The sequence below is a fragment of the Ornithodoros turicata genome, chromosome 1 (assembly GCF_037126465.1).
Source record: "Ornithodoros turicata isolate Travis chromosome 1, ASM3712646v1, whole genome shotgun sequence".
Taxonomy (NCBI): Eukaryota; Metazoa; Arthropoda; class Arachnida; order Ixodida; family Argasidae; genus Ornithodoros; species Ornithodoros turicata.
Window position 1 is genome coordinate 229,465,130 of NC_088201.1, and position 72,089 is coordinate 229,537,218.

Consider the following 72,089-nt stretch of genomic DNA (forward strand, 5'->3'; position numbering starts at 1 on the left):
ACGGACTGACGCCCCGAGGTTGTGGAAACACCGGGTTTCCACAACATATACCAGGACACATGGCTACACGAGTTCGACAGGAAGGCGCACACTGTCAACAACCACCTCATCCACATGCGTCAGGTACACACGAACGTTATGGTTATCACACACGCAGCTTTCGAATACCACGCTGAAGCACATCTCGCTCGGGACGGCATCCACCCAAACCACGCAGGCGTACGAGCTATGGCACACAACATCAAACACCTAATGGTCCATAGATGCCGTCCTGCACTTACAAACGCTCAAACACAACACCCTCAACCAGCTTACACTTTAAGTGCCAGCACCGCAAACACGCCAGAACACACGATGGCATCAAAGGGGACCACAACGACCACTGCACCCACGCATACACACGCGGCAAACGACAACACCCCAAACACAACCCGCACACACACAAAGTTCACGCAAACTGTGACACGGAAAACCACAAGCACGCAAACACAGACAGATGACATCGAGGAACACAGCGAGTCTCCACAGCCACTGACCCCACAGCCACCGACCCCACAGACACGACGCACCTGCACATCACGCAGAAAACACCGTTGACTATCTAATCACCAGCCTACCATGCAGTCAACGAACTTTCTACGAATGCGAAAACTCATGGAGAAACGTAGCCGATACCTACATCATCTACGGATCTACACCCACCACCTGGCTCACAACACAGTACCTAAAAGCCTCACCCCTAAAACAGTTCCTGCATTAGGAAAACTGACACCTGAACTAGAGCTAGAGTGGGCATCAGCCCTTAACAACACAGCCCGTACGTTTCTAGAAATATTAAAGAAACAGTGCCACGCGCAACTCGCTACGATCCAGGCCCATATGAACAATATCAGTCTCACCGACGCGGAGGCAAACACTCTCGAACTACACATTCAACAACTCAACCGCGAGCTAACTAACAAGGAACACTCAAAACTCGGAAAACCTAATTCCAACAACGACACGTATACCGGACCCACTAACACGATACACGCAGCAGCCGAACAAATAATTTCCAGCACCACAACCACAACTCTCCGCAACATCGCTGAGCCACCCCGAGAAAACGCTGACGCAAGCACCGTAATAGATATATCACGCTCACTAACCAGCGATGAACTACAAGTCCTCTCTAGGGGGTTAACATTCTGCCCTCACTCAATTCTGTTAACGAATACGAAATCCACAAAGACATATCAGATTTTGCGAGACGGCTACGCCTTAGAGAATTCTTCGCTCATACAACACAAGAAAACAATAACGACCTCTGACTACCATCAACCTGGACACCAAATCATGGCCGAGAACCCGCATTAGACCTGTACATTAAACAAGTAAGCAACGACATCCTTCGCGGTATTTCCCAAAGCTCGCGTGGTCACAACCTCACTAAAACACAGCGTGACATCATCAAAGCGCCAGCTGACAGAGATGGTATCATTATCAAGCCCGCAGATAAGGGTGGGAGTATCGTCATCTGGCCCACAGATAAATATATTTCTGAAGCTCATAGGCAACTCAACAATACGCAACACTACCTCAAACTGGACCATGACCCAACAAAGGAGTACACGGCGCTAATAACCCATACCATACAGGACCTCCACGAACGAAAGCTCATCACACGTGATGACCTCAGATATCTCACCCCATCAAACACAGGCGCAGGTCGTTTCTATTTACTGCCAAAATCCACAAGGTACACGCCAACGAGCTCTATACGGCTGACATCCCCGGCAGGCCAATTGTATCTAATAACAACACACCAACAAAAAGACTCTCGAAATTCCTGGACCACTATTTAAACCATATTCCGACAACACTGCCATCGCATGTACAAGACACACCCCACCTCCTCAGAATAATCAGAGATATAAACAACACTCGTACATTTGGTAGGGACACAATACTAGCCACGCTGGATGTGACATCACTGTATACTAACATTCCACACAACGACGGAATCACAGCCCTCTGCAATACCCTTTCTACAACAAACACCAGAAAAGACACGGAAACCATACTCGCTCTAATGGACTTGGTCCTTAAACTGAACTACTTCGAGTTCAATGGCGAACACTACCTACAAGTACACGGTACAAGTATGGGCACACCTGTTGCACCCACATACGCAAATATCTTCATGGGGTTCTTAGAAAAAAAAAGTTCTCAGCGCCCTCTCATTAAAACCCACGGTGTACCTTCGATACATCGATGATATACTGATAATATGGGAACACGGGGAACATGAATTTCAAAAGCTCATAGATCTACTGAACACCGCGCATAGCAACATAAAGTTCACATCACAACAGTCAACTCACTTAATTAACTTCCTCGACACCACAATATCACTAGACAACGGCAACCTCATCACAACCCTGTACAAAAAGCCAACTGACAAACAACAATACCTTCACTTCAAGAGTCACCACCCGCGTCACTGTAAGGTTGGAATTCCTAATGGGCAGAGTGTAAGACTACGCAGAATTTGTTCAAACGACACAGATTACGCTGAGAAGCTTGACGAAGTCTGCAGTACACTTGCCCAAAGGGACTATCCAGACTCCCTCCTAACCGAGTTCCGTCGCAAGGCACTCACACTCGATCGAGACGAGGTTCTGGAAAACGGAAAAAATCCTGACGCGTGCCAAATAAGCTTCATCACAAGATATTCCAACGCGCTTCCAAACATCAAAGCCATTCTACAGAAGCACGAGCCCCTCCTCCAAAGCAGTGACAGACTTTACAATATATTCACAAATCCCATACAGGTGACATACCGACGCGCAAAAAACCTGGCAGACTCCTTGGTCAATGCCAAAATCAGCAAAACAAGCACCCCGTACACGGGAACACGACCCTGCAACCTCCCGCGCTGCAAAACATGCAAGCACGTTCAACACGCTAACTCCATCAAATTACACTGCGAGAAATTACACCCACCCCGTTAACCACGCATTCACATGCACAAGCTCCAATGTCATATACTGCATTGAATGCGGCGACTGCTCTATGCAATACATTGGTGAAACCGGCCAACAAATGAACAACCGCCTTACCGGACACTGAACCGACACGTCCAACAAACTCCCCAAAGCAGTCGCCGCACACTTTAACGTTCCTGGTCACAATTTTGACAACATTAAACTATATATTCTAGAAACCGGGTTTAGATCCACACGGGACAGACGTGATAGGGAGTCTTATCTCATATACAAGTTCAACGCTCTTCACCCGTCCTGTATCAACAAATCACAAGGCACCCTAGAAACACTTCACAAATAAAATATGCTTTTCCCTTCTACCTCCGTTATCATCTGTTATGTTCTGCATGGCCACTGCTTTCTACTTTCTTTATTGCATGCCACAACTTTGCATTTCAAATATTAAAAAAAAAAGAAAACTTTGCTGGTTCTGGAATTTTCCCCACGTAACCACTAACCTCCTTATCTTTCGCCATGCTTGCCAATTCTTGCCTGTTGTCCCGTTTCGTCCACGTGCTCGTGAACCTTCCATTTTTCTGTAACCGGTCTGTAGCCTAGATCACTACGTTCACATAATCCCCTCCACACTCTAACAAAGCAGCCATTCACTCCGGCCGTAGAAGCCCGTACGGAACCTTTCTTCCCTCCGGGCTGTTGACCCACAATTCGCATGAACCTTTAAACACGTCACCCCTAACCCTTTAAATACCATGCCAATGATGAGGACGGTGCCCAGAAGAAGAACAGTCTCTGTTCGAAATATCGGCGGCTTCTGTCCTGAGGCAACTCCCTTCCTTGTCTTTCCAAGTGCGGTAGAAAAGGACCGATTATAATCACGTTCAAAGAGAGAGAATGCTTCCTTTCAGCGTCTCCTGCCTTTAAGGGCACCTCCCTTTCGGTGTCGCAGTACTATGCATCTCATGTACACCTTGCAAGACGCAAACTGCTTGACTACGCACACTCTTTCAACTTTCTTCCTAAACTGCATTTCGACAGGCTGCACGTTGGCAATCCATGCCACCTATATGATGCCTGTAAAGGTTCTGCAACTGAAACTCAGATGTGGCTGGAAGCATTGTTCACGCAGTGTATCCAGTGACCCTGCTGTCTTGTACATACACACATCCGAAGTATTAATCTTAAGCGTGATGACAACTGCCCCAAGCATGAAACGTGTACCTTTGAAGTCTTAGCTGTGGCAGAGAAATTGTTAACCAGTTCTGTCAGTGAAAATGAAATGTTTTTATCGTAATGACATTGCATTATTTCGATGAGATAGACTATCTCGCAGGGGTGAGGGCCTGTTTTTTTTTTGTTTTATTTGACTTTTTTTTGCAGCAAAACGGAATCCAGGTGCGAATGTACTGACTGTGCCATGATAGGCCAGCCTGAGCTTATCCACCAGCTAGCCTGCATTTACGGCATTCCGTTACTGACTGTGCCTAATTTTACACTGGAGATTATCCGGGTATCTGTGAGGGCCACTTTCTTTCTCTGATCTGTGTCTGCTAGCGCCCACCAAGCATGAGCTCCTTCATCCCACAAATTCTATGATGCCATCAACTTTGACCTTGTAATCACCCAAATCATGGATTAATTATTCTTGGTGATTTCAACTACCCCAATTGTGACTGGTCTGTCCTTACCTCTTCATCTTCTGAGGAGCAGCATTTCAACGATGTTTGCTTGGATTTCAATCTGTCCCAAGTGTGTTGGCTTCACTTATGCCGTCATCGGTGCCACAGAAAACACTCTCAACCTCATCTTGACATTCGACCCCTCACTATTATGAAATATTCTCTCAATGGTCGAGCCGCGTCACTTACTCTCGGCAGCACTTTGCCGAATTAGCATCACCCTGAGGTGCGGCAGCCCATCCAGAGGGTGACTCTCTGTCTCACACCAGTTCAAAAAGCGTGCTGAACTTCACCACGGAGGGGACGCGAGCCCAGAATGCGGCAGCACTCATACTTCCTCCGTTTCCACAGTTTCCCGTCCGATGCCCAACAACGCAGCGTAGGTTAAGGGTTTAGGTTAATAGGGCGTAGGTTAAGAGGCACAAAACGTCAGAAGCAAGAACGCGGCACGGAAGGTGAAAATTATATGTTATTATATTATATTATATAAAATTATATTACCCCTTCCTGGCCTAGTCCCGCATTTCGCGAAACCAGTTCCGTAACTTCACGCGTATAAGCTGCACCGCAGATAAGCCGCAGGACCTGTTTTTATGAACGTTTCGAAAATTTTCGGGCAGATAAGCCGCGGGCAATACGACGCGACTGATTTGTGGTCATAAACCCTGTGGTCTATCACTCCGGGGTCGGCATGGTGTACAACAAAGGGGGTCAGTTCTTGTGCTCTAGCAATATTGGATTGTGCCCTTATCGTTTTTGTGTGTGTGTGTGTGTGTGTGTGTGTGTGTGGATCGACGGGCCAGTGGCCTTCCCGAAGACATAAATCACTCTCACCACTTTCGTTAAATCTGCTTGGAGGCATGTACCGGGAAAGTCAGTCTACTGGAAGTTGGACGCGCCCCTGTTACGCATTGTTCGTGCATTGGTAGGGCGTTGCTGTTCCAGAGACACTCGACCCTTTCATTAAAACCTACGTATGGGGACAATACCGGGGAAAAATAGTCATGAGATAAGCCAATACCGGTGCGTGGATAAGCCTTTGTGCTCTTTCAGTCTCTCACACTGGGGGTGAAGCCGCTTCTTCGAAGATGCGCAATGAACAAAGTAAAGAAAAAAATTGTGTTCATTCACGAATGTTTTGCGAACAATCTATCGAACGGATTTTTGTTCTGAAAACGGCTTTGGTATCTGGTGACCGAAGAGATCAGATGTTCTCCTTGAAGCAACCTTGCAGCTTTTATAATTAAAAAGTTGATTATTATAGAAAGTTAATTAAGATATTGCCTTAGGAGTCTGCTAATGCCCTCCTAGGGCCCTTGAGCTTGTGCTATATTGCAATTCATTGCATCTCGGAAAAAGTGATAAATATATATTTTTTAAAGATGGTCACATTTAGCTGGGACACCCTGTATGTAGGATGTCAAAAGCTCTCCACACTATAGACCCAGAGAAAGTGTTTTAAGAGAGGGTTTCGTCGCCAACTCGCTACCCAGCCCAATGGCTGTCAGATTATCAATAGTCGCCTGTTCGATCTTGAACACTTCGAACGATGATGTCCGGCGCACCAGGTATTATTTTCATGGTGGCTGTAGCTACTGGTGTGCTAAATGTACAATCGCCAACGACCGAAGTAAATAAAGGAAATGCAGTGATAACCGGCACCATGTTCGGGTAGTCTTCTCCGTAATAACGTGTATGCTGCAAGATGAACCCAGGCACATCCGATCGTGCTGCCTCAAAATCCTGTCCAGGCTGTAGAAATTTAACCCCCCGCCAAAAAAAACAGGTGTATTTTATGGTGTAGTGTACACGTCTGAGCCTTAAGAATGTTTCCAGTACCTTCAGATTTCATATTTATTCGACAAAAACAATATTTTACAAGAGGTTACAACATACATATAGGGGTCCCGTAGCTATCCACTATAGTGTGTGACCACGGATGATTACAAATATTGACACGAGACAAGTCAGTTAACAATTAGAATAACAAAAACAATAAAGATTTACAATCAACACGGATAACAATAAACTAGAAAACAGCTAATGCATTTCTTGACCAAAATTTATGTGAAAACATTACGTGTTATGAATGAAATGATTCAGCATTGCTCTAAAGGAAGGAAATGTAGCTGTATTTCTTGTGTTTTCCTTAGCACTGCCTATCGTAATACGAGTGTCGTCGGTGGAGGAGAGGGTCAGTACCCCTGCACCCGTCTCGGAGAGACAAAGGTTGCAGCACGAAATCACTTTGTTATAGATGAGCAGTTTCTCCACCAGTATGTGCTCTCCTCCCGCCGCTGCACCATGGCTGCAACATTTCCTGGAATCTCACTCGTTGTTCAGTGCCAGCAGCTCTTCCATGCTCTCACCTAGTATCTGCCTATCTCACCTAGTATCGCCGAAGTAGGCCTCAGTTCGTGAGCTGGGAAGAAGAGAAATTTAATATTTTACAGAAGCATCGTAACAGAACCTACTATTGGCGAATTCAGGTGGGCATTTCGTAGCAGCAACTTCTTTTTTTTTTTTTTTGCCAGATCTCGAGAAGTCATATTCGCTTGGTCAAAATGAAGCAATGTCGCATGTTTGCGTGGCGCTTTCCTAGCGCTCGGAATTCGCTAGCCAGCACCTTTTTTTGCCCGGTCTCACATCGATCGAGCAGCAGACTGCTCAACTGTATATCCGGTGTCGTCACGTCCGCACTGCAACGGTGGCGAGGGCCTTCATTGGCCCGCATGCTGAAATCATGTGGTTTAGCAGACGACAGAACTCGAAGATGGGCGACCGCGACGCCCCTAGCGTGGCCCAAGTGCCTAAAAGCGCTAGATTCCTAGCAATCACGTTCGGGTGGCAACGGTCACGCGATCCAGCTCGGTCGCCGACCTAGCAATTTCCGGGCACTCGGCCGTGTCGCTACGAAATGACTACCCGAATTCGCGATATGTGTATGTCGCACGAGCACTGTTCGATGGTCAGTAGAATTAAAGGCCACGGGACTTCAGCTTTGACTGAGGATTAACGCGGCCCTCTTATGAACCATCTCAGGGTGTTGTCGCAAACCAAGGTCAAGGTTTTGACACTATGTTTCGTGAGTATACCCTCCGCAAGTGCGCGAGCTCAATACGCGTGATGTCGCTGTGCCGTTTTTGGAGCGCTTCTCAGTGGTCATGTGCGCGGTCCATACAGGTAAGCAAAGGGGCATTCGGTGCATAGAGTGCCTCCACGAGAGTTAAAACTGCTCTGATTTCTGAACCGGAAGTTCCGCTTTTTCGTTTCAGATATCAGTGCTGAAATTTGATGTATTCGACTCTTGCTTAGCTTCCTGTGAGCATCCTATATACGAACATCCCTCCCATTGTGTGCAGATTACGCTCTCACGGTGTAGACAAAGCTCAGGGGCGAGCAGCGAGTGTCCTCACACAACCGGCAAATGTTGCCACATGGGAGCTGCAGCTCTCAGCTACCATGAGTGACGGATCCGTGCCTCGGCAGGCGTACGAGCTCCCAAGTTACGTTCGGAAGCAACAAGAGACTGATGCCGCGGCAGTGGCACCCAGATGGACAGTCAGGGGGGACACTTGCTGGCAAAGTGCGAGACCCCAGTGTTAATAGGCGTTAGAACTGCTATGGAGCCGCTCAAGACAACACTACAGTGCCATTAAAATGCAAAAAAAAAAACATATGGCTCTCAGATGAAAGTACAGTGAACCCTCGTTAATATGACAAGGCCGTTCCTGCGGATTTTGGTCATAAAGCGCATTGTCATATTAACAAGCGACATCTATGGTGCTCCAGGTAAGCCCCTCATAAAGGAAGCTCTGCCTCATTTATTGAAGACGCAGGTATTGCACGCACAGTGATTAAAGTCATTTTATTAGCGACACAATTTATTATTTGCAACCTTACAATTTATTTACAGTTTGTCGATTAAAGAAATCTGCTAAAAGCATCTGCCTGAAAAGCTGTCAATGTGTATCTTTTCTGGTGACTCAGTTGCACGGGCGATGGCGAATACATACAGCGCGTAGGTCATCCCTCGATCACTGCACTTGGTGGTAAGGAGGACAATTCGATGGAATCGGTGTCGTGACTTTGACATTCACCACGGGTATGTGTTCCAGGGCCCCTGGACTTTTGTGTGAGGAGGATGACTCGGTCTGTGGTGGACGGTCACAATAACGGGGCAAGAAAACACTTGTTCCCCACAGTTCGTCCACAAAATGTTGGTCATAGTCGGATTATCGAGTTGTCATAATAACGAGAGGCCTTTACAGAGGACCTCCATTGGGAACAAACGGTGCCCCAGAAAACTGGTCATGAAGTGAGGATGTCATACTAACGTTTGTCATATTAACGCGTGTCGACGTTTCAATTCGTCCAATTCAAACAAAATTAGTTCACACAGCACTGACAGTGATGCCTGTCCGTTTCGCAACGCGCATTGTTTTTCCTTGGGATGGCACGCACGTGCACGCGCAGCTTGGACTAAAAATGCCGGTGCACGAGCTGAAGTGTCCTTCACTGCTTAGCGCCCAAACAAGAAATAGTCCGGTATAATTTTGATTGTAGCTTCGTAACGGAATCAAACTTTTGAATTACAACTACAAGTACGAAGTTAACATAGCTTGTAACACAATTTGAAGCCAACTCGTTTTTCCATTTTAGTGCCCCTTTAAACTGTGACTTGCTGTGATCCTCTTCGTTTCCACCACGAAAGCACAAATTTGATGGTGCATCATGTCTCAGCTGTTTGGGTAACCACCATAACACGCAGCATAGCGCAGATGCAGCCAAACACTCCCTTAGCAGCAGAATGCAGTTTGTACCAGCCAGCAGCAGCAACGCTACCGTCGTCGCTACAGCTACTATTTAACGCCGTGTACACAATTAATATATTGAATGTACTATCGCGTGCCGGGAACGTACGCATGAGAACGGTGTGGTAATGTCAATCAAATCAAAAATGTTAAATGATTTTCTAAAGAAACGCTATTGTATTGACTCTATAGACACATTCAATACTCTATAGAGAGTCTATAGAAATTCTTATAAGATCCTGATGTGTCCTTACCGATTCCTTATGGAACAGTGGCCACCGTAATTCCGTAGAAACTCCAATGAGCTATTTATGAGAGTGTTCTATCGCTTTTCTTTAGAATTCCTTTTGAGGTGTGTCGTGGGCTCTTAGCACCATAAAAGTTTCATGCAAACATATAGGAGGCATATGAGGAGCAAGCTTTTTATTTATACTGCAATGACTCATCTTCAGTTGAGTATCTGATGCAAAAGAGTATCTTCCACGTGTCTCCCCTGAAAAGACACAGTGAAAAAGAAAATGACAGAGATTCCAACCTACATTCACAACTATTAGCTCAGTCTCGTCATGACATTCAAGACATGATAGACATCTGCCCTTAGTGTTACAGGAAACTGAAATACAAAAAAGTGAGCTGCATACTGCACGCAATACAGGGTGTTCAAAATTAAGCTTTCACGAGCGCTACGCAAACACAGCGATGACAGGAAACCGGATGATAACTTTACACTACTTGTGTAAGAAACAGGTGCTGCTAATTATGTAGCACCAGTTTCTTACTCAAGGAACAGAAAAAATAACACCAGTTTTCTTTTGTTCGCATATTTGTAAAGTGCTAGTGAAAGCTTAATTTTGAACACCCTGTATACAATAGACACACAAACATGGATAACACAAAAGATGCAAAAAAAAAACTGGATTATTTTCCTCTGGTTACAGCAGTTTACCTAAAAGTTACGATGAGCGCATTGATGCAGTGTTTGCAGGTGGATTCCACGTCCAGGCAGATCACAAGATGTGAAATTAAAAATCATCAGTATTTTTCATTCAAGCTTCTTCGGCAAATCCGTGATAGCAATTAGGGAGGCAGTCTTTTGGTTAAATTTTCTTATTTTTTTCCTGAAATTCTGCTACTATTTTACTTCACCAGTCGAACACGTACACAAGTGATGGGAGTACCACAACCGCATACATCAGATGGTCTTGTGTTGTGATGAAATTTGCCAAAATTTGAAGTGACTGGTGGGTCGAGCTGATTGCAGTTAGCCTCCCCATGGCATAGCTACGCATCTGGCCAGCAGAGCAACACCGGAGCCAGCAGAGCAACATTTACCGCAGCCAGATGTCACAACAATCTAGTGCAAATTGTAGTTGAGCATTTGGTGCTCGAACAGAAATGGCAGTGTTGTACCTGTACTTCTTCCACAGATTTGCCTTGCGTTCAGCAATGTAAAAGAAAAATCTGACCATAAATTATTCATGTCACATGGTCCTTTCAACAAGAATTGTCTCACATTCTGATGAGGTCAGTACCGCCCAAAAACCTCCAATTTAATTAAATAAGTAGTTAAGTAAATTTAATTAATGCATTTCAATGAAGTAGCCATCTGGTAGTTCTATACTACCTCAAGCAAAGTATTTGTTTACACGTAGATCAGACCTGCAAAAACAGCATTCGTGGTATCGCATAAAATTAAACACCCTGTTTGTAACCAACCTCCTCTTGCGGAGCAGTTCTGATGTATGCAGGGTTCTGAACTATACAACAGATTGACCGAAGTCACATTCTCAGTACATGACCTTAGTACATGATTATCACGTATGCGGGTAGTCATGAATTTCTGCACCCACCCAATGCGCTGTGCACCAGTTTCATCAGAATTTTCTTCAACAGAGAAATACAGTATACGCATATCGCCATAACTAGGTTACAAAACTGCAACCCCATATCTGAGAACTTCTATAATACCTATACATATAGAGATCAGCTCATGAATCAGTGTGTTAATGGGTGTAATGTACCTTTTCACACGAAAAGAAACTTCCTTCCCTGTTGCTGGACTTTCGGCAGGAGAGCTCCGCAATGTGTTCACAATCCTGCCAGCACCTGTGAGAAAAACTCAAAATCGCTACTGTATATGTTGCTACAGTTGTCTGCTCCATCCACAACACATAGCGACTGTGTTCTGCGAGGTGTCCCGCTGACACCTATGCTCCTGGTTTTCCTTTTTCTGCAGACACGCTGCATATCGAAGCGAAAAAGCAACACAAATGGTTCATAGAGAAAAACGTGTAAGGTGGCAGAGTTAAAAGGCAGATCTCATTGCGCCAGTTTGAGAGCATATACGACTAAGGACGAAGCTAGCCTGTGTGACCATTATGAGCCGACACCTACTAATTAATACACCATACCTCGTTAAACCCTAAAATTTCGCACTCACCTGGCTAGCTCCTGTTCAGTGCACCTCGTCCTGTTCTCCCGAATAGTGTCACAGGATTTCCTTGGTTGATGTCAACGTAGACGCGCACCCACACACCAACGAAAAGTCGCGGCCTGCGCTGCAACGTGTGTCCTCTTCTTTTCGACCTGGTACTGCTTGCCCGCGTGTTACGGCTCGCCGCAGTCGCCCCAACGTATTCGCCGTCTTCAGCGCTCTAACACTGGGAAGAGATTATTTGTTCTTGGAGCGCCCACACCGATGTCGGCAATACACGAAATTAATACACCCGGGGGTACCCGGGTTCGAATCCCGGTGCCGGCTGTGCTCTCTGGGGTTTTTCCTGGGTTTTCCTCAGATGTTTTCAGACATATGTCGGCACGGTTCCCTTAGAAGTCGGCCCAGGACGCACATTCCCCCAGCGCGTCAGTCGTGACGATGCCCACCCATGTGAGGCAGACAAAGGCGAGCCCTTTCACCATCACCATTACCACCACCACCAAATTAATATAAGTTCACCGAAATTTGGTCCGCAAGCGTAGGTGCTTCTTCGATCCAGTACACAACGAGGACGCGGCAGCGCTGGCTTTCGATGCCGTCTTGATTGCCTGGATTCTGTGAAAAGCCTGGCTCCTATTCTGGGTGGTCGTGGATTTTCGTTCGCGTCAAGTGAAATAAATAACAAACTGCGGAAGCGTTGGCTGTTTATGTTACACAAACTGAACCTCCCCACTCTCCAAAGTCAAAATAAAGTTGTTGTTGTTTGTTACACAAACTGGTTTATTTTTCAGGATAGGTATTTTGAAAGCTCAAATATGCAGTCTGCTGTAGCTGTACAGAACACGAACATGATATGAACATTGTTTCTGAAGTTCGAGTGATATGCCGAAGCAACATTGATTTCACTGATAGCTGATGTCTCACGTGGAAGATTTCATAGTAGAACAACAATATATTGGCTGCACGGGCACACACATTCAGAGATCCGGCATGACAGAGAACATGTCCATATCCCTTTTCTGCTTGTGTAGGCGTCTGGTTGACCCGTCACAAAGGAACTTCTGCAGCTCCTATGCCGAAAGATGATGCTCCAACCACTCGGAGTGGCTCATCCATTCTACTGTACCCATGCAGATGCCTTTCTGAAGCAGATATGAGTTGAGTGCTCATACCTGAACAAGAAAGATAGGAACCATAAACGTAAAAACCAAAAAACCACAGGTGTGGTGCGATGCTATGCTAAGCGGCAGAATAAAATAGGAGCTGACTTGCCTGTTGTCCGCGTCCGGGGGGAGGAACGAGTCTGTACGGTTCGCTTGGATAACCCATGTGAACACCTCGAAGCGCTCCTATTGCACGCCCAGTAGATGGCGCTCTACGGATTTCTCGGCGCGTTGCGTCATTGGAAGTACCAGGTGGCGTTCCGCGTTTGGTGCGCAATACGAATTCCAGTTGCTGTTTTCTGAAGTCGGCTCGTGCGCATTTTTGTTTGCTCGATATTTGAACGCCCACTGTCTTCTCGAAGGAATGGCATGCCAGCGGGAAAAAGTGTACTTGCGGGACAAACCAGCAGCCCTAATGCCTGCTCACCGATAAGCTACCCGCAAGCCCTGAAGCACAGAGCGCAGCTGAAATTGCGCCAGGACCGCTAGCTGAAGTTTTCGCCAGTTAATTCGAAGGTTTCACCTGCGTGTCCCGGCAGAGCCAAGGCACGCGCGACAGCGCTACCCAGGCAACGCATGGGGCGCTAGTATACGTCTAAAAGATGTCTAAATGTAGACTTTGGGAATGCCTATTACACGTCTAACAAACTAGCTCTATTGCGCCGTATCCGTCTCCTAGCCTTCCCCTAGCCCAGATAACGTTACGCTAAAATACAGCTAGTAACAGGATAATTGTAGTTGAGATTTAGACAACAACAACAACTTTATTTTCGGCCTTGGAGAGTGGGGAGTTTCATCGCAACAGGCGATACTCTACCCCAGTGCTTGGTGGAATGGGGGGAATAAAATAACGAGCCCCTTTACAATAACGATCGAAGTCCGATGGTGTCCAGAAATGTCAGAAGAGCTTTGAGCGCAGAGCGTTGCTGGGCTGGATTGGGCCAGGGACCAAGCAATTTCGGTAGGGAGAAAGGGCGAGAGTCCAGCTGACGAAGAGACTCGGAGAGTGTGATTCGGGAAGGTTCGTAGTGAGGGCAATGAAGAAGAATGTGCTCCAGATCCTCAAGAGCACCACAGTGGCAACAGGTGGGAGAATCAATTTGTCTCAAGCGGTAACGCCACTGAGCTGTAAAGGCCACATCGAGGCGCATGCGGTGGATTAATGCAGCATCCTGACGAGATGTGTTTCGTGGCATGCGGAAAGCGAGCATGGGATCAACTCTGTTCAACATAGAGGGGGGAAGAATGTCGGTTGTCCGTTGGCGGGAAGCCAGGGGTGTCACTAGACGTCGCAGAATTGAACGGCGGTCTCCTCTGAGCAGAACAATACGGGTCCGGTTCCGAGACGAGAGTGCTGCTTCTGCGGCGCTGTCGGCCTGCTCGTTCCCCACGACACCACAATGGGCTGGAACCCACTGGAGAACGAGCCTGTGGCCTGCGGCGTAGATAGTGTGGTAAGCCATTAACACGTCGGTGACTAGGGGTGCGGATGGGCCTCGTATGCCGGAAGTTTCAATTGCTTGAAGTGCAGATTTGGAGTCTGTAAAGGCTGCCCATTCCCGGGGTGGAAAATCAGCGATGTGTTGTAGAAAGAAAAGGATGGCATAGAGTTCCGCAGCTGTGGAGGAGGTTGGATGTGAAAGGCGTCTTCCGTGCACGACGCCTTCGGATGGAATGACGAAGGCTGAGGCGGACTTGTTGTTTCGGGATGCGCCATCAGTATATGCTGCCGTAAACGTAGAAAACTTCTCGTCTACCAGAGCATGAAAATGGGCTCGGAGGACTTGAGGGGGGACCTGATCTCTTCTTTGCAGAAGGTTTGGGAGGCGTACAAACGTGGGCGGTACCGGGAGAGACCAGGGGGCTTCCGGCGGTATAGTGTCCTTAGTTATGAAGCCAGTGAGAGTCTGGCGTGTCCTCTGCGCTACTCGATAGAAGTCGCTTCCAGGGCGGTATCGAATTTTCCTGAGTAGCGGGTGGCGGGGAATGTGAGCACGCAAACGGAGGTAGTGCCGAGCCGTTTCCCGTTCACGGAGAACTTCAAGCGGGAGCTCACCAGCTTCAGCCAGTACTTGTCGTGTTTCAGCCATTCGTGGAACTCCGAGGCATCGACGAAGGCTTCGAGCAAACAGGGACCGAAGCGTATTTAATGAAGTTGTTGATATCCTGTGCAGAATAGGAAGGCTGTAAAGCACAGTTGCCCTCACCAATGCCGCGTGAACCGCGAGCAGGGAACGCTGATCACAGCCCCATCCTGGGCCAGAAAGATGTTGGATTGCGGGGAGCCATCGCTGCACTTTAGTTTCAAGGTGTTTAATGTGCCGAGCCCAGCGCAAGTCCGAGTCGATTACCACGCCAAGGAAGCGGTGAAAGCGTACTGGTTCTAGCTTCTTTGAGCCAAGCCAAAGTGGGAAATTGGCCATAGCTTTACGCGTGAAAGGGAGCTCGACACACTTTTCGGGTGAAAGGTCCATCCCGAGGTGCGTCAGGTACGTATGGATATTGTTTAAAGCGAGCTGCAGGCGGCGCTGGAGAGCCGGGCGTGATTTTCCTACTCCAAAGGGCGACGTCATCTGCATACACGGAGAACGACACTTTGCGAGGAATTACTGATTGTAGGCCGGCCATCACCACGTTAAACAGTGTCGGGCTGAGAATGCTTCCTTGGGGGACTCCTTGGGGAACAGGATGCTGAGGGCTTTGGCCTTGGGACGTACGGACAGCGACAGTTCGGTCCGTAAGGAAGTCTTGGAGCCAGATGAAGAGCCGACCGGATACTCCAAACGAGCGCAAGGCATGCAGCACACAAATGTGCGAGACGGTATCATAGGCGCGCTTGATGTCGAGGAAGACCGATCGGACGATCCGTCGATGGGCTCGAGCATGTTGAACTGTAGAGACTAGGTCGAGAACTGGATCCATGGAGCTTCGGTGGCGACGAAATCCAGCCATTTCGTGAGGGAACGCACGTCGTTTTTCGAGCCACCAGTCGAGGCGATGCAGAACCATTCTCTCCATCAGTTTCCCCATACAGCTTGTCAGGCTCACCGGGCGAAAGGAGGATAGGGCATTTGGGGGCTTGCCTGGTTTCAGGATGGGAACAACCAAGGCCTCCTTCCATGTATGTGGTAAAGATCCTTGTTGCCAAGACGTGTTATAGACATGAAGGAGAGCTTGGAGTGACCGCTCGTCAAGGTTTCGTAGGGCGGCATAGGTGATTTTATCGGGCCCAGGGGACGAGCTGGCGTTCACAAGCTTCAACGCTGCCTTTAGCTCGATTAGTGTGAAGTCGCGGTCCATAACTTCCGGGGGACGGGGCCAGTCGTGGTGAAGTTCAGCCGTCAAACTGTGGACAAAACTGCGGTGTAGGGGCGTTGTCGAGGCAGCCGCCGGAGTCGTTAGTACCACACAGAAGTCCGTCGCAAGCGTGTTCTCGTCTACACGCTGAACGAGAGCCAAGGCCGCGAGAGGATTCTTTTGAGGGGGCGCCTCCTTCAGAGAACGGATTGTCCGCCAGATCTTCGTGGCCGGATCGAACGGTGAAAGGTGGTGGCAAAACTTACGCCAACGCTTCCTGTCCTCGTTTTTAAGTTCTCGTGTTACTTTAGCTTTCATCCGGCGGTATTCCACAATGTCCGTAAGTTGCCCTGTCCGACGAGCCGTTCTTTCTGCTCGGCGACGTAATGCTCTAAGGTGATTAATAGCGGGGGAATGGCCGATATGGCCTGTTACCCTTTTAGACGTGACCACCGCGTCCTGAATACCGCGGGTAATTGCTTGAGAGAGAGCTTCTGGGGACATACCGGTGTGCACAGATGTTCTGAGGCCCTCACGAAAACGTCTCCAGTTTGTGAAAGAAATCAGTCCAGCAGTGGCTGAGAGGGGCAGTCTGTCGTGCGAAATATATAGAGGAAAATGATCGCTGCCTCTAGTGTCGACGTCCGTAGCGCACGACAAGTGGCGAATCATGTCGGTTGAGGACCACGAGAGGTCCAATACATCAAGTGACAGTGGGGATCGCATGTAAGTGGGCTCGCGGTTGTTCAGCAGGCACATGTTATTATTCTCCATTGCCTCTAACAACCTCCTTCCCTTACTGTCCGTCCTTCGGCTTCCCCAGGCCGAGTGATGTGCATTGAAGTCCCCTAGCACAAGCGCCGGGGCTTCCAGAGAACCAAGTAAGCGTTCAAGGTCACTCCACGGGACCTGTACCGCGGGACGGATATAGATACTGACGACCGTTAACAGCATGGGGCCAAGGCGGATCCTGCATGTGACGTAATCATAAGAGCGATGACAAACTGAGCCGATGGGTGCAGCAACGAGGTCATTGCGAACGTATAGCGCTGCTCTACTCTCAGGGGAATGATGAGAGCGATAGATTGTGTATCCACTAACACGATGTGTACAATCCATGCCGTGTTCGCATATAGCTATGAAAGGGAACTTGTACTGTTGGAGATGTAATTTAAAATCTGGGAGCTTGTTACGCAGGCTTCGAGGATTCCACTGCATGGCCAGGGCTTTTTTATACAATTCCGTCATGCTGATGCGAAGATAATGCCTCCAGTGCCAGAAGCGCTTGAACCTCGGGCAGTTGCGACGCACCAGGAAAAGCAGAGACAATGGCCTTAAGGGCAGCGAGTACTGCTGAGAAGAGTCCCAGAGGAGGCATATATTGGGGGGCTGATGAGGGTGCTGGTTCCGTCACACTGGCGTAAGTGTTTGTAATCTGTCTTGATGGACGAGGAGGCGGTGCGCTTGTGAGAGGCGTAGCCGCGACTGTGTTCAGCGACCCTCGTTTACCTGGTGCAGATCGAGGGGGTAGTGCAGGAAATTCTTGTGCATTTGTACGAGACGGGAGTGTGGCACTAGCATCCCTAGGAGCATCAGACGGAAGTCGCAGAGTTCGGTCTTGGTGCCTCTTGGTGGCGGCGGTCTTGACAGGACATAAAGAAAATGATGCGGGATGGCTGGATTTGCAGTTAGCACACTTTGGCTCTCTTTTATTGTTGCAGTCTGATCTCCGGTGAGGACCGGCGCAGATGCCACACGGTGTAGAACCTCGGCAATTTCGTGCAATATGGCCAAATCGTTGGCAGTTATAACACTGTATGGGGCCTTCTATATACTCTTGGACTGTGAAGGTCTGAAACCCAAGGGCAATTCGGGGAGGAAGACGGATTGTAGGTTCAAAAGTCAGGATAACGCTCCGTAACGGGGTGAACACATCACTGCCATCTTCTGCTAGGGAATGCCGAACCTGTCGCCGTGCTGATAAAACCCCTGCGTCTTTAAGATAGAGCACGAGGTCGTCGTTCGAATACTCTCTTGGAACATCATATATCTTGCCCATATTTCTGGCGTACGATTGGGGTATGGATGGTATCACCGGAATGCCAGCTAAGCACTTAGCAGACAAAAGGTTGCGGGCGGCTGCTTCGGACCGTACGGAGACGAAGAGAGAACCATCTCGGTGGAAACGGTGGTGCATAACCTGTTGTTGGGTTAGCAGGCGTATCTCACTAGCGACCGCATTAGGATTCACCTTCCAGAAGGAGTAGTCAGTAGTTGCTGGTCGAAACAGTATGGGAATACCGCCGGCTCGGTTCTTCTTGTAGGTGACAGTGGTGAACGGGTCATGAAGTGAAGTGGCAAGGTTGCTATCGTTCATCGCATCTGTCTGCTGAGGAGCTGGCGATGCCGAAGTGTCCATCGTGTTATCGGGAACATTCACGATCTGTGGAATGTTGGGATCACCAGAAGAAGGGCTCCCTACCCGTTGGCGTTTGGCAGGGCTGACGGGGACCTGTTGACCTGTGGTAAGTGTCATAGAGACGTTGGACCTCCCGTCCAGATTACGGCGGGAGGTCCGTGATGGTTCGATTTCTTTTTCAACGGCTCTGAAAAAGCCTAAGGGCGAAAGGCTGTTCCACTTCACAACGACGGTTATCCTCCAGAGGTTTAGACCTTCCTTAGATCCTCCAGAGATTTAGACCTTTTTTAGACCAAACGTCTAAAACGGGAAAGTATTTATATATCCACGGAGCCGTCATACAGACATGTATTAGGCATGATGTCTAAAATAGTACATAATATACCTAAATTTTGACACTAGTGGCCCATGTATTGGTTCCTCCAGGTATATGTCCCTCACGTGCACATGCAGGTTATGTGTCGTTCATGCGCAGTATGTCTATACAATTCAAAAAGACACCATGGATATGTTGGTACAAGATTTATTTCCATTAACATACAGGGTAAACATTCACTAGAGTTGCAAACAGAAGGACAAGTTACCAGACATCGTGAGCACTTCACCTCTTTGCAGAATGACATACCAACAAATTGCAGTAGCTGTTAGCACTGTTACCTGCAAGCAATGCCTCCCTTTTCGGGTCCATGCACTGATCTTGATTGCTCCAAAGACAACAAGTACTTTGCACACGTGTAGGGTGGTAGACGACTGTGGGTACCAGGTAGGAACGTTTTCAAGATACACTGAACATAGAAACAATATAGTATATGATAAAACTATAAACGCCTCTGTGTAAAAATGTTGGATACAGCTTGTTTACTGAAGAACTGACATGTATGCATATTTTTTTATTCAGGCATTATGCAAGTGTAAGGTATTTCCCTATCCATACATGTCGGATCATATTACGCTTATGCAGTACTCATTTGACTCCCTACTGATAATTCGAGGACGAACCCTTTTTCTATTCACTTGCAAACCACCATGGCACAATAAGAGAATGGGTGACGTCAGGTAATCCCATCACACCTTACATGGGGGAAGGGATAGTAGTTCATGCTTTTGCTGCTTTTTTTTTGCTGACTTTGACACAGCATGGATCATGGGCTGAAAGACAATAAACTGAAGTAGTTTGCAGACCTTCGCCTACCTCGATGTAACGCCAGTTACCAATGTTTGAAACAGTGCTAGGCATTCTGGGACTTTCTAAAGTCGAGGTTACTGAAGAGACCGTGACGTGAAACATCCTAGTCTGCAAATCAAAATCAACACGCTAAAAAGGAAATGGTGTTACGGAATCTGAAAAGTAATCATTCTGACAGCTTGCATTTAAATGGCATCAAGTACGTAAATACCATGCTGTTCAAACATTCCAACACTGTAAGTGACATTATCGTCATATTAGCGAACACATAGAGATCCAGCGATATCGAACAACAGCACAGTCAGATCTGAAAAGGTAAAAGGCGTTTTCCTTTACCTGAGATGTGATTGTAGCTGCAACTAAGCTGAAGTGCCAACAAATGACTCACAGGACATGTGTTGTATTCATCACCTCAGTCCATGAGTCTGCAAGAAACCTATAAAAGTAATAAAGACATGAAACAAAGAGATACCCGCTCCAACATGATGTGTGCGGTTTTACACAGCCAGCTGTCAAATGAAAGAACTGCTCAAGGTACGCACAGTTTTAAAACAAACGCAACAACCTTAATAATGTTGCCCCAGGCAAAGTGTTCACTGAAGAAGGATTTTACTGCAACACAGACAGCACTGAAGGTGCTCAAACGATTAAATTTTATTACCACACATTTATTTCAGTCCGTTGTGTCCGTCGCTCACACGCAACCACGTTCTGCAGACAAAGAAAACGATATTCAGCTACTGTGCTCCACAGCTCTACCGCATGTGAACACAAGGAGGAACAAATATGAAAGCGAAGGACAAGAAAGAAAGAAAACTCACCCCTGAAACCGGAAGTCCAGAGAACGAAGGGACGTTGCCTCCCTGGCATCCCTGCTACAACAGGCCTTGTTGTTACTGCATCGTTCATTGCATTGGACAGGATGCAGGAACTGCCTCGTTGACCGAAAGATTGCAAGACAAAATACGCGCGACGCCGGGCAAGACATAAACTTACTAAACATCGAAACACTTCTGTAGCGTGAGCTAGCTCCCAGCAACAAACCGCACGCGAGCGAACACGTTTGAACCAGGGGGCTGGGACTCGCTCAAAAAAGCGTGACCACACGGGAGCTGCCACCCGTTGGTCATGGAAGGTGTTGCCCTCCGTTGGCTGCTTCATTCCGCTAAACTTGACGTGCTCGATTTCCTAAATTCATCACATGCTATCTAAATTCGGCGTACTATGTGCGCGTCTCATACGCATTCGTTAAACAAATAAGCAGTGAATATTTTTCCACTACAACGCTTGGTTGTGTGCTGTCGTTCGTTCGCCACTTTATTATCACGAAACTTGACAGACCATAGCATGGTATGGCGGGCGGTTTCGTTTTTGCCATTTTCGGTTCCTGTTGGTTCGCAGAGCCCCATGAAAATGGCGGTTTACTGTGTGCATTCATCTTTGTAATACTGTTGCCTTCGGAAATACATGCGTACATTCGTTACGATTGTAAACGATTTATTGATTTCGTTCGCAAAGCATACAAACGGCACTTCAACATGCCATAGGCGGTAAACATCTTCATCTGTGTCGCCGGAAAGCAAAGGGTTGGCGGTTTCGCAGGTGATCACATAGATACGACTCACGTTTATTATGACGTTTACCTTGTGATTCCGATAGCACCTCTAAGTTCTGCACGTATCCCGCAGATTCATACGTACTCAACGCAGTTACACGGTTGGCCTCGCTTCCTACGGTGGACGTCGTTCCCTGAATCGGCTCGTTCCCCCGTCTGTCATCCCAAGTGACTTTACACGGTTGGCAACAAACAGAGCAGCTCCGCTGTATAGTTAGGGGGCTGAAATTCGTCCACTAACACTGTCGATGAGGAACGCATTTCTGCGCCCGGGATATCACGCTCGGGGATAGGAGAATCCCATTGACGGAGTACCAAGTACGTTCTCTAGAGTGTTCCTATGTTAACTCTATGGTATGACGACTAGCCGTTGCGCGGTTGTGCTGGCTGCTCCCTCTACTGACGCCGTTTTCAAACTGGCGCGTCGAAGGCTTCGCACCTATTTTCGTCTCACTGCAGCACTCTCGCGCAGTCGTATTTTCTTTTGTCTGCTTTTAACGGTCTTCCATTCGTTCAGACTAGGTTGTTCATGGGGTCAGTGCAAATAAAAACTGAATTTCATCACGTTGAGCCTCACTGTTGCAAGGCACACGGTTTGTAGTCACTCTGTCGTGAAGTCAGCAAAACCGAACTACTTTGATAATTTTTCGCAGAACACAAGGAAACGCCATGTTATTGTTCATGTGAAAATTTGTTGCATAAATTTGTGATGCCAGTCTAAATGTGGTCAACATATGACACGCGTTTAACAGTGCACGTCTACAGCGAAATATCACGGCCACGTCTCGTAGACAACCCCTTTAAGACGTCTAAATAATGGATAGCGTTATGGACTGCTTCTAGTCGTCGAAATTTATCGGTATCCCTAAAGACTCAAGTTATCCCATTTTTAGACTTATACTAGCGCACCAGGTGTTACCTTGGTATATCCTCAGTCGGACGGAATGGTCGAAAGGCTCGTAAGTTGCAGGATGTTGCACTTGAACTTTTCAACCATTCCGTCCGACTGAGGATGTAGCGCTGTCGTGCATGTCTTGGTTATGCCGAGATATTTGTACATTTCGCGGAACACTCGAGCCTCCAGGTTCCGGCCTTCGTCCTGCAACCAGATAACCACAACACACGAACGGGTGCCTCCCTCCTCGCACTCCTTTGTCGTCTGCTACTTTCTGCCTCACCTCTCTTTGTCCCGTGGCACTATTCTAAAGGCGCGTGCGTGGTGGTCAGATCCCTTGTACAGTAGATATAAACCCGACGCCGCTAAACAAATGGGGTTATGGGGTTTGTGAATACGGGCTTAAGAGACTATTTCGTTTCTTGGTCGTCTTCTCCACGATTTTTAATGCACTCGTGAAAAAAAAAGTGAAAAAGACAAAATACAAAGATGACTGTGAACGTGACTGTGACGGTTGCGTGCAAATGAGATGTTCTTTCTCAGCGTAGAATATGTGCACACGGTCACGTCCGGAATATTTTCTTGCGTCACAATACGCATGACGTGTGTCATCATAGTCTCGAAATCGGTCTCGTCATAGTTTGTCTTGAGGACTTCACAGAGCGTCCGAATGAAGATTGATCCATCGACCGAATCTATGAATGAAAGATAACGTGCAAGAGAGCACGGGCATATCGTTACTGTTGCGCAGAAACGCTTAAGTGTGCAATGTCGAGAACACAACCATACACTCTGAACCTCACGCCCGTTGTGTACCTGTTGCGTACCTCTCCAGGGAAACGGGTATCCGTAGGATGAGGTGTACAAGCTTTACGCCAAAGGGAAGCCTATCAAACAGTGTTGCACACAACCGTTCAGAACGAGGAAGCTGCTGATGCACGAGGTGCACAGCACGTGCAGCACGCTTGAGCGCATGAAAACGACCTGTACCTCGTACTTCCAGGCATCCCGCATCGTATAAACCCACCTCGCGTATGCTTCTTAATTACTTTTACACGTTATAATTTGGTGGATATGGCAAGTGTGAAGAAAATAAAGTTTCGTTGCCCACTCAAAAAAGAAGAAAAAAACGCTTGATGACTACTATCGAAGGCTACAATTAGTTACTTCAAGAAAACTGCCACATTTCAGCCATACGAGCTATATACAGGTTGTCTTCTTTTTTCGATGCAGATTTTTCATTAAAATATTATAAGGGCTATAGACATCCTGTTTTCTCTTCCATCATCTCTGTGCCCGCGGACGTTCTTGGCCATCGGTTGCTCAATCGTCGAAAGACTATTTGCCTAAAACTCGTTAAGTTTTAATTATAAAAACTCCGTAGTTGTCCCAATGAGAACACCTGGGGCCTCTGGTCGCCTAAACCTTAGCCGTCGTCAGAACAAAAATCCGTTCGATAGATCATCCGCAAAAAATTCGCGAAGCTAAACCATTTTTTTCTTCGTTTTGTTCATTGCGCATCTTTGAAACGCGTCCTTATGGTCCTTATGTCACCCCCAGGGTGAGAGGGTGAAAGAGCACGCTATCACCTCTTGTGTCCTGAAAAAAACATAAAAAACAACAACAAAAGGTACGGTCTTGTACCCCTTGCCCCTTTCATAAACTGTACCATCCGATGGCCCTTTGATGAAAATGGAATGCTGCGAAGTAAGGTTTGGAATCACAGCGGCTGTACGAGACAGTCCCTTTAAAGCTAATATTCGACGCATGACACGCCACTGTGCTCATTCACCTTCTCTCATTGGGAATAAAGGAAAGACGCGTCTCTGGAGATGCGTTGTGAACAAAATTAAGACAAAAATTGCGTTCCTTCACGAACTTTTTGCGGACGATCTATGGAACGGATTTTTGTTCTGAAAACGGCTAAGGCATCAGGTGACCGAATTCATTCAACCTCATTCATTGACCTCATTCGGTTAACTTCGTAGCTTTTATAATTAAAAACGTTAAGTAACAATTGTTAGGTAATTACTCATTGGACGGTTGAGCAACAAATAAGGATAATGGTACCGTGATGTTGCAGGGTTCGGCAACAGATGGCCAAGAACGACCGCCGCCCAGAGATGATAGAAGTGAAAACAGGATGTCTTACAGACTTACAGACTTTTTAATGAAAAATCTGTATTGAAAAAAAGACGCCCCGTATAGCTCCTATATTAAAACGACCTACATTTTTCATGGCTTTGAAGAGGCGGTTTACTATATTATTACTCAGTATCGTATATTATTCCAATTCAATGTGATTTCCATAACTGCTGCGGTATACTCATGTATACAAATGTATACATACAACTTAGCAGCCAGCACTAGAAGCTCCCTAAAAATTTGCAGATTGCAGAGGTAACTCGATCACATCTATCTTGTCTAAACCGTTAGAGGGCCTTGTATCGCCAAGAGCGATAACTTTTCTTGATAACAACTCATGCATAATGGATTGCCATTAGGGTTTTCGAGAAAACTGCTCTCTACATACATGGTCTTAATTACACTGAAAAAAAAGCTAATAAAAATATCGAATTAAAACTACATACGTTAGCCATTTTTGTTGATTTTTTTAAGGCTTTCGACCTTGTAAACCATTAACTGTTCCTCCTATTTAAACTACAACAATATGGTATCAGGGGCACAGTATGTCGTAACACTCTTCGAAATGTACTTAAGTCATCGGCACCAGTTCGTGCAGATAAATGATCATCGTTCCAGTATTTGCAAATTAACAACTCGTGTCCACAAAGAAAGTATTCTCTGCCCGCTATTATTCAACATATACATTAGCGACACTGTAAACATAGATCGCCACGCTACGTTTGAAACATATGCTGATGATACTCTTCTACTTGTGAAACTGGTAACTATTAATGGTAAGCAGGTAACTATTCTTATATAACTATAATAGATTCCTATCTGCACTGTACTTATGCCCTCTTAAAGGGGCCGTAAACAGGTACAAAAGGTGCACATTTATTTCTGTTATATTATTGGAACTTAGTCAGTGAAAACTGCTTGCAATTACTAACGCTTAAAAACAAAATGCGCTTGCATACGGATGAAATATTCACTGCCCTCTTTCGCATTTTAGCTCCCCCCGCGCTCTAGCTTTACGTCATTTTGACGTAGCGCTTTCCCCACCAATTACGATTGAGTGTTCCACGTATGATTTTATTTCAAATGCGAAATTGGACTAGATGAACGTAAATCCTCTTAATAGAAAACAACGAAATTGCACACCGGCTTGACGCAACAAATAACAATTTTAATGCAGACGTTTCGTCTCCCATGCGGGGGACATCATCAGTGAAAGCAAAATGAGAGGCGACCGCAACCAGCGGATTACTTAACCAGGCCGGCGAACACTTCGGGGAGGGGGCCGCGATTGGTATTACACACTGAAGGTTCTCCTCGCCGTTGCCATGCCTGCGAGGAGTACCTTCAGTGTGTAATACCAATCGCGGCCCTCCAGTCACAGGCACTCCAGGCACTCCACTAAAACAAGGCATCGATATAGGTTTAACCAAATTTAAACAAAATCTGAACTACTTCGTTAATCTGTAATACACATTGCTTATATTGTTACTTTGTGTCAGTAAGTGTGCTGTGAAATTTGTGTATGAACTACAGGGTGTTCAAAATTAAGCTTTCACTAGCACTTTATAAATAGGCGAACAAAAGGAAAACTGGTGCTATTTTTCTGTTCCTTGAGTAAGAAACAGGCGCTATATAATTAGCAGCACCTGTTTCTTACATGAGTAGCGTAAGGTTATTATCCGGTTTCCTGTCATCGCTGTGTTTGCGTAGCGCTCGTGAAAGCTGAATTTTGAACACACTGTATACAGGGTGTTTGCGCCAAAGTCACCAGAAATTGTATTTAACGCGAGCGGCAAGACAGAAGCAAATCGTACTTTTCTGCTACTTGAGTAAGAAACAGCTACTGCTTCACTAGTAGGACCTGATTCTTAGTCAGGTTGCTGAAAGGTAGCGCTCGTTTCTCGTTTATCGCTCACTTTAAATCAAATTTCTGCACACGTTAGAGCAAGCACCCTGTATAGATGTACACATACATCAGACGTAACGTATGCACTAACAACACTGCTTTTATACATATGCATTTATACATTTCTCATATGTAATGGGAACATTCCAGACCAGATCAACCAAAAGGTCGTGCTCAACCCCCCTCAGTTTTGCTTCCAAAAATTATCATGGACTCCTTATTGCAAGTAAAAATATTTTCCCGGGTTTTAGTGGACAATGTTGAACCGTTTTCGAGTTAGGCGGGGTCAAATTTCGTCAGAATCGTGAAAACCGTGCCACGAAAAAAGTTACCTACAGAGCAGGATTTTGAGTCTAGGTGGACTTTAGTGACATAGAATGAAAGAGCGTAACCCTAAGATTCTGCCAATATCAAGTCCGTCCCTCGTGTTTCATTTTCGGCCAGCAAAACACGAGAGAAGAACTTGATATTGGCAGCATCTTAGGGCTACGCTCTTTCATTCTATGTCACTAAAGTCCACCTAGACTCAAAATCCTGCTCTGTAGGTAACTTTTTTCGTAGCAAGGTTTTCGCGATTCTGACGAAATTTGACCCAGCCTAAATTGACAATGGTTCAACATTGCCCAGTAAAACCCGGGAAAATAGTTTTGCTTGCAATAAGGAGTCCATGATAATTTTTGGAAGCAAAACTGACGGGGATTGAGCACGATCTTTTGGTTGATTTGGCCTGGAATGCCCGTGCTGCCTCACTGCTCTTAACGGGGGTCTCGCTGTCTGTCATTCAGCCTCGGTGATTTTTGTCCAGCCTGCTCATCACACGATGAAAATAAATTTGAATTTAATTCAACTCCAAGTTCCGCCCGATTCAGCTGTCAATATTTCGAGCTGCTTTAATAGAGCGTCGCACACTCTTAGAAATGAACTTCACCGCATAGCACGCTCCTAGCCAACCATAATCTCGCATGATATCGTTATCTTCCCTGATTTGTTGAAAACGGTAGGCGTACTCCTTATTTGTGACAATTATGAACCGCATAAGTGTCACAAAAAAGGCGTATGCCTCCCGTTTTCAACAAATCAGGGAAGATAACGATATCATTCGAGATGATGGTTGGCTAGGAGCATGCAATGCGGTGAAGTTCATTTTTAAGAGTGCAGTAAGCTGAAGGGCAGCGACTGGAACAGTGCCATCCTTTAGATATGTGCCACTCTGCCGTCGACGACCCCAGTTACAGAACCTCGCATTACTTTCGAGGCCCCTTCCAAATTGCTTTGGAAACGAGAATATGAAAGAGATTAAGGAATACCAGGGGAGGTGCTGTCGACGACATATAAATCCGCAGGTGTAGGAAGTGGTCCACTCAAACGTATTGCGTCAGGTTGAGCACGTGGCTGCGCCTCCTCCTTCCGTTCGATGATAGTCTGGAAAGAAAAGGCAAGTACCCCAAAATGAGTCAGATAATTCAGGTACAGTGGAATGTGCAAATAATTTTCAAGTCATTTCAAGTAAGTTTCATTGCAAGTCATTTTGTAATACAAACCACACTTATCGTACGGGGAGGACAGACACTGGTCCTTATGTAATGCTCGTTTCGAATAGTCAATCCAGCTTCACCATTGAGAGGTTTGTATTGTACCACGTTTTTCATCCAGGTATGTTTGTAACAATAACGACAACGAAAGGCTCTGGTGCTTTTTGCCCTAAGCGCGGATTTAGGGTAAGATGAGACAGGAATTTGCAGTTCAATATGAAATTTATAGTTTCGCGTCTTTCAGAAAAAAAAAAATCTACCAATAGGCATATTCTCAGAGGTCTAGAGCTTCGTATCTGTAAATCATAGCGGACGCAACCGGTTGTGAAATAAGCACAAAACAAGGAATTCAAAAACGCAGATTTTCTCATTGCGGGGGGCAAGATGAGACACGGCATGGTAATGAACTACACAAATTAGATACTGCAATTGAAGCTCCTACACGGCCACCTTGCGCCCACCGCCTACATGTTGTGCCATAAAACCGCACAGAAGCCGGTGCAAGTTCCCCGCACCGTCCTTTGCAGACAAGGCATCGCCAGTCAGATGTGTTCCTGGTCGCTCGCTTTTGAGCGCGCTTCTGCTTTGCTGAAAGTGTCCTAGGACACAGGAAACTTTGCTGGCAATATGCAAAAAAATGAATCTCAGTTTTTAAATTACATTAAATCTAAATTGCATTAGGTTGTCGCGTCTTGCCCTGTGGATACCGTCGGACGCATTGATTTTTCAGTTAAACACCGGATAACCAAGAGCGCCCATATTTTGCATGTATCTAGATGCATGAATAAAGAACAAGGATGCGGACTTACATTGACAGAATAAGCCTAGGACACGCTGCTGCACAACTGGCAAGAAAAGGGGACTACAGAAAATCGCGCCTTTTTTTGCGGGTCTTTACATTCCAGGCAGAAGTAACCCTTTTTTTCCTCTCTCTTTCTCTTGCATGTAAATACGGATCCACACAATTCTCACGTGCAATAAAGCGAACATACAGAGCCACTTGAATGTGAACCTGTTTGACACGGGTGTGTCTCGTTGGGAAGCTAAATAGACGAACACATACCGCCAACCAAAAAATCCACAAAACGGGTTTCCCGACGTTTCGGAGCCGACTTGGCTCCTTCTTGATGGATGAACAAACTGGGCAGGAGAAGCTTCTTTAAAGGAGCATGGAAATCATTTGGAACATATATTTTTTCACCACTTGATATGAACATACTACCTTCATAAACTGTCACGCAAAATATTTCCTTCGAAAAGCCCGAATTTCCTGAGAAAATTAGTTTGCAAGAATGCGCTCCGCGGCGACAGTCTCCCCCAAGCCGACTCTGGCGTGTGGTGACGTCAGGCAGCCGACCACTTCATTGGCTGCCGGAAGCGTCCGCTCCCCGCCAGAATCGTCTGCTAGCTTCAGAACCGTGGCGACCTACCGACTGAGACGCTGTTCCTATTTATTTGCGTTTGACATTCACTTGCGCTGTTACACGATTTGTCTCGTACGTTTTGCATAGAACAAGACTGCGAGCAGTATAAAAGGTGTGGCTAGGCCTCTGTTGAGGTGGCCCGGTTGAGGTGGATCGTACACGGTCGTGGTTTCTGTTCCGATTGTGCTGAGGTGTCGTTAATTAGTGAACAGTATTGTGCCTGTGTGACCAGCATACAGGGTGTCCACGCTAAGTGTGAACCGATTTTTTAAAAATATATCAATGACTTTTTCCGAGATGAAATCAATTGCAATATAGCATATGCTGAAGGGCACTCCCTAGGGGGGCATTAACAGACTCCTAAGGCAATGTCTTAATTAACTTTCAATAATTAACTTTTTAATTATAAAAGCTACGAAGTTGCTCCATTGAGAACATCTGATCTCTTCGGTCACCAGATACCAAAGCCGTTTTCAGAACAAAAATCTGTTTGATAGATCGTCCGCAAAAAATTCGTGAAGTAACGCCATTTTTTCTTTATTTTATTCATTGCGCATCTCTAGAGACGCGTCTTTCCTTCGCCCCCAATACGAGAGGATGAAAGAGCACACTATCGCCTCTTGCGTCCTGGTTAGATTAAAAGAAAACAGAAAATGCAGCCCAAGATAAGGGCAGTCGCGATAGAGTCACCCGATAGATTTTTGTTTTTGTTTTGTTTCCGCAAGTTAAAGCTAATCTTCGACGCATGAGGCGGCACTGTGCTCTTTCACTCTCTCACACTGGGGGTAAAGGAAAGCCGCTTCTTCGAAGATGCGCAATAAACCAAATAAAGAGAAAAATGGCGTTCCTTCACGAATTTTTTTGCGGACGATCTACCGAACAGATTTTTGTTCTGAAAACGGTTTTGGTATCTGGGGACCGAAGAGATCAGATGTTCTCATTGAAGCAACTTCGTAGCTTTTATAATTAAAAAGTTAATTATTGAAAGTTAATTAAGACATTGCCTTAGCAGTCTGTTAATGCCCCCCTAGGGAGTGCCCTTCTGCATATGCTATATTGCAATTGATTTCATCTCGGAAAAAGTGATTGATATATTTTTAAAAAGTCTGTTCACACTTAGCGTGGACACCCTGTATATATGATACGACTAAATACATTCCTGTCAGTTGGAGATTTATTCCATATGCCGTTGTTGTATTCTGGGTATGACCATTCAAAAAAGAAAACGCTTATTTGGCCATGTGTTTTGGGGTTTCCCACAGATCGCTAGCAGATATGATTTCTACTGACTTTATTTTGGTATCCATGTTGTTGTGCTTGTGGAGACGTTGCACTCCAGGTATCAGTAAGATATGGTAAGCGCAATGTTACACAGCTATGCATCCATCGGTCCGCTCTTTCGCCTGCCAGTGTCCATGTGTTTCAGAGCCCATAGTGTTGACCACAGCACGGAGAAGTCATCATGGTCCACGACCTCTTCAAATGAAAACACTGGTCACTGTGCCGCGTCTTCATGACTATGCATTTGTAACCAAAAAGAAGCACTATATTTCAATCAAAGTGTTCGTTTACACTTAACAGCATCACTTACCAAGAGCAGACGTGTCGCCTAAAGTGTCTGTTCAGTTTTTAACCTTCCCTTTCTACGACGTCCGATGAACAACAACGCTTCCCGCACAGTCGGCTTGGCAGCGCCGCGACGCCGGAGAAATCGCAAAAAAGAAAGAAAAAGACGGCGCGGCCATATGACGTCAGCGGCTGGCAGCCGAGTGAGGGGGCATTTCTGGCGCGAGATTCAAGGCTCTCTCGCGCTCCAGGATTGTGCTCAAACTTTTTGTGCGAATATGTATCACAGGGCTCAGAATCGTAATTTCTACTTCTCCCGTCCGTCCCGTTCTACTTCCGATCATTTCCATTCTTTCCATGCTTTAATACTGTAGGAGGCGAAATCGGGAACACTTGGGGGCGCTGATTGTGCATGATGTGCACAGAGGTGACACAAACCCGCCATTGTTGTAACTACCCTCAAGCGGGTGCTTTTGGCAAAACTGCCATCTTGTCCTCGTCGTACGTCACTGAAAACGTCATTTTGCGGTCACGTGACTTTGTTTACATGTCATTTTGCCCCTTACCGACATATTTCCGCTGTCATAACGCCAAGAGATGGACGTATTTTACCAACGTAAACTATGCGGTGCTTATTCCGCAACATGGTAGCCCATTTCTCCTTAGTTTAAGCACATCGCATCGGCTCAGTGAGTCTTAACGCAGGGTCGTCATCGCTTCTTTGGAAGTCGTCAACAGTACGAGGCCTTATGTGCAAAACTGCGCGTTTTGCTGCGATATTATCGGATAAAAATAGTTACCGTGATCGAAAGACATCCATAACGTTGCACGGAAACAACAACCGCATTGTTTACAAACGGTTTGGCCGCCGATCACGGGCCCCGCCATCTTTAAGGTCACGTGTGCCTTGACGTTTGCTGTGACGTGCGACCAGGACCTGTCCAGGATGCATTGCGTTCGACCGGGAACGCTTTCGTCTACGGAGCAATACACTGGATGCCACCCCTGTGATGACGTGTCGCAGGCCATTGACGTGAGCCGTAGGTAATGTCCCAATGGATCCGTTGATGTTTCCCGGGGTTAGCTGGATATGCCAGGATTCCAAGAAGAATCTCCTTGTCGGATTAGTCTCTAGGCCAATCACACTGGCGTTATCAAAGTCGATCACATGGTCGCGAGCGTCGCAACTTGGGACATTGGGACATTACCTACGGCTTACGTCAACGGGTTGCGACACGTCATCCACAATCAGCGCCGCCAAGTGTTCCCGATTTCGCCTCCTACAGTATAAAAGAAGCTGCTCCTGCGCAGTTTGTTCATCCCTGAAGAAGGAGCCAAGTCGGCTCCGAAACGTCGGGAAAACCGTTTTGTGGATTTTTTGGCTGGTGTTATCTGTTCGTCTATACAGAGCCACTTATGAGTAAAGCCTCAAGCGCACGGGACGACGCGTCTCTGAGATAGCCGGGTCGGGCAAAAAATCTCGCACCTTCTCCCGTGTCTCATCTTGCCCCACCTTACCCTATGCATTCTTTTTAAATTCAGGATATAGATTAATGCTAACGTATGTGTTACCAAAGTTGTAACTCCTCCTGTGTATACATGAAAGGTTTGTAAACCTGAGTAGTGGTATATATAAGATCTTATAACAATGGGCCGCTCAGGTTACATGCGACACGCACACGCACGATAAGATATATCAGAAAACAATGGAAATCATGTATCGATAGTGTGAACAATGGGTTCCCAGGTTCCCATGGTTTCAATAACATGCGCCGCCAGGATAAGGTAACGGTTAACTCGGGTAAACAATGGGAACTCACGTGTCGATAGTGTTTGATGGGCACCTGGATGCACGTTTAATGACATTTAATAACACGCAATGACATGTAATAACGCACAATGACATGTAATAACACGCAAATGACATGTAATAACACACAAATGACATTTAATAACAGGCAATAACATCTGATGACATTTAATAGTATTTTTCCGATCGGGTTGACGTCAGTCCGTCACCTAGTTTGGTTGCCGCGTCAGAGCGCCAGGTAGTTTCGGTTCCCACCAAGCGCCCTCTAGTTTTCAAGCTTTGGCCGTCTGTAGTTTCGGTTTCGGTTTTAAATTAATGGACGCCAAGCTTGGTTGCTCCACGTGTAGTTCTGGTTTCAGTTTCGAATTCCTAGGTGTTGCCAGATGCCCTCTGGTTTCAAGCTATTGACCGACTGTAATTTCGGTTTCAAACCGCAGCACGCTAGTTTCGCTGTGACAACGTCAACGCATTTTCTGGCGATATAAATTAAGCGTACGCGTAGAAATTTCATCAGAAAAAGAGAAAAAAAAACATGGTTGACCAGTTCTATGTGAACCTGCTCTCAAATGCATCTTTGGATGTGTTTCCCGACAACACAATGAGCAAGTTCCGAGTAAAGCTAGCCCATCCACAGACGTTGGAGGGTAGGTGGGAGGCCGCTTTAACAGAAATCAACATCCCTTTTGCGATTAAAAATGTAACTGACACAGTCAATAGTATATCGGAAACGACATTCCTTGGTTCTACGATTGAAGCAACAGAAAAGGTCAAGTTCAAATCTAATGAAAACATTCTCTTGTCTATAAGACAATTTTTAGCAAAACATTTGCAGCATAAGACAAGAATTATACGTGGTAGCGGTCATTATGAGATACAACTTCCTCTGAACTATGGTTTGGAAATTAGCGCAACTCTTGCCGCTAAGCTTGGCATGGCTGAAAAGATAATCGGCTGTGGGGAGTTGGACAGAGGGTCACCCGTGAAGCTACTCAAATACCAGGTGGATACGGAAGAAACGATTAACATAGTTACCTATCGTTCACGAACAGTAAAGTATGAAGTTCCAGAAGGCTACTACGAATCGGGGAAGGACCTCGTTAATTCCATTAACCATGCCTATCGAACAAAACTTCATTTGTCGCAAGATGCTCGTCTCCTCGTATGTAACCCATACAACGGAATTTGTCACCTGGAACGCATGAACGATGGCTATGTGACCTTTCATCCTTATTTGGCTTTGATGTTGGGCTTCGGAAAGAGGACAACTTTCTCAAGTTATGCAGTCGCCGAACGAGACGTTTGTCTATTCCCTGCTCAAAACTATATTTTCATATACTGCGATGTCATCGAGAACGAATTTGTGGGTGACGTGACAGCACCACTTCTTCGATCGATACCATTCAGGGTCCAGGGTAGGAATGATGTGATGTCTTATTTATTCACAAACCTGTACTATAAATATGTATCTGCGAAGGAATTGACAACCATTCAAATCGAGTTGGCAAACGAGATAGGTGATTTCATTCCATTCATTTCTGGCTCTGGACGTGTCGGGTTGACGATCCACCTACGTAAATGTATATAACAAACCCACCATGTTGCATAGCACATTTTGGTGCAGGAAAGCGAGAGCATCTACCACACTATACTGCTCCCGAGCTTTATCAGATTGGAGGAGGCATATTTGGTGACGTATTGAGGGGTTTCTTGCCCATACTGACCAAGAAGGTAGCGCCATACGTTGGGAGAAAGCTCCTTGATACTGGAAGACATATAGCCGAGGAAGTCCAGCAAGGAGCATCATTTCGAGAAGCCGTCAAGAAAGGAGTAGACCGCACAGTGCATAAAACTCGTGACGAGTTACTTCAGAGACTCACAGGGAAAGTAAGAAAACGCAAGGCCGTTAAAAAAGCTCGACCTGCGGAGAAGCGGAGGAAATCTGACTTCTTTACTTGACAGAAAAAAAAAATGTCTATTGCAGTAGTGCATAAAGATTCCTGTCTGTGTACTACAAACCAGCTGGAACTCTTCTCTCTTCCACCTACAAATTTTGCTTTGGAGATGTCTGAATACGTCGAGTTTTTCCCAGTATCTGCTCCGACATCAAGCGGAGTGATCGAGTACAATGTTCCGGGACTCGGTGGGGGCTTCTTTGATCTTCAATCCAGCTTTTTGCATATTCAGTGCAAGATCATTCGAAAGAATGGAGATCCAGCGGTAACTACTACAAGCACTTCAACAACACCTGATGCAGTCATACCTGTCCAAGCGTTTGGTTCATCATTGTTTCAACACGTACATATCTACCTGAATTCAACCTTGGTTTCGAGTTTCGAACATTATGGCTACCGTTCCTACTTGGACATCATTACGAATGCCAACAATGTAACTCAGACACACACCCTTTCAGCAATGTTATACGAGCCAGACCCTTTAGGCACGAGTGAGGTATATGCTCCCACATCTGATTCAAAAGGAGTTTTCGCTCGTTACAAGCGAACCAAAGGATCGGCACTGTGTGACATGTACAGCCCAATCTTCAGCGACATATGTCAACAACAGAAGCTCATTCTTAACGGAACCGACATTCGAGTTGTGCTACGTCAAGCGTCGGATGATTTTCGTCTCTTGCAAGCGGATGGTGCAACAGAAAAGCACACTGTGGAATTTTCACGTATCGTGCTCTATCTCCGACGTGTTCAGTTATCGCCGAGTATACTTGTTGGTATAGAACGAAGACTTCAAACAACACCTGAAGTATACCTTCTCCGAGGACTGGAAATTAAGTACAGAACCATCGCCCCTAACCAATCTCAGGTGATATTTGACGACTTGTACAGCGAGCGAGTTCCCTCCAAGTTAACAGTATTGATGGTCAGGAGCGATGCCTACCAAGGTAGCAGACCACGAAACCCATTCAAGCTTGAGAACTTCAAACTAAAACGAGCACTACTGGACGTTGGTGGACAACAGTACACGGATGAGTTCGACTTCCAACGAGACATCTATTCCAAAGCCTATATACACCTGCTTCACAAACTAAAACGCAAGGATATACCAATAGCTCCAGCTGCGTATGCAAAAGAGACATTTATGCTTTATTACCATCTGACTCCAGATGCAGAAGTGAATGCTCTTTGTCCTGTTGTTCAAGCCAACGCTCGTCTGACCCTAACGTTTGCTGCCAATCTAACAGAAGCAGTTACGGTGTTGTTTGTGTCCGAAACACCACGTGTGCTAGAAATCAACAAAGACAGACGAGTGAAATTTGTCTGAAAAATAAACATGGAGGAGTGGCAGTTCTATGCAGCATTCAGTAGACACTACTGCACCAGAAAACTGTTTCGGGGAACCTTTGCATGCAATGAAATCGCAAGACAGGAAGCCATACCCGGGATTTATGTGATTAACACAGCTCCAAGGAGCAGTAACGGTGAACACTGGACCATGACTTATGTTTCCGGTGACAATGTGGTTACGTATTTTGATAGTTACGGCATTCAGCCCGTCTACAAAGAATTCTACCAATTCATTCATCCTACCAGGTCATTTTACTATAACAAGAAAAGACTTCAGGGCTATGGATCAGCTACATGTGGCCTCTACTGCCTGTATGTAGGCAGCATGCTCGCTTGTGGATTCTCGCTCCGAGAGTGCACTCAGAGATTTTCGTCAACGAACTTCACACTGAACGACAAGCTGGTACCCGTCCTTGTACGGAAGCAATTCCCAAGAAAGACAGACAACATGTCATGTTGCAGTGTACTTTGACACAATAAAATTGTATTTATTTTCATGTCGTTACAGGCACAATCTTATATATATATATATAAAAAACAGCATTACAACAACAACAGCCAGGTAGGGCAACATATGCATAAAAACTGTCTACATCTTTCCATTGGATGCGTACCCAAAGGGTAACGTGTGGATACCATCCTCACAAATGAAACGCTTTGTGTCTAGGGGATTTAAAGCTACTTTCGTAACACATACACTTTTATTTATATTTTCCTTGCGCACAATGAGGTTCTGACAAACTTTGTACACTTCACCAAGCTTAAGAGAGTCTATGTACATTGAATAATGCAACTTCTGGGCTTCACATTGTTTCACCCCCTTAGCACGATTGTATCGTCTTTTACTATGGAGGTCTAGTGCATAGAGCTTTGGTTTCAGGCAACAGAACCCTAGGATGTGGTCGTGGGGCATTTCGTTCTTAAATTTTCCTAGCACCATCTTGTTTTTCGTAGAATACATCGAGTCATCACAAGAATGACCAGATGTATCAAGGTGGGTATCGGCGAGCTCCGCAAGGGCCTTCTCATCGCTCAGCATCACGATATAAGAATCTGTGTCCATATACAAGAGCCTTGTGTCCGGGGCTACCCGAAGCAAGTTGTTATAATAAAAGTCATACATCATGACTTTAGACAGCTCGAGAATAGTGAACCCCAGGTACAGAGGCTGTCGCATACGGACTATCGATTGAGCGAACTGAAACAAGACTACGTTAGAGCTTAGAGCCCTGAATTGTTTGAGGTTCGGTTTACGCAATAATCTCAACACTTGCTCCTCGGAAGTTGCTAAGCGACAGTCGACGAACTTTCGTACATTCATACATGTTTTCCCATATACGGAGTTAATTAAACACTTGTACAGGTTACGTTCGAAGGTATTGGTTGCCTGCTTGCGTAGTTCATGATGGAAGTCAACATAGGATCGCAGGAATGGTTTTTGTTTGAACCTGAGCACCCGGTGAATTTTCTCGAGCCGAAGACCCAACTGTAGGTACAACTTTAGACTGTGATAATGAAGAAAATACTTCTTCTTGTCAAGCAGTGTAAGGAGTAATTTCGGTTCTATATCATTCTGTGGGAGGTTAAATTTTTTCATCAGGTCTTTCTGATAATCCGAAAGCAACTCATACGGGACGCTCATTTTTTCGGGCGCGAGCGGTAAATCTTTATGTCGTTCGTGGAGCTCTTGTACGTAGGCCAGGTCTACCTCTAAAAAATAACCAACGTCTGCATAATCTGCAACAAGGATTACATCTAAACCTGCAACCTCTTCGGGTGACAGCCATTCAAAGTCTCCGAATGGGAGTGGTTCACGCATCACTGTGCCATAGAGTCCATTTATGTCCATGTAATGAATTATGGTCTTTGGTTTTTCGGGATCGTACTGATCTGTCCCTGGGACATTTGCAGTGGCCATTCGCGTTGAACACTGGGTCATACCACCACGCAGGCCCCGTTCAATTAACAGATAGGCATCGGGATCGTGGATTAAATCCAGATTAATCCGGCTCATTTTTAGTGCGCAAGACATGCTTAGTCCCGGGAGTGACACGAAATGAAGTAGTTCAATTTTGTGCGTCTCCAACGCCCATATTCGGAAGTTTTGAAACACGTCTGCCAGAAGCAATGCGTCCGTCAGAAGGTACAAATCCGAGTACTCGCCCAGGCTCTTCAGTTGAAATTTTTCAAACACATTTTGCGCATGGCGGTAATCTTCCTCGCTCACTTCTGATCCGTTCAGTTGGTTAAAGAACTGGTCACGTGATGGCAAACAGGGCTCGTCGTAACGTTCAAAAGAGGTAACGTAGTTATAACAGAAAACCCCTTTACGTACAACCAACCTGAAGTAGTCCTCCTCTACGAAAAACTGACGCAGACACCTGAAGTTAGATTCACCTTTGTCACATAGATTTTTCGTCAATGTGTCGAGACTAGCATTGAGGAAGCTTAACGAGTCTATGGAGCGGAACACACCAATGTCTATAGCCTTAAACTTTTGACAACTGGAGGCTATCACTCTGATATCTGTCTTCCGAAGCAGGTGCAGATGAGCTACTATGAATCCGAGGTCATAATTGGCATTATGTGCAATGATGGGCACTTTCCGTGGTATCCGCAGTTTCAGATTACATCCCTGACACAATGATTGGCGAAATTCTCCACTTACGTGATCATGGTCTCGCACTTTCTGCTTCTTAGTGAATGGTTCTTTACAGATGTTACAGTGAGTGGCTTCAGAATGTTCGAGTTCGTCTCCTGGGGTCATTTGCAAGGGCACAGTCTCGTGCAACATCGCATACAGCTCATCATGCAAATTACGCAATAGTTCCATGAAAACGGAAACGCAGTCTGCACCACGGTAAATATGTTTCTTCAAGACATACGAATCGCACGAGCGTATGACGAGGAGACAGAAGGATGAAGGGATGTGTTCCTCGTCGACATTCCCGCCTCCCGAACACGGTGATAGTACACTCTCAAAGTCGTATACACAGTAGAAGGGAACTTCCGACATCAAATGCTCTCCGGCAAACGACAGTGTCTCACCCTTCTTTGGAAAAATAGTCTTGGACACTTTTTGTTGTTTACACATTAGTAGATGATCGGCGAGTACACCCGGGGTGGTGAAACCCATCGTACACCGTTTGCAGTGAAAATAACCAGGTGGTGTGAACAAAGCATTGAAATTAGTAATGAGTACAAAATGGAAGTCAATCAGCAGTAGATCGACATGCTTCTTGCACTGGTCGTCAACAACCTTAATCGGGTAAACATATTTTTCATCTTTGTCATAACCGTACACGTTAATGCTCACATCGTTCTGCTTCTCAAACATTTCTACATCTTTCGGGAACACTACAGGAAACGTCTCTGGAAATACATATTGAGACAGGTATGACCTGTAGGATGAAGCTCTGCGTCTGTAAGAACCCTTTGCAGGATGTAGACCGGCAAGTACGCAAAATGCGAAACACATGTTCTGTTCACTATCCTCGTGAAGGTCGACACTCAGAAGACACCGACACTTTTTTTTCAATTCGTTTGGCAATTCAAAGTCGGTACAACCAATGAGCTGTGGCGCGAGACGACCGACATGAAGAATGCAGGCGTGAATTCGAAATAAGAAAAATCCCGACCCTTGCATTTCAAGCTTTTCTAAATTGTTGGTGACTTCAGTGCCTACTTCAATGACAGCACGTTCTACGTCTCGTTCCGACCACAGCGTATGCGCACTCGAAGGAATAAATTGAGTGACAAATATGATCTCATCCTCAGGCGTATGTCGACCGAGTTCCGCCTTCAGCAAAACATAAAAGCGTAACGGAAATCCGAAATGTCGAAGTACACCGGCAAGGTAGCGTCCGTTTTCATGAAAGAATGTGCTGACATCCTGCCCGTCGTCGTCTCTGTCATGTAGATGAAGCTCATAGCGGTTGGTATAGTTGCGGAGCGTACAGAGTGTCTCACAAAATGGGATACAGGGTGTTGCAAGGTTATGAACGTTAGCCAGATGAACTTGAAGTCCCAGCGCTGTTCTGTAGTGCTGCCGATCGGCCGGAGGACAAAGGTGGCATGTCACCATTTCTTTTTATTTTTTTACTCGGATTGACCGAACACGATGTCTGGCGAAAGAAGACGTTTCCCCTCTTTTCCAACTCGCTCTTTCTTCTCCATCCAGAGTCCGCTCGTGTTCCTCATGTCTTCGATGTCTTGAGTGCTTAGTTTATGAAACCGAGCTGGAAGGAACACCTTTACGTGCTCGTGATCCTTCATAATTTCTACGTAGACCGCCTCGCCATACCTCGTTTCAATTTTGTTAACATCAACCACATCATACTTGATGTTTTTAGGAATTGTCGCCATTTTTTGAAACTCTCCACATTTCTTTAACTTGTCAAGTTTATGCAAGATCGACGAAGACATGATGCTTACTTGTACACTGATGCAATGATGACGACGATGATCCTTCGGACACGTTGGACCGACTAAAAACAAAAGGAGCACATGTTAGAACACTGCAAAATATTTCATCATTCTGAACACCATACCTCCTCAGAAGGAGGTTCGAGAGTGAAGGAGCTGAGCGTCAGACAGTTCTTATATAAGAAGTTGCCAGCATGGCAACCTTGAGGAGTCTTCTTTTTTTTTTACATCGTCAACTCTGCAGTCGAACCTACCTTTGCAGTTTGCTTTTTTTCCCTGCAGTTTGCAAGCACGGACTTGTTTATCTAACGAAACGTATCTTGACCAGACTTCATTCCCTTGCACGAAATGACAGTGATAGCACCTTTTAGGTTCGTGACGCCTGCCTCGGTGTCAATTTCAGGGGCTAGTCAAAGTGGGAAATCCACCTTCGTGGCACGACTAATTAAACACAGAGCTGTCCTCTTTGACAAACCGTTCAAGCAAATATGGTATATCTATCTTTATAAGCAGCCGGTATTCGATACTCTTCCTGAAGTAAATTTCAGTCAAGACATCCCTGCAGATCCGGAGAATTATAGCCACTCATTATTTATATTTGACGACTGTTTAGCCGACCGGCAAAGACTCAAAGAAATCTGCAAATTTTATATCGCTGGGTGTCACCACCTGTCAATCACGGCTGTGTTCATCTCGCAATACCTGTTCGTCAACGACCCTTTGTATCGCACAATACAATTCAATAGCACGGCTCTCGTTTTATTTCGTTCACCACGCACTACAGACCAGCTGCGTATGCTGTCCAGGCAGATTTTCGGGCGAAATGATTTGTTGCCCACGATATATAAAGATGCCTGTCAGAAACCATACTCATACTTAGTTATCGACTTGTCTCAACAGAGCAACGATCACTATAAGGTGTGGACCAACATTTTCCCGGATGATCACAGACAGATCGTATACAGGTCATGAAAAGGCTTAACAAACACATTCGTTTCCTTCGTATGATCGCTGAAGCAAAGACAGGGAAAGATCGTTACAACCTGATTCAACATGCCAGCAGGGAACAGCTACGAACAATCAGGGAGATTTGTATGAACCTCTGCAAAGGAAACATCGACGTACCGGCGAAAGTTAAAAAGCAATTGCAGCCTTTTGCAACACCCATTAGGACACTGGCTTCCAGGCAAGACCGTGCAGATGTGAAGAAAGTTAAACGGATTCTTCATCAGTCCGGCGGGTTTTTGCAATTTTTGTTGCCCCCCTTGTTAGGTCTCGTTTCAAGTTTAGCGGGCAAAAGCATCGCAAAAGCAATCGGCATTTGAATAATGCAGAAATACGAGCTTGTTCCCTATCGGGAAAGCACTATTCCGTCGATATTGAATAAACAGGAGCCTGATGATATCAAGGCCAAGGAGATCATCCAGTACTTGCACAAGCTATTGCATCCTCCCGCGAACACATTAAGACAGCCTAGTGCAGCAGGTGAGGAGACAAATCATGTGGCATCGACAAGAGAGCAGACACAGATTCAAGCGGACGAGGAGGAAGATGCCATCGTTAATTTTATGAGCAGCGGCTACAAGATGAGAGCAAGCCAATTACTGCGTTTACTAAAACCCGTGCTCGGCTGGAATAGTAAAACGTTTGAGCTCATTGTCAATGGTGAACAAATACCAAATACCAACGTTGTAGACCTTGTTTATTATTTGGTCACAAGAGCGCGAAATGTGTGGCGACCCGCGTATCTCGAGAGGATCCTACCACTATTGGTCAAGCTAAATATACCGACACTTATCGTACATCCATCTCGCCTTGAAAAGGAGACTGCAGAGCCATCAGCCGGTAGTCCTACGTTCACACCTGAGACACCTCGTCGACGCATTTCTCCGGTTATCACAAGAGCGGCTAAGAGACTTCGAGAATGGAACCGGTATTGAGCACGTTGGAAACGCAACAGGAACACTGTGGTTACCTTCGGGACGAAAACATTCTGGCGCATTTTCCCGCACGACACAGGAAGAAGGCCCTCGCCATTCTGCAGATGCTAAAGACCGTATTTGCGATAGATGAAGAGGGAAGGATTATCTGTCATTCTCGCGTTGTTCCAAGTAGTTCCGTCATCGAGCTTATAAAATACGAACTGCACAATCGATCGCCCTCTTGGTACAAAGGTGACGTGGCAGCCGTTATAAATGCCTACTTGTCATTCGACGGACTTCGTGTTCGTGGAAGAAAATTGTGCTAATGGCTGCTTACGTGGACGTATACCATCCTGGTGCTCTAGGTGGTGTTCAACGACTCGCACGAGCGATCGGTGAAAAGCCGGCGAAGGTTGCCAAGTTCCTGGAAACCAGTGATGTGTACTCTCTCTTCAGAGAACTTAAGCGACCACGTCAGTTCCGGAAGACCATCGTTTTGGGTGTGAAGGATATATTCCAAATAGATTTGAAAGACCTTCAGAAACTGTCGAGATACAACAAGGGTTTTCGCTATCTTTTGTTTTGTATCGACGCATTTTCTCGTATGCTTGCTGTAGTGCCTGTGCAGAATAAACGAGCAGCGGAAATTATACGTGGACTGAGACTCGCTTTTAGACGTATTGGGACTCCGAGACTGATTCATTCAGACAGAGGTACAGAGTTCACCAATAAGTCACTCGGAGCATTTTTAAAATCAAAAGGGATATCTCTCTTCCACTCTAATTCAAATACGAAAGCAAGTATAGCAGAACGATCTATTCGAAGTCTTATGACGCCACTTTATCGTGCTTTTGAATATCAGGGACATAAATCGTACTTGAAAAGTTTACAGCCTCTAGTCAAAGCATATAATCATCGTGTTCATAGAACTCTGTCGGCACGACCTGTGGATGTCAACAAAGAAAATGAACATTTATTTAGGCAAAAGCTCTATCCTACTCCGAGCAAACCCCCAGAGAAGCCACGTTTTCGCGTTGGCCAGTTTGTCAGAATAGCAAAGTCTAGACACCAGTTAGTCAAAAGTTATCTTGGTTCGTTTACGCGTGAAATTTTTGTGGTGAGAGCAGTCAAGATTGGTTACCCGAATACCTATCTCTTACGTGACCAGCAGGAAGAACCTATTGAAGGTCAATTTTATGCAAGCGAATTAACACGTGTGCAGCCTGGAAAGGGCCACCGCATTATAAAAAGACGCGTTCGGAATGGAAAGGTGCAGTACCTGTTGCAACCTTCTGGAAGTCGTAGAAGGACTTGGGTTCCGGAGAACTACCTGCCACCACCGACGACGAAATGACTGGCGATCACTGGTCCGATGTCGAACAACCAGCCAACGCTGGCGATTCCTGGTCTCAATCGGGTGATGATGTGTGCGGCATGCGGGACGTTACCCAGGATCATCAACTCCAAGGAAAATGTCGCCGTCCTCATACCTGTTGGAATGACGTGTTAGAATGCGGTTCGTCGAAGTCAACGGACGACACAGTGCTCGTCGCAGCATTTAAGATAACCAGAGACATTTTCCTGTTCCAGTCCCTGCCTCTGAACCTTCCCGCGAAAAAGACTGTGTGGGAGTCTTCAAAAACAATGTATGCCCGGGTGCACAGGAAGTGTGAGCACCTATCCGACCACCCGTTCGACCTGGTCTCCGAATGGGGAAAACAGATGAGCTCAATATTCAGCTATTACGGTGATCGTGACGTCGACGTAATGCAACTGGTGGCCGAAAGTCTATGTATCATGTACTACGCAATGAAGACTGGCTACCATTACCTGGCTGTGTACATAAACGACATGACAATTGACCTGTTGCAAAATAGGTTGTCACCCAAAGACGCTTACCAATAAATATTGAAATCCATGACGAGTTGTCTCATTTTACTGTAGGTCGTCATGGTAAATAGATGTCCGGAGATGTTCTGCTACACCTTGTCCTTTCTGAGTGCTGTTTCCCTGTTCGTTTTCGTAGCTACAACAGAATTTACAAAACCAACACTGAAACAGGGAAAATGCACTACCGTGACTCAGATTGACCATAACATCTACGTCCACCGATGTCCAGCTGCAGTAACTGCCGTACGCCTTTGGCTCAGCAATGGTCATCCGACGAGATACGGAGTAAATCTGTCGCAAAATGATACACGTCAACTATGGCATTGAAGCAAATGTCGCGCACAATTATTATAACTTCGAGTGCTCGAAGCTATGTGAAATAAGCTTCGAACCCAGGCAAGTAATAGAACGATGTCCCGGCAATGTGTACAATATTGCAAGACTCATTGGGAATGGAAAGCACAGCGGTTACGGTATCACTCTTTCGAAATCGGCTACCATGTCTCTGCTGTCTCATCTGAGCGAAACAATAAAAAGAATTTAAAACAAATACATGCCCGCATTTCATTTAGCTATAAGATACACTGTAACACAAGAAATGGTTTGAAATACTCACATCACTTGGCTCTTACGTGGCACACTCACTGCTGGAAGCTCGTACGTGGCAGACAGCGTATACCACCACTCGAAAATTCATCTTGCGAGGGCGATAACGGTTTCTTTTTTGTGTGTGTGTGGTTGGTGTTCCCAAAGAGCGTTCGGAAAAAGCCAGACGGGTGTTTCGCGGTTGTGTTATCATACCAAAAGAAGAAGAAAAAAGAGCGCGTCGGCAAGAGGTATCGCATTTCACATGCTGCTCCTGCGAAAGGAGAAGCTGTCCACGATGCATTCACGTGATCCTTCCTTCCCTTGAAATAAAACAAAAATGAAGGGTCTTATAAGCTAGCTGTCGACGACTGAGACCGATCAGACCTTCATCGACGACGCAACTTTGAAAGGATGTGAGTATACCTCTTGTCTTTATGCCTTTTTTTGTTATTTTTATTTCGAAACCATCACAGCTGGTAACCGCAATACGTAGTCATGCAATGCTTCTCGATTCGTTGTATGCTGTTGTCGCAATGCGCAACACAAGTTTGGAAATGTGTGTGTATAGAACACCTCTATTTTATTGTGATTGTTGTCACTGGGTTATTTACTTCCAAACGTCGTACTCCTATGCAAATGCATGACACAGTAACAGAGACATATCAGAAAGTGGAAAACGTTAACCGATTCTTTGATAATGCTGCTTGTTGTTGTTGCGTGACACCTGATCGAGATTTGAGTCATCCTAGACTTTGTCCTGATTGAGAAGAGCATTCACAGGATGTTTCGTTTTCCCTTTGTTTTTGCAGATTGCTTCTGTACAAGGATGAAGTCAAGCAAGACTCTGGTAATTTGTAACATATCTTTCGTTAGTTGAATAAAAGAGTAGTAAAATAATGTGCTGAAATAAAAAAGGAATATATACAGTGTTGTCTGGTCTCTGATATACATCATTATTTGAGTGTACTTATCAAATGGGGGAAAAAATCATGCTGTGACGCGGCATTTATTTTTTTGTCAAATGAAACCGTAAGTACAGACGGACAAAAGCTTGAAACTAGAGGGACATCTGGTAACCATTCAAAAACCTGCGTTGACGTTGTCACAGCGAAACTAGCGTGCTGCGGTTTGAAACCGAAATTACAGTCGGTCAATAGCTTGAAACCAGAGGGCATCTGGCAACACCTAGGAATTCGAAACTGAAACCAGAACTACACGTGGAGCAACCAAGCTTGGCGTCCATTCATTTAAAACCGAAACCGAAACTACAGACGGCCAAAGCTTGAAAACTAGAGGGCGCTTGGTGGGAACCGAAACTACCTGGCGCTCTGACGCGGCAACCAAACTAGGTGACGGACTGACGTCAACCCAATCGGAAAAATACTATTAAATGTCATCAGATGTTATTGCCTGTTATTAAATGTCATTTGTGTGTTATTACATGTCATTTGCGTGTTATTACATGTCATTGTGCGTTATTACATGTCATTGCGTGTTATTAAATGTCATTAAACGTGCATCCAGGTGCCCATCAAACACTATCGACACGTGAGTTCCCATTGTTTACCCGAGTTAACCGTTACCTTATCCTGGCGGCGCATGTTATTGAAACCTGGGAACCCATTGTTCACACTATCGATACATGATTTCCATTGTTTTCTGATATATCTTATCGCGCGTGTGCGTGTCGCATGTAACCTGAGCGGCCCATTGTTATAAGATCTTATATATACCACTACTAACCTGGTACAAATATTGAGAATGTCGAACAAACAATATGATTGCGTTATGTCAGTAGTAAAAGGAAGGATCCCCGAAAATGTGCATTGAACGAAATGAAGAAAAACTGGTGTTCCCTCATCATTTTTTTTTTTGCGGACGATTTACCGAACTGATTTTTGTTCTGAAAACGGCTACGATGTCAGGTCACGGAAAGGAACAGGAGTCGTCATTTGGACAACTTCGTAGCTTTTATAATTAAAAAGTTAAGTAACGATTTTTAGGTAAACAGTCATTCGGTGGTTGAGCGAGAGACGGCCAAGAACGTCTACCGGACCAGAGATGATGCAAGTGAAAACAAGATGTCTATGGCCCTTATAGTTTTTAAATAAAAAATCTGTAGCGAAGAAAAAATACTCCCTCGTATTTGGGTTCACAAACCGTGCTCCTATGCATCTCCACACTAGGGTGATTCCCGCGGACTGGTATCTCCTCTGCAGTCAACAACACTGCAAAGTATGCAGAAGCTACCCTTGTTTGTTTCCTTCTTTTTTTTCAGATGCCAAAGTTGTGCATTGTTGCGTTTGTTGAAGCAGGCAGCGTTGAACTAGTTCCAGCGAACTGGATATCTGGGAACAAGTGCTCGTGTTCACCTGGACGCATAGGTCGACGCAATCATGATCGCAATGCCTTATCAAAGCCTGATGATAGCGATCATGAGTGCGATCACGAAGCACTGGCAAGGCTGCCGCGATCATGATCGCGCCGACCTATGCCTGTACGTGGTGACAAGGCGCACTTTAGAAAATGATGTTCTGAGGCTGAAACACACAGAAAGCACAAATACATACAAAACTTGAAAGTACCTAAGAAATCAAGGATGAAAGATTAAAGTCACTGAAAAGGTTAGCCAGCTGTAGGACTCGAACCCAAATCTTCTGGATTGCCGTTCCATGGGTCTGCCAATTGAGCTAAGCTAACGCGCCTTCTCAGCGACTTCCAAGGGTGCGCATCTGTAGGGACAACCCAGTCACTCTCTCTCACTTATCCTCCTTTCACTCTTACATTTGTGCTAACTCATACACACATTCATACGAAAGGGATCGACGCAAGCGGCAACTATTGAATATGAGCGAACTGAGGCTGGAGAGAACTGAGAAATGTTCTGAGGCTGGAACAACATAGAAGGGACAAATACATACAAAGCTTCAAGGTGAAACATGGAACTCACTGAAAAGGTTAGCCAGCTGTAGGACTCGAACCCAAATCTTCTGGATTGCCGGTCCAGGGCTCTGCCAATTGAGCTAAGCTAACGCGCCTTCTCAGCGACTTCCAAGGGTGCGTCATCTGAAGGGACAACCCAGTCACTCTCTCTCACTTATCCTCCTTTCACTCTTACATTTGTGCTCACTCATACACACATTCATACGACAGGGATCGACGCAAGCGGCAACTGTTGAACATGAGAGAACTGATGTTCTGAGGCTGGAACAACATAGAAGGGACAAACACATACAAAGCTTCAAGGTGAAACATGGAACTCACTGAAAAGGTTAGCCAGCTGTAGGACTCGAACCCACATCTTCTGGATTGCCGGTCCAGGGCTCTACCAATTGAGCTTAGCTAACATACCTCTCAAGCGAGTTCCAAGGGTGCGTCATCTAAAGGGACACATAGCCACTCTCACTCATCCCCCTTTCACTCTTACATTTTTCTCACTCATACAAACAGTCATAGGACGGGGTCGACACGGACGCGGATTTTACATGAGACAACTGATGTTCTGAAGCTGGAACAGGATGTCCTGGTTATGAAGTCCGTTATCGCCAGGAAAAGCCGATCACTGACTCCCTAGCCTTCTATCTCAACTTTGTACTCTTTGAACTGTTCTGGCTTCCAATGACGACATATAAATTCACCCTCGTCTCCGCTTGTCAAGCTGGTTAAAACAATGCCGCGCCTGTAAGACGTGCACGTGGAACTATATTCAGGCATTTATTTTCGAGGCAGAATACCGCTGCCGGAAGAATCCGATTTCTACTGAACCATATAAATGCCAATAAACACCCCCCCCCCGACTTAGCTTGAGAGCAAATGACGCAAACCACAAACCCTAACTAGAACGCCGTTTTCCAATGCCTGCAGCTCTCTCATGATAGCTTCACCGACGAAACGCGGCCGCTGCAAAGCCTTACTACGCTGTACGCGCTCGTAGCCTAACCTAACCTAACCTAACCTAACCTAATCGAACTAGAACGCCATTTTCCAATGCCAGCAGCTGTCTCCTGATAGCTTCATCGACGAAACGCGGCCGCTGCTAAGCCTTACTACGCTGTACGCGCTCGTAGCCTAACCTAACCTAACCTAACCTAACCTAATCGAACTAGAACGCCATTTTCCAATGCCAGCAGCTGTCTCCTGATAGCTTCATCGACGAAACGCGGCCGCTGCTAAGCCTTACTACGCTGTACGCGCTCGTAGCCTAACCTAATCTAACCTAACTAGAACGCCGTTTTGCCATGCCGGCAGCTCTCTCATGATAGCTTCACCGACGAAACGCGGCCGCTGCTAAGCCTTACTACGCTGTACGCGCTCGTAGCCTAGCCTAGCCTAGCCTAGCCTAGCCTAACATAACCTAGAACACAGTTTTCCAATGCCGGCAGCTCTCTCATGATAGCTTCACCGACGAAACGCGGCCGTTGCTAAGCCTTACTACACTGTACGCGCTCGTAGCCTAACCTAACCTAAGCTAACTAAAACGCCATTTTCCAATGCCAGCAGCTGTCTCATGATAGCTTCACCGACGAAACGCGGCCGCTGCTAAGCCTTACTACACTGTACGCGCTCGTAACCTAGCCTAGCCTAACCTAACCTGACCTGACCTGACCTGACCTGACCTGACCTGACCTGATCAGACCAGACCAGACCAGAACACAGTTTTCCAATGCCGGCAGCTCTCTCATGATAGCTTCACCGACAAAACGCGGCCGCTGCTAAGCCTTACTACGCTGTACGCGCTCGTAGCCTAACCTAACCTAACCTAACCTAACTAGAACACAGATGGGTAGAAATCCAGCGAACCGGTAGAATGTAGGAAGGGAGTTGCCTCAGGACAGAAGCCGCCGATATTTCGAACAGAGACTGTTCTTCTTCTGGGCACCGTCCTCATCATTGGCATGGTATTTAAAGGGTTAGGTGTGACGTGTTTAAAGGTTCATGCGAATTGTGGGTCAACAGCCCGGAGGGAAGAAAGGTTCCGTACGGGTTTTTACGGTACGTACGTACGTACGTACGGGTTTTTACGCCGTAAAAACCCGTACGGAACCTTTCTTCCCTCCGGGCTGTTGACCCACAATTCGCATGAACCTTTAAACACGTCACACCTAACCCTTTAAATACCATGCCAATGATGAGGACGGTGCCCAGAAGAAGAACAGTCTCTGTTCGAAATATCGGCGGCTTCTGTCCTGAGGCAACTCCCTTCCTAACTAGAACACAGTTTTCCAATGCCGGCAGCTCTCTCATGATAGCTTCACCGACGAAACGCGGGCGCTGCTAAGCCTTGCTTCGCTGTACGCGCTCGTAGCCTAACCTAACCTAACTAGAACGCCGTTTTGCCATGCCGGCAGCTCTCTCATGGTAGCTTCACAGACGAAACGCGGCCGCTGCTACGCCTTACTACGCTGTACGTGCTCGTAGCCTAGCCTAGCCTAGCCCAACCTAGCCTTACCTAACCTAACCTAACCTAACCTAACCTAACTGAAACGCCATTTTGCAATGCCAGCAGCTGTCTCATGATAGCTTCACCGACGAAACGCGGCCGCTGCTAAGCCTTACTACGCTGTACGCGCTCGTAGCCTAACCTAACCTAACTAGAACGCCGTTTTGCTATGCCGGCAGCTCTCTCATGATAGCTTTTCCGACGAAACGCGGCCGCTGCTAAGCCTTACTACGCTGTACGCGCTCGTAGCCTAGCCTGACCTGACCTGACCTGACCAGACCAGAACACAGTTTTCCAATGCTGGCAGCTCTCTCATGATAGCTACACCGACGAAACGCGGCCGCTGCTAAGCCTTACTACGCTGTACGCGCTCGTTGCCTAGCCTAGCCGAGCCTAGCCTAGCCGAACCGAACCGAACCGAACCCAACCCAACCCAACCCAACCCAACCTAACCTAACCTAACCTAAACACAGTTTTGAAAATGCCGGCAGCTCTCTCATGATAGCTTCACCGACGAAACGCGGCCGCTGCTAAGCCTTACTACGCTGTACGCGCTCGTAGCCTAGCCTAGCCTAACCTAACCTAACCTAACCTGACCTCACCTGCCTGACCTGACCAGACCAGAACACAGTTTTCGAAAACCGGCAGCTCTCTCATGATAGCTTCACGGACGAAACGCGGCCGCTGCTAAGCCTTACTACGCTGTACGCGCTGGTAGCCTAACCTAACCTAACTAAAACACCATTTTGCAATGCCAGCAGCTGTCTCATGATAGCTTCACCGACGAAACGCGGCCGCTGCTAAGCCTTATTACGCTGTACGCGCTCGTAGCCTAGCCTGATCTGACCAAACTAAAACACCATTTTCTAATGCCAGCAGCTGTCTCATGATAGCTTCACCGACGAAACGCGGTCGCTGCTAAGCCTTACTACGCTGTACGTGCTCGTAGCCTAACCTAACTAGAATGCGTTTTGCAATGCCGGCAGCTCTCTCATGATAGCTTCACCGACGAAACGCGGCCGCTGCTAAGCCTTACTACGCTGTAGCGCTCGTAGCCTAGCCTAGCCTAGCCTAGCCTAGTCGAACCGAACCGAACCTAACCTAACCTAAACTAAACTTAACTAAACTAAACACAGTTTTCCAATGCCGGCAGCTCTCTCATGATAGCTTCACCTACGAAACGCAGCCGCTGCTGGGCCTCACTACGCTGTACGCGCTCGTAGCCTAGCCTAGCCTAACCTAACCTAACCTGACCTGACCTGACCTGACCTGACCTGACCAGACCAGAACACAGTTTTCCAAAGTCGGCAGCTCTCTCATGATAGCTTCACCGACGAAACGCGGCCGCTGCTAAGCCTTACCACGCTCTACGCGCTCGTAGCCTACCCTAGCCTGGCCTAGCCTAGCCTAGCCTAACCTAACCTAACCTAACCTAACCTAACCTAGCCTAGCCTAACCTATCCTAACCTAACCTAGCCTAGCCTAGCCTAACCTAAGCTAACCTAACCTAACCTAACCTAACCTAACCTAACCTAGCCTAGCCGAGCTTAGCCGAGCCTAACATAACCTAACCCAACACACAGTTTTCGAATGCCGGCAGCTCTCTCATGATAGCTTCACCGATGAAACGCGGCCGCTGCTATGCCTTACTACGCTGTACGTACTGGTAGCCTAACCTAACCTAACCTAACCTAACTAAAACACCATTTTGCAATGCCAGCAGCTGTCTCATGATAGCTTCACCGACGAAACGCGGCCGCTGCCAAGCCTTACTACGCTGTACGCGCTCGTAGCCTAACCTAACTAGAACGCCGTTTTGCAATGCCGGCAGCTCTCTCATGATAGCTTCACCGACGAAACGCGGCCGCTGCTAACCCTTACTACGCTGTACGCGCTCGTAGCCTAGCCTAGCCTAACCTAGCCTAACCTAGCCTAACCCAACCTAACCTAACCTGACCTGACCTGACCTGACCACACCAGACCAGAACACAGTTTTCCAATGCCGGCAGCTCTCTCATGATAGCTTCACCGACGAAACGCGGCCGCTGCTAACCCTTACTACGCTGTACGCGCTCGTAGCCTAGCCTAGCCTAACCTAGCCTAACCTAGCCTAACCCAACCTAACCTAACCTGACCTGACCTGACCTGACCACACCAGACCAGAACACAGTTTTCCAATGCCGGCAGCTCTCTCATGATAACTTCACCGACGAAACGCGGCCGCTGCTGAGCCTTACTATGCTGTACGCGCTCGTAGCCTAGCCTGACCTGACCAAACTAAAACAACATTTTCTAATGCCAGCAGCTGTCTCATGATAGCTTCACCGACGAAACGCGGTCGCTGCTAAGCCTGACTACGCTGTACGCGCTCGTAGCCTAACCTAACTAGAACGCCGTTTTGCAATGCCGGCAGCTCTCTCATGATAGCTTCACCGACGAAACGCGGCCGCTGCTAAGCCTTACTACGCTGTAGCGCTCGTAGCCTAGCCTAGCCTAGCCGAGCCTAGTCGAACCGAACCGAACCGAACCTAACCTAAACTAAACTTAACTAAATTAAACACAGTTTTCCAATGCCGGCAGCTCTCTCATGATAGCTTCACCGACGAAACGCGGGCGCTGCTAAGCCTTACTACGCTGTACGCGCTCGTAGCCTACCCTAGCCTAGCCTAGCCTAGCCTAACCTAACCTAGCCTAGCCTAACCTAACCTAACCTAACCTAACCTAACCTAACCTAACCTAACCTAACCTAGCCTAGCCTAGCCTAGCCTAACCTAACCTAACCTAACATAACCTAGAACACAGTTTTCCAATGCCGGCAGCTCTCTCATGATAGCTTCACTGACGAAACGCGGCCGCTGCTAAGCCTTACTACGCTGTACGCGCTCGTAGCCTAACCTAACCTAAGCTAACTATAACGCCATTTTCCAATGCCAGCAGCTGTCTCTGGTAGCTTCACCGACAAAACGCGGCCGCTGCTACCCTTACTACGCTGTACGCGCTGGTAGCCTAACCTAACCTAACCTAACTAAGACACCATTTTCCAATGCAAGCAGTTCTGTCATGATAGCTTCACCGACGAAACGCGGCCGCTGCTAAGCCTAACTACGCTGTACGCGCTCGTACCCTAACCTAACCTAACTAAAACGCCATTTTGCAATGCCAGCAGCTGTCTCATGATAGCTTCACTGACCTAGCCTAGCCTAGCCTAACCTAACCTAACCTAACCTAACCTAACCTAACCTAGCCTAGCCTAACCTATCCTAACCTAACCTAGCCTAGCCTAGCCTAACCTAAGCTAACCTAACCTAACCTAACCTAACCTAACCTAACCTAACCTAACCTAACCTAACCTAGCCTAGCCGAGCCTAACATAACCTAACCCAACCCAACCCAACACACAGTTTTCGAATGCCGGCAGCTCTCTCATGATAGCTTCACCGATGAAACGCGGCCGCTGCTATGCCTTACTACGCTGTACGTACTGGTAGCCTAACCTAACCTAACCTAACCTAACTAAAACACCATTTTGCAATGCCAGCAGCTGTCTCATGATAGCTTCACCGACGAAACGCGGCCGCTGCCAAGCCTTACTACGCTGTACGCGCTCGTAGCCTAACCTAACTAGAACGCCGTTTTGCAATGCCGGCAGCTCTCTCATGATAGCTTCACCGACGAAACGCGGCCGCTGCTAACCCTTACTACGCTGTACGCGCTCGTAGCCTAGCCTAGCCTAACCTAGCCTAACCTAGCCTAACCCAACCTAACCTAACCTGACCTGACCTGACCTGACCACACCAGACCAGAACACAGTTTTCCAATGCCGGCAGCTCTCTCATGATAGCTTCACCGACGAAACGCGGCCGCTGCTAACCCTTACTACGCTGTACGCGCTCGTAGCCTACCCTAGCCTAGCCTAACCTAGCCTAACCTAGCCTAACCCAACCTAACCTAACCTGACCTGACCTGACCTGACCACACCAGACCAGAACACAGTTTTCCAATGCCGGCAGCTCTCTCATGATAACTTCACCGACGAAACGCGGCCGCTGCTGAGCCTTACTATGCTGTACGCGCTCGTAGCCTAGCCTGACCTGACCAAACTAAAACAACATTTTCTAATGCCAGCAGCTGTCTCATGATAGCTTCACCGACGAAACGCGGTCGCTGCTAAGCCTGACTACGCTGTACGCGCTCGTAGCCTAACCTAACTAGAACGCCGTTTTGCAATGCCGGCAGCTCTCTCATGATAGCTTCACCGACGAAACGCGGCCGCTGCTAAGCCTTACTACGCTGTAGCGCTCGTAGCCTAGCCTAGCCTAGCCGAGCCTAGTCGAACCGAACCGAACCGAACCTAACCTAAACTAAACTTAACTAAATTAAACACAGTTTTCCAATGCCGGCAGCTCTCTCATGATAGCTTCACCGACGAAACGCGGGCGCTGCTAAGCCTTACTACGCTGTACGCGCTCGTAGCCTAGCCTAACCTAACCTAGCCTAGCCTAACCTAACCTAACCTAACCTAACCTAACCTAACCTAACCTAACCTAACCTAACCTAACCTAACCTAGCCTAGCCTAGCCTAACCTAACCTAACCTAACATAACCTAGAACACAGTTTTCCAATGCCGGCAGCTCTCTCATGATAGCTTCACTGACGAAACGCGGCCGCTGCTAAGCCTTACTACGCTGTACGCGCTCGTAGCCTAACCTAACCTAAGCTAACTATAACGCCATTTTCCAATGCCAGCAGCTGTCTCATGGTAGCTTCACCGACAAAACGCGGCCGCTGCTACCCTTACTACGCTGTACGCGCTGGTAGCCTAACCTAACCTAACCTAACTAAAACACCATTTTCCAATGCAAGCAGTTCTGTCATGATAGCTTCACCGACGAAACGCGGCCGCTGCTAAGCCTAACTACGCTGTACGCGCTCGTACCCTAACCTAACCTAACTAGAACGCCGTTTTGCAATGCCGGCAGCTCTCTCATGATAGCTTCACCGACGAAACGCGGCCGCTGCTAACCCTTACTACGCTGTACGCGCTCGTAGCCTAGCCTAGCCTAACCTAGCCTAACCTAGCCTAACCCAACCTAACCTAACCTGACCTGACCTGACCTGACCACACCAGACCAGAACACAGTTTTCCAATGCCAGCAGCTGTCTCATGATAGCTTCACTGACGAAACCCGGCCGCTGCTAAGCCTTACTACGCTGTACGCGCTCGTAGCCTAGCCTAGCCTAACCTAGCCTAACCTAGCCTAACCTAACCTAACCTAACCTGACCTGACCTGACCAGACCAGACGAGAACACAGTTTTCCAATGCCGGCAGCTCTCTCATGATAACTTCACTGACGAAACGAGGCCGCTGCTAAGCCTTACTACGCTGTACGTGCTCATAGCCTAGCCTAGCCTAGCCTAGCCTAGCCTAGCCTAGCCTAGCCTAGCCTAGCCTAACCTAAGCTAACCTAACCTAACCTAACCTAGCCTAGCCTAGCCTAACCCAACCCAACCCAACCCAACACACAGTTTTCCAATGCCGGCAGCTCTCTCATGATAGCTTCACCGACGAAACGCGGCCGCTGCTAAGCCTTACTACGCTGTACGAGCTCGTAGCCTAACCTAACCTAACTAGAACGCCGTTTTGCCATGGCGGCAGCTCTCTCATGGTAGCTTCACCGACGAAACGCGGCCGCTGCTACGCCTTACTACGCTGTACGTGCTCGTAGCCTAGCCTAGCCTAGCATAGCCTAGCCTAACCTAACCTAACCTAACCTAACCTAGCCTACCCTAACCTAACCTAACCTAAGCTAACCTAAGCTAACCTAACCTAACCTAACCTAGCCTAACCTAACCTAACCTAACCTAGCCTAGCCTAACTTAACCTAACCCAATCCAACCCAACACACAGTTTTCCAATGCCGCCAGCTCTCTCATGATAGCTTCACCGACGAAACGCGGCCGCTGCTAAGCCTTACTATGCTGTACGCGCTGGTAGCCTAACCTAACCTAACCTAACTAAAACACCATTTTGCAATGCCAGCAGCTGTCTCATGATAGCTTCACCGACGAAACGCGGTCGCTGCTAAGCCTTACTACGCTGTACGCGCTCGTAGCCTAGCCTAGCCTAACTAGAACGCCGTATTGCCATGCCGGCAGCTCTCTTATGGTAGCTTCACCGACGAAACGCGGCCGCTGCTAACCCTTACTACGCTGTACGCGCTCGTAGCCTAGCCTAGCCTAGCCTAGCCTAACCTAGCCTAACCTAACCTATCCTAACCTAACCTAACCTGACATGACCAGAACAGAACACAGTTTTCCAATGCCGGCAGCTCTCTCATGATAAATTCACCGACGAAACGCGGCCGCTGCTAAGCCTTACTACGCTGTACGCGCTCGTAGCCTAACCTAACCTCACCTAACTAGAACAGTTTTCCAATGCCGGCAGCTCTCTCATGATAGCTTCACCGACGAAATGCGGCTGCTGCTAAGCCTTACTACGCTGTACGCGCTCGTAGCCTAACCTAACCTAACTAGAACGCCGTTTTGCCATGCCGGCAGCTCTCTCATGGTAGCTTCACCGACGAAACGCGGCCGCTGCTACGCCTTACTATGCTGTAGATGCTCGTAGCCTAGCCTAGCCTAGCCTACCCTAGCCTAGCCTAGCCTAGCCTAGCCTAGCCTATTCCAGCCTAGCCTAACCTAAGCTAACCTAACCTAACCTAACCTAGCCTAGCCGAGCCTAGCCTAGCCTAACCTAACCCAACCCAACCCAACCCAACCCAACACACAGTTTTCCAATGCCGGCAGCTCTCTCATGATAGCTTCACCGATGAAACGCGACCGCTGCTAAGCCTTACTACGCTGTATGCGCGCGTAGCCTAACCTAACCTAACTAGAACGCCGTTTTGCCATGGCGGCAGCTCTCTCACGATAGCTTCACCGACGAAACGCGGCCGCTGCTACCCTTACTACGCTGTACGTGCTCGTAGCCTAACCTAACCTAACTAGAACGCCGTTTTCCCATGCCGGCAGCTCTCTAATGGTAGCTTCACCGACGAAACGCGGCCGCTGCTACACCTTACTACGCTGTACATGCTCGTAGCCTAGCCTAGCCGAACCTAACCTTACCTAACCTAGCCTAGTCTAGCCTAACCTAACCCAACCCAACCCAACACACAGTTTTCCAATGCCGGCAGCTCTCTCATGGTAGCTTCACCGACGAAACGCAGCCGCTGCTAAGCCTTACTACGCTGTACGCGCTCGTAGCCTAACCTAGCCTAGCCTAGCCTAGCCTAGCCTAGCCTAACCTAACCTAACCTAACCTAACCTAACCTAACCTAAGCTAAGCTAAACTAAACTAAACTAAACTAAACTAAACTAAACACTGTTTTCCAATGCCGGCAGCTCTTTCATGATAGCTTCACCGACGAAACGTGGCCGCTGGTAAGCCTTACTACGCTGTACGCGCATGTAGCCTAACCTAGCCTAGCCTAGCCTAGCCTAACCTAACCTCGCCTAACCTAACCTAACCTAACCTAACCTGACCTAACCTAACCTAACCAAACCTAACCTAACCTAACCTAACCTAACCCAACCCAACCCAACACACAGTTTTCCAATGCCGCCAGCTCTCTCATGATAGCTTCACCGACGAAACGCGGCCGCTGGTAAGCCTTACTATGCTGTACGCGCTGGTAGCCTAACCTAACCTAACCTAACTAAAACACCATTTTGCAATGCCAGCAGCTGTCTCATGATAGCTTCACCGACGAAACGCGGTCGCTGCTAAGCCTTACTACGCTGTACGCGCTCGTAGCCTAGCCTAGCCTAACTAGAACGCCGTATTGCCATGCCGGCAGCTCTCTTATGGTAGCTTCACCGACGAAACGCGGCCGCTGCTAACCCTTACTACGCTGTACGCGCTCGTAGCCTAGCCTAGCCTAGCCTAGCCTAACCTAGCCTAACCTAACCTATCCTAACCTAACCTAACCTGACATGACCAGAACAGAACACAGTTTTCCAATGCCGGCAGCTCTCTCATGATAAATTCACCGACGAAACGCGGCCGCTGCTAAGCCTTACTACGCTGTACGCGCTCGTAGCCTAACCTAACCTCACCTAACTAGAACAGTTTTCCAATGCCGGCAGCTCTCTCATGATAGCTTCACCGACGAAATGCGGCTGCTGCTAAGCCTTACTACGCTGTACGCGCTCGTAGCCTAACCTAACCTAACTAGAACGCCGTTTTGCCATGCCGGCAGCTCTCTCATGGTAGCTTCACCGACGAAACGCGGCCGCTGCTACGCCTTACTATGCTGTAGATGCTCGTAGCCTAGCCTAGCCTAGCCTACCCTAGCCTAGCCTAGCCTAGCCTAGCCTAGCCTATTCCAGCCTAGCCTAACCTAAGCTAACCTAACCTAACCTAACCTAGCCTAGCCAAGCCTAGCCTAGCCTAACCTAACCCAACCCAACCCAACCCAACCCAACACACAGTTTTCCAATGCCGGCAGCTCTCTCATGATAGCTTCACCGATGAAACGCGACCGCTGCTAAGCCTTACTACGCTGTATGCGCGCGTAGCCTAACCTAACCTAACTAGAACGCCGTTTTGCCATGGCGGCAGCTCTCTCACGATAGCTTCACCGACGAAACGCGGCCGCTGCTACCCTTACTACGCTGTACGTGCTCGTAGCCTAACCTAACCTAACTAGAACGCCGTTTTCCCATGCCGGCAGCTCTCTAATGGTAGCTTCACCGACGAAACGCGGCCGCTGCTACACCTTACTACGCTGTACATGCTCGTAGCCTAGCCTAGCCGAACCTAACCTTACCTAACCTAGCCTAGTCTAGCCTAACCTAACCCAACCCAACCCAACACACAGTTTTCCAATGCCGGCAGCTCTCTCATGGTAGCTTCACCGACGAAACGCAGCCGCTGCTAAGCCTTACTACGCTGTACGCGCTCGTAGCCTAACCTAGCCTAGCCTAGCCTAGCCTAGCCTAGCCTAACCTAACCTAACCTAACCTAACCTAACCTAACCTAACCTAAGCTAAGCTAAACTAAACTAAACTAAACTAAACTAAACTAAACACTGTTTTCCAATGCCGGCAGCTCTTTCATGATAGCTTCACCGACGAAACGTGGCCGCTGGTAAGCCTTACTACGCTGTACGCGCATGTAGCCTAACCTAGCCTAGCCTAGCCTAGCCTAACCTAACCTCGCCTAACCTAACCTAACCTAACCTAACCTGACCTAACCTAACCTAACCTAACCAAACCTAACCTAACCTAACCTAACCTAACCCAACCCAACCCAACACACAGTTTTCCAATGCCGGCAGCTCTCCATGATAGCTTCACCGACGAAACGCGGCCGCTGGTAAGCCTTACTACACTGTACGCGCTTGTAGCCTAACCTAGCCTAGCCTAGCCTAGCTTAACCTAACCTAACCTAACCTAACCTAACCTAACCTAACCTAACCTAACCTAACCTAACCTAACCTAACCTAGCCTAGCCTAGCCTAGCCTAGCCTAGCCTAACCCAACCTAACCTAACCTAGCCTAACATAACCTGGGACACACTTTTCCAATGCCGGCTGCTCTCTCATGATAGCTTCACCGACGAAACGCGGCCGCTGCTAAGCCTTACTACGCTGTACGCGCTCGTAGCCTAACCTAACGTAACCTAAGTAAAACGCCATTTTCCAATGCCAGCAGCTGTCTCATGAGAGCTTGACCGACAAAACGCAGCTGCTGCTAAGCCTTACTATACTGTATGCGCTCGTAGGCTAACCTAACTAGAACTATGTTTTGCAATGCCGGCAGCTGCTTCACCGACGAAACGCGGCCGCTGCTAAGCCTTACTACATTGAATGCGCTCGTAGCCTAGCCTAGCTTAGCCTAACCTAACCTGACCTGACCTGACCAGACCAGAACACAGTTTTCTAATGCCAGCAGCTGTCTCACGTTAGCTTCACCGACGAAACGCGGCCGCTGCTACCCTTACTACGCTGTACGTGCTCGTAGCCTAGCCTAGCCTAGCCTAGCTTAGCCTAACCTAACCTAACCTAACCTAACCTAACCTAACCTAACCTAACCTAGCCCAGCCTAGCCTAGCCCAGCATAGCCTAGCCTAGCCTAGCCTAACCTAACCTAACCTAACCTAACCTAACCTAACCTTGCCTAGCCTAACCTGACCTAACCTAACCTAACCTAACCTAACATAACGTAGAACACAGTTTTCCAATGCCGGAAGCTCTCTCATGATAGCTTCACCGACGAAACGCGGCCGCTGCTAAGCCTTACTACGCTGTATGCGCTCGTAGCCTAGCCTAACCTAACCTAGCCTAGCTTAGCCTAACCTAACCTAACCTAACCTAACCTAACCTAACCTAACCTAACCTAACCTAACCTAACCTAACCTAACCTAACCTAACCTAACCTGACCTAACCTAACCTAACCTAACATAACCTAACATAACCTAGAACACAGTTTTCCAATGCCGGCAGCTCTCTCATGATAGCTTCACCGACGAAACGCGGCCGCTGTTAAGCCTTACTACGTTGTACGCGCTCGTAGGCTAACCTAACTAGAACGCTATTTTGCAATGTCGGCAGCTCTCTCATGATAGCTTCACCGACGAAACGCGGCCGCTGCTAAGCCTAACTACACTGAACGCGCTCGTAGCCTAGCCTCGCCTAGCCTAACCTAACCTGACCTGACCTGACCAGACCAGACCAGACCAGAACACAGTTTGCCAATGCCGGCAGCTCTCTCATGATAGCTTCACCGACGAAACGCGACCGCTGCTAAGCCTTACTACGCTGTACATGCTCGTAGCCTAGCCTAGCCTAGCCTAGCCTAGCCCAACCTAACCTAACCTAGCCTAGCCTAACCTAACCTAGCCTAGCCTAGCCTAGCCTAGCCTAGCCTAGCCTAGCCTAACCTAACCTAACCAAACCTAACCTAACCCAACCTAACCCAACACACAGTTTTCCAATGTCGGCAGCTCTCCCATGATAGCTTCACCGACGAAACGCGGCCGCTGGTAAGCCTTACTACGCTGTACACGCTCGTAGCCTAACCTAGCCTAGCTTAACCTAACATAACGTAACCTAACCTACCCTAGCCTAGCCTAACCTAGTCTAGCCTTGCCTAGCCTAACCTAACCTAACCTAACCGAACCTAACATAACCTAGAACACAGTTTTCCAATGCCGGCAGCTCTCTCATGATAGCTTCACCGACGAAACGCGGCCGCTGCCAAGCCTTACTACGCTGTACGCGCTGGTAGCCTATCCTAACCTAACCTAACCTAACTAAAACGCCACTTTGCAATGCCAGCAGCTGTCTCATGATAGCTTCACCGACGAAACGCGGCCGCTGCCAAGCCTTACTACGCTGTACGCGCTCGTAGCCTAGCCTAGCCGAGCCAAGCCTAGTCGAACCGAACCGAACCTAACCTAACCTAAGCTAAACTAAACTAAACTAAACTAAACACAGTTTTCCAATGCCAGCAGCTCTCTCATGATAGCTTCACCGACGAAACGCAGCCGCTGCTAAGCCTTACTACGCTGTACGCGCTCGTAGCCTAGCCTAGCCTAGCCTAGCCTAACCTAACCTAACCTAACCTAACCTAACCTAATCTAACCCAACCCAACCCAACCCAACACACAGTTTTCCAATGCCGGCAGCTCTCCCATGATAGCTTCACCGACGAAACGTGGCCGCTGGTAAGCCTTACTACGCTGTACATGCTCGTAGCCTAGCCTAGCCTAGCCCAACCTAACCTAACCTAGCCTAGCCTAACCTAACCTAGCCTAGCCTAGCCTAGCCTAGCCTAGCCTAGCCTAGCCTAACCTAACCTAACCAAACCTAACCTAACCAAACCTAACCCAACCTAACCCAACACACAGTTTTCCAATGCCGGCAGCTCTCCCATGATAGCTTCACCGACGAAACGCGGCCGCTGGTAAGCCTTACTACGCTGTACACGCTCGTAGCCTAACCTAGCCTAGCTTAACCTAACATAACGTAACCTAACCTACCCTAGCCTAGCCTAACCTAGTCTAGCCTTGCCTAGCCTAACCTAACCTAACCTAACCTAACCTAACCTAACCTAACATAACCTAGAACACAGTTTTCCAATGCCGGCAGCTCTCTCATGATAGCTTCACCGACGAAACGCGGCCGCTGCCAAGCCTTACTATGCTGTACGCGCTGGTAGCCTATCCTAACCTAACCTAACCTAACTAAAACGCCACTTTGCAATGCCAGCAGCTGTCTCATGATAGCTTCACCGACGAAACGCGGCCGCTGCCAAGCCTTACTACGCTGTACGCGCTCGTAGCCTAGCCTAGCCGAGCCGAGCCTAGTCGAACCGAACCGAACCTAACCTAACCTAAGCTAAACTAAACTAAACTAAACTAAACACAGTTTTCCAATGCCAGCAGCTCTCTCATGATAGCTTCACCGACGAAACGCAGCCGCTGCTAAGCCTTACTACGCTGTACGCGCTTGTAGCCTAGCCTAGCCTAGCCTAGCCTAGCCTAACCTAACCTAACCTAACCTAACCTAATCTAACCCAACCCAACCCAACACACAGTTTTCCAATGCCGGCAGCTCTCCCATGATAGCTTCACCGACGAAACGTGGCCGCTGGTAAGCCTTACTACTCTATACGCGCTTGTAGCCTAACCTAGCCTAGCCTAGCCTAGCCTAGCCTAGCTTAACCTAACATAACCTAACCTAACCTAGCCTAGCCTAGCCTAGCCTAGCCTAGCCTAGCCTAGCCTAGCCTAGCCTAACCTAACCTAACCTAACCTAACCTAACCTAACCTAGCCTAACCTAGTCTAGCCTTGCCTAGCCTAACCTAACCTAACCTAACTAAAACGCCATTTTCCAATGCCAGCAGCTGTCTCATGAGAGCTTGACCGACAAAACGCAGCTGCTGCTAAGCCTTACTACGCTGTATGCGCTCGTAGGCTAACCTAACTAGAACTATGTTTTGCAATGCCGGCAGCTCTCCCATGATAGCTTCACCGACGAAACGTGGCCGCTGCTAAGCCTTACTACATTGAATGCGCTCGTAGCCTAGCCTAGCTTAGCCTAACCTAACCTGATCTGACCTGACCTGACCATACCAGAACACAGTTTTCCAATGCCGGCAGCTCTCTCATGATAGCTTCACCGACGAAACGCGACCGCTGCTAAGCCTTACTACGCTGTATGCGCTCGTAGCCTAACCTAACCTAACCAAACCTAACTAAAACGCCATTTTCACATGCCAGCAGCTGTCTCACGATAGCTTCACCGACGAAACGCGGCCGCTGCTACCCTTACTACGCTGTACGTGCTCGTAGCCTAGCCTAGCCTAGCCTACCCTAACCTAACCTAACCTAACCTAACCTAACCTAACCTAACCTGACCTAACCTAACCTAACCTAACATAACCTAGAACACAGTTTTCCAATGCCGGCAGCTCTCTCATGATAGCTTCACCGACGAAACGCGGCCGCTGCTAAGCCTAACTACACTGAATGTGCTCGTAGCCTAGCCTCGCCTAGCCTAACCTAACCTGACCTGACCAGACCAGACCAGAACACAGTTTGCCAATGCCGGCAGCTCTCTCATGATAGCTTCACCGACGAAACGCGACCGCTGCTAAGCCTTACTACGCTGTACATGCTCGTAGCCTAGCCTAGCCTAGCCTAGCCTAGCCCAACCTAACCTAACCTAGCCTAGCCTAGCCTAACCTAGCCTAGCCTAGCCTAACCTAACCAAACCTAACCTAACCTAACCTAACCCAACCCAACCCAACACACAGTTTTCCAATGCCGGCAGCTCTCCCATGATAGCTTCACCGACGAAACGCGGCCGCTGGTAAGCCTTACTACGCTGTACACGCTCGTAGCCTAACCTAGCCTAACCTAACCTAATATAACCTAGAACACTGTTTTCCAATGCCGGCAGCTCTCTCATGATAACTTCACAGACGAAACGCGGCCGCTGCTAAGCCTTACTACGCTGTATGCGCTCGTAGCCTAACCTAACCTAACCAAACCTAACTAAAACGCCATTTTCCAATGCCAGCAGCTGTCTCATGATAGCTTCACCGACGAAACGCGGCCGCTGCTACCCTTACTACGCTGTACGTGCTCGTAGCCTAGCCTAGCCTAGCCTAGCCTAGCCTAGCCTAACCTAACCTAACCTAACCTAACCTAACCTGACCTAACCTAACATAACCTAGAACACAGTTTTCCAATGCCGGCAGCTCTCTCATGATAGCTTCACCGACGAAACGCGGCCGCTGCTAAGCCTAACTACAGTGAACGCGCTCGTAGCCTAGCCTCGCCTAGCCTAACCTAACCTGACCTGACCAGACCAGACCAGACCAGAACACAGTTTGCCAATGCCGGCAGCTCTCTCATGATAGCTTCACCGACGAAACGCGACCGCTGCTAAGCCTTACTACGCTGTACATGCTCGTAGCCTAGCCTAGCCTAGCCTAGCCTAGCCCAACCTAACCTAACCTAGCCTAGCCTAACCTAACCTAGCCTAGCCTAGCCTAGCCTAGCCTAGCCTAACCTAACCAAACCTAACCTAACCTAACCCAACCCAACCCAACCCAACACACAGTTTTCCAATGCCGGCAGCTCTCCCATGATAGCTTCACCGACGAAACGCGGCCGCTGGTAAGCCCTACTACGCTGTACACGCTCGTAGCCTAACCTAGCCTAGCCTAGCCTAACCTAACCTAATATAACCTAGAACACTGTTTTCCAATGCCGGCAGCTCTCTCATGATAGCTTCACCGACGAAACGCGGCCGCTGCTAAGCTTTACTACGCTGTATGCGCTCGTAGCCTAACCTAACCTAACCAAACCTAACTAAAATGCCATTTTCCAATGCCAGCAGCTGTCTCATGATAGCTTCACCGACGAAACGCGGCCGCTGCTACCCTTACTACGCTGTACGTGCTCGTAGCCTAACCTAACCTAACTAGAACGCCGTTTTGCCATGCCTGCAGCTCTCTCATGGTAGCTTCACCGAAGAAACGCGGCCGCTGCTACGCCTTACTACGCTGTACGTGCTCGTAGCCTAGACTAGCCTAGCCTAGCCTACCCTAGCCTAGCCTAGCCTAACCTAACCTAACCTAGTCTAACCTAACCTAACCTAACCCAACCCAACCCAACACACAGTTTTCCAATGCCGGCAGCTCTCTCATGATAGCTTCACCGACGAATTGCGGCCGCTGCTAAGCCTTACTAGGCTGTACGCACTCGTAGCCTAACCTAACCTAACCTAACCTAACTAAAACGCCATTTTGCAATGCCAGCAGCTGTCTCATGATAGCTGCACCGACGAAACGTGGCCGCTGCTAAGCCTTACTACGCTGTACGCGCTCGTAGCCTAGCCTAGCCTAGCCGAGCCGAGCCGAACCTAAACTAACCTGACCTAACCTAAGCGAACCGAACCGAACCTAACCTAACCTAACCTAAACACAGTTTTCCAATGCCGGCAGCTCTCTCATGATAGCTTCACCGACGAAACGCGGCCGCTGCTAAGCCTTACTACGCTGTGCACGCTCGTAGCCTAACCTAGCCTAACCTAACCTAACCTAACCTAACCTAACCTAACCCAACCCAACCCAACCCAACACACAGTTTTCCAATTCCGGCAGCTCTCTCATGATAGCGTCACCGACGAAACGTGGCCGCTGCTAAGCCTTACTACACTGAACGCGCTCGTAGCCTAGCCTAGCCTAGCCTAACCTAACCTGACCTGACCAGACCAGACCAGACCAGAACACAGTTTTCTAATGCCGGCAGCTCTCTCATGATAGCTTCACCGACGAAACGCGGCCGCTGCTAAGCCTAATCACACTGTACACGCTCGTAGCCTAGCCTAGCCTAGCCGAGCCGTGCCGAACCTAGCCTAACCTGACCTAACCTAAGCGAACCTAACCTAACCTAACTAAAACGCCATTTTCCAATGCCAGCAGCTGTCTCATGATAGCTTCACCGACGAAACGCGGCCGCTGCTACCCTTACTACGCTGTACGTGCTCGTAGCCTAGCCTAGCCTAGCCTAACCTAACCTGACCTGACCAGACCAGACCAGACCAGAACACAGTTTTCTAATGCCGGCAGCTCTCTCATGGTAGCTACACCGACAGAACGCGGCCGCTGCTGCGCCTTGCTACGCTGTACCTGCTCGTAGCCTAGCCTAGCCTAGCTTAGCCTAGCCTAGCCTAACCTAACCTAACCTAGCCTAGCCTAACCTAGCCTAGCCTAGCCTAGCCTAAACTAACCTAACCCAACCTAACCCAACCCAACCCAAAACACAGTTTTCCAATGCCAGCAGCTGTCCCATGATAGCTTCACCGACGAAACGTGGCCGCTACTAAGCCTGACTACGCTGTACACGCTCGAAGCCTAGCCTAGCCTAGCCGAGCCGAACCTAAACTAACCTGACCTAACCTAACCTAACCTAACCTAACATAACCTAGAACAGAGTTTTCCAATGCGGGCAGCTCTCTCATGATAGTTCACCGGCGAAACCCGGCCGCTGCTAAGCCTTACTACGCTGTACGTGCTCGTAGCCTAACCTAACCTAACCTAACTAAAACGCCATTTTCCAATGCCAGCAGCTGTCTCATGATAGCTTCACCGACGAAACGCGGCCGCTGCTACCCTTACTACGCTGTACGCGCTCGTAGCCTAGCCTGACCTGACCTAACCTGACCTGACCTGACCTGACCAGACAAGAAAAGTTTTCCAAAGCCGGCAGCTCTCTCGTGATAGCTTCACCGACGAAACGCGGCCGCTGCTAAGCCTTACTACGCTGTACGCTCTCGTAGCCTAGCCTGACCTGACCTGACCAGACCAGAACACAGTTTTCCAATGCCAGCAGCTCTCTCATGATAGCTTCACCGACGAGACGCGGCCGCTGCTACGCCTTACTACGCTGTACGCGCTCGTAGCTTAACCTAGCCTAGCCTAGCCTAACCTAACCTAACCTAACCTAACCTAACCAAACCAAACCAAACCAAACCAAACCCAACACACAGTTTTCCAATGCCGGCAGCTGTCCCATGATAGCTTCACCGACGAAACGTGGCCGCTGCTAAGCCTTACTATGCTGTACGCGCTCGTAGCCTAGCCTGACCTAACCTAACCTAACTTAAACACAGTTTTCCAATGCCGGCAGCTCTCTCATGATAGCTTTACCGACGAAACGCGGCCGCTGCTAAGCCTTACTACGCTGTACGCGATTGTAGCCTAGCCTAGCCTAACCTAACCTAACCTGACCTGACCAGACCAGAACAGTTTTCCAAAGCCGGCAGCTCTCTCGTGATAGCTTCACCGACGAAACGCGGCCGCTGCTAAGCCTTACTACGCTGTACGCGCTCGTAGCCTACCCTAGCCTACCCTAGCCTAGCCTAGCCTAACCTAACCTAACATAACCTAGAACACAGTTTTCCAATGCGTGCAGCTCTCTCATGGTAGCTTCACCGACGAAACGCGGCCGCTGCTGCCCTTAGTACGCTGTACACGCTCGTAGCCTAGCCTAGCCTAGCCTAGCCTAGCCTAACCTAACCTGACCTGACCTGACCTGACCTAACCTGACCAGACCAGACGAGGACAGAACACAGTTTTCCAATGCCGGCAGCTCTCTCATGGTAGCTACACCTACGAAACGCGGCCGCTGCTACGCCTTACTACGCTGTACACGCTCGTAGCCTAGCCTAGCCTAGCCTAGCCTAGCCTAACCTAACCTGACCAGACCAGACGAGGCTAGAACACAGTTTTCCAATGCCGCCAGCTCTCTCATGATAGCTTCACCGACGAAACGCGGCCGCTGCAAAGCCTTACTACGCTGTACGTGCTCGTAGCCTAACCTAACCTAACTAGAACGCCGTTTTGCCATGCCGGCAGCTCTCTCATGGTAGCTTCACCGACGAAGCGCGGCCGCTGCTACGCCTTACTATGCTGTACGTGCTCGTAGCCTAGCCTAGCCTAGCCTAGCCTAACCTAACCTAGCCTAGTCTAACCTAACCTAACCTAACCTAACCTAGCCTAGCCTAGCCTAGCCTAGCCTAACCTAAGCTAACCTAACTTAACCTAACCTAACCTAACCTAGCCTAGCCTAGCCTAGCCTAGTCTAGCCTAGCCTAACCTAGCCTAGCCTAGCCTAGCCTAGCCTAACCTAACCCAACCCAACCCAACCCAACCCAACACACAGTTTTCCAATGCCGGCAGCTCTCTCATGATAGCTTCACCGATGAAACGGGGCCGGTGCTAAGCCTTACTACGCTGTGCACGCTGGTAGCCTAACCTAACCTAACTAGAACGGTTTTCCAATGCCGGCAGCACTCTCATGATAGCTTTACCGACGAAACGCGGCCGCTGCTATGCCTTACTATGCTGTACGTACTCGTAGCCTAGCCTAGCCTAGCCTAGCCTAGCCTAACCTAACCTAGCCTAGCCTAGCCTAGCCTAGCCTAGCCTAACCTAACCTAACCTAACCTAACCTAACCTAATCCAACCCAACCGAACACACAGTTTTCCAATGCCGGCAGCTCTCTCATGGTAGCTTCACCGACGAAACGCGGCCGCTGCTAAGCCTTACTACGCTGTACGCGCTCGTAGCTTAACCTAGCCTAACCTAGCCTAGCCTAGCCTAGCCTAGCCTAGCCTAACCTAACCTAACCTAACCTAACCTAACCTAACCTAACCCAACCTAACCTAACCTAGCCTAGCCTAACCTACCCTAGCATAGCCTAACCTAACCTAACCTAACCTAACTGGTAGCCTAACCTAACCTAACTAGAACAGTTTTCCAATGCCGGCAGCTCTCTCATGATAGCTTCACCGACGAAACGCGGCCGCTGCTAAGCCTTACTACGCTGTACGCGCTCGTAGCCTAGCCTAGCCTAACCTAACCTAACCTAATCTAGCCTAACCTAGCCTAGCCTAGCCTAGTCTAACCTAACCTAACCTAACCTAACCCAACCCAACCCAACACAGTTTTCCAATGCCAGCAGCTGTCTTATGATAGCTTAACCGATGAAACGTGGCCGCTGCTAAGCCTTACTACGCTGTACGCGCTCGTAGCCTAGCCTGACCTGACCTGACCAGACCAGAACACAGTTTTCCAATGCCAGCAGCTCTCTCATGATAGCTTCACCGACGAAACGCGGCCGCTGCTACGCCTTACTACGCTGTACACGCTCGTAGCCTAGCCTAGCCTAGCCTAGCCTAGCCTAACCTAACCTGACCTGACCTGACCTGACCTAACCTGACCAGACCAGACGAGGCCAGAACACAGTTTTCCAATGCCGCCAGCTCTCTCATGATAGCTTCACCGACGAAACGCGGCCGCTGCAAAGCCTTACTACGCTGTACGTGCTCGTAGCCTAACCTAACCTAACTAGAACGCCGTTTTGCCATGCCGGCAGCTCTCTCATGGTAGCTTCACCGACGAAACGCGGCCGCTGCTACGCCTTACTATGCTGTACGTGCTCGTAGCCTAGCCTAGCCTAGCCTAGCCTAACCTAACCTAGCCTAGTCTAACCTAACCTAACCTAACCTAACCTAACCTAACCTAGCCTAGCCTAGCCTAGCCTAACCTAAGGTAACCTAACTTAACCTAACCTAACCTAACCTAGCCTAGCCTAGCCTAGCCTAGCCTAGCCTAGCCTAGCCTAGCCTAGCCTAGCCTAGCCTAACCTAACCTAACCTAACCTAACCCACCCCAACCCAACCCAACACACAGTTTTCCAATGCCGGCAGCTCTCTCATGATAGCTTCACCGATGAAACGGGGCCGGTGCTAAGCCTTACTACGCTGTGCACGCTGGTAGCCTAACCTAACCTAACTAGAACGGTTTTTCAATGCCGGCAGCTCTCTCATGATAGCTTTACCGACGAAACGCGGCCGCTGCTATGCCTTACTACGCTGTACGTACTCGTAGCCTAGCCTAGCCTAGCCTAGCCTAACCTAACCTAGCCTAGCCTAGCCTAGCCTAGCCTAACCTAACCTAACCTAACCTAACCTAACCTAACCTAACCCAACCCAACCGAACACACAGTTTTCCAATGCCGGCAGCTCTCTCATGGTAGCTTCACCGACGAAACGCGGCCGCTGCTAAGCCTTACTACGCTGTACGCCCTCGTAGCCTAACCTAGCCTAGCCTAGCCTAACCTAACCTAATCTAATCTAACCTAACCTAACCTAACCTAACCTTACCCAACCCAACACACAGTTTTCCAATGCCGGCAGCTCTCTCATGATAGCTTCACCGACGAAACGCGGCCGCTGCTAAGCCTTACTACGCTGTACGCGCTCGTAGCTTAACCTAGCCTAACCTAGCCTAGCCTAGCCTAGCCTAGCCTAGCCTAGCCTAACCTAACCTAACCTAACCTAACCTAACCTAACCTAACCTAACCTAACCTAACCTAACCTAACCTAACCTAACCCAACCTAACCTAACCTAGCCTAGCCTAGCCTAACCTACCCTAGCATAGCCTAACCTAACCTAACCTAACCTAACTGGTAGCCTAACCTAACCTAACTACAACAGTTTTCCAATGCCGGCAGCTCTCTCATGATAGCTTTACCGACGAAACGCGGCCGCTGCTAAGCGTTACTACGCTGCACGCGCTCGTAGCCTAACCTAACCTAACTAGAACACCGTTTTGCCATGCCGGCAGCTGTCTCATGGTAGCTTCACCGACGAAACGCGGCCGCTGCTAAGCCTTACTACGCTGTACGCGCTCGTAGCTTAACCTAGCCTAGCCTAGCCTAACCTAACCTAACCTAACCTAACCTAACCTAACCCAACCTAACCTAACCTAACCTAGCCTAGCCTAACCTACCCCAGCCTAGCCTAACCTAACCTAACCTAACCTACCTAAAACACCATTTTGCAATGCCAGGAGCTGTCTCATGATAGCTTCACCGACGAAACGCGGCCGGTGCCAAGCCTTACTACGCTGTACGCGCCCGTAGCCTAGCCTGACCTGACCAGACCAGAACACAGTTTTCCAAAGCCGGCAGCTCTCTCATGATAGCTTCACGGACGAAACGCGGCCGCTCCTAAGCCTTACTACGCTGTACGCGCTCGTAGCCTAACCTAACCTTACTAGAACGCCGTTTTGCCATGCCAGCAGCTCTCTCGTGATAGCTTCACCGACAAAACGCGGCCGCTGCTAAGCCTTACTACGCTGTACGCGCTCGTAGCCTCACCTAACTAGAACGCTGTTTTGCAATGCCAGCAACTCTCTCATCATAGCTTCACCGACGAAACGCGGCCGCTGCTAAGCCTCACTACACTGAACGCGCTCGTAGCCTAGCCTAGCCTAGCCTAGCCTAGCCTAACCTAGCCTAACCTAACCTGACCTGACCAGACCAGACCAGACCAGACCAGACCAGACGAGAACACAGTTTTCTAATGCCGGCAGCTCTCTCATGATAGCTTCACCGACGAAACGCGGCCGCTGCTAAGCCTTGCTACGCTGTACGCGCTCGTAGCCTAACCTAACCTAACCTAACTAGAACAGTTTTCCAATGCCAGCAGCTCTCTCATGATAGCTTCACCGACGAAACGCGGCCGCTGCTAAGCCTTGCTACGCTGTACGCGCTCGTA

At 47.9% G+C, this 72,089-nt stretch overlaps 1 long non-coding RNA gene across 2 annotated transcripts; it reads right to left on the minus strand.

Moving 5' to 3' along the window:
- Positions 1-39,118: 39,118 nt before the first annotated feature.
- Positions 39,119-45,110, minus strand: LOC135379074 (uncharacterized). 2 transcript variants are annotated; one of them, XR_010418700.1, is made up of 5 exons: positions 45,025-45,110; positions 44,418-44,699; positions 43,798-44,008; positions 40,606-40,658; positions 39,119-40,409 (listed from the first exon to the last, which is right to left on the minus strand). It is a non-coding gene; the product is annotated as an uncharacterized LOC135379074 (long non-coding RNA). The 2 variants fall into 2 exon arrangements; XR_010418699.1 differs by having other exon boundaries at positions 39,119-40,658.
- Positions 45,111-72,089: the final 26,979 nt, after the last annotated feature.